This window comes from Symsagittifera roscoffensis, chromosome 5 (assembly GCF_963678635.1).
Source record: "Symsagittifera roscoffensis chromosome 5, txSymRosc1.1, whole genome shotgun sequence".
NCBI classification, from domain to species: Eukaryota; Metazoa; Xenacoelomorpha; order Acoela; family Convolutidae; genus Symsagittifera; species Symsagittifera roscoffensis.
This window is the reverse complement of record NC_087066.1, coordinates 49,345,476-49,417,564: the sequence shown is the minus strand read 5'-3', so window position 1 is coordinate 49,417,564 and position 72,089 is coordinate 49,345,476. Positions and strand designations below refer to the sequence as shown.

The 72,089-nt window shown below is 35.8% G+C and overlaps 1 protein-coding gene across 1 annotated transcript; it reads right to left on the bottom strand.

Annotated features, from left to right (window-relative positions):
• Window positions 1–16,949: 16,949 nt before the first annotated feature.
• Window positions 16,950–55,497, bottom strand: LOC134845946 (replication protein A 70 kDa DNA-binding subunit-like). The gene is made up of 12 exons (XM_063863083.1): window positions 55,345–55,497; window positions 51,730–51,885; window positions 51,066–51,319; window positions 50,366–50,543; window positions 49,988–50,129; window positions 48,916–49,059; window positions 35,900–36,084; window positions 35,558–35,689; window positions 29,365–29,539; window positions 23,832–24,001; window positions 23,316–23,504; window positions 16,950–17,444 (listed from the first exon to the last, which is right to left on the bottom strand). The coding sequence occupies exons 1-12, from the start codon at window positions 55,450–55,452 to the stop codon at window positions 17,370–17,372; spliced, it is 1,908 nt and encodes a 635-aa protein (XP_063719153.1). The 5' UTR covers window positions 55,453–55,497; the 3' UTR covers window positions 16,950–17,369.
• Window positions 55,498–72,089: the final 16,592 nt, after the last annotated feature.

Sequence of the window (72,089 nt, the reverse complement as noted above, 5' to 3'; positions counted from 1 at the left end):
GCTGGGGTTTCAACCAGTGCTTACACCGTTTTGTTATCCGTTTGGTTCACATTGATTTATTCATTTCAGTCTATTCATCATATTTAGTTTTTGATCTAAGTTATAGGAAAAACTTATTAGAGCTAACTTTTCTTTCATCGCTAAAATCGTGTTGTTATCCCATTGGTTCTCATTGGCTTAATAAATCCAGTCCATCTATTATAATCAGTTATACTCCTAATTATAGCCATAACTTATTGGAAATAATTTTCCAATTTTTGCTTAAAACGTGTTTTTATCCATTTAGTTCACGGTTGGTTGTTTCGTTTCATCCGTGGTATTCAATTTTTACTGTAAGTTATAGGAATAAATTATTGGAGATAACGTTTCAATTATCACTTACGTCGTGTTGTTATCCGTTTTGCTTACATTCATTTATTCCTTTCAGTTTTTCTATCATATTCAGTGTTTTTTCCAAGTTATTGCAAAAATACAGGCTATCCATTTTATTAAATTCTTCCAGTAATTTACAGAACCAACGTATTGGGACTAACCTACCAATTAACGCTTACAACCCATTGTTATCCATTTTATTCGTTTCAGTCTATCCGTTAAAATCAGTTTTTTTGATCTAAGTTATTGATAATTTTTTTTGTAGCTAATTTTCCTTATAAAGCTTCTTTGTTTTGTTATCCTTTTGTTCACATTGATTTATTCATTTCAGTCTATCTATCTTTTTCTGATTTTATTCTAAATTATTGCAATAGTTTATGGGAGCTAACTCTCCATTTATAGCCTACATCGTGGTCTTAACCATTTGTTCAATATTGGTTTATTCATTTCAGACTATCCATCGTATTCAGTTTTCACTGTAAGTTATAGGAATAATTTCATTTATCACTTACATCTTGTTGTTATCCATTTTGTTCACATTCCTTTATTCGTTTCAGCCTTTCCATCAAATTCAGTGTTTTTTCTAAGTTTTTGCAAAGCTGCAGGCTATTCATTTTATTTAGTTCTTCCAGTAAATTACAGAACCAACTTAGTGGGACTAATTTTCCAATTAACGCTTACATACTTTTGTTTTCCGTTTGGATCACATTAGTTTATTAATTACAGTCTATCCATCAAAATCAGTTTTTAACCTAAATTATTGAAGTTTTGTTTGGAGCTAACTCTCCATTTATTGCCTTTATCGTGGTCTTAAGCAATTGTTCCATATTAGTTGATTCATTTTAGTCTATCCATCATATTCAGTTTTTATTGTGAGTTAATTGATTAACTTATGGGAGATAACATTTCATTTATCACTTACGACATGTTGTTATCCTTTTTGTTCACATTCATTTATTCATTTCAGTCTTTCCATCAAATTCAGTTTTATTTCTAAGTTGTTGCAAAACTGCAGACTATCCATTTTATTTAGTTCTTCCAGTAACTTACAGAACCAACTTATTGGAACTAACTTTTCTTTCATCGCTAAAATCGTGTTGTTATCCCATTGGTTCTCATTGGCTTAATAAATCCAGTCCATCTATTATAATCAGTTATACTCTTAATTATAGCCATAACTTATTGGAAATAATTTTCCAATTTTTGCTTAAAACGTGTTTTTATCCATTTAGTTCACGGTTGGTTGTTTCGTTTCATCCGTCGTATTCAATTTTTACTGTAAGTTATAGGAATAAATTATTGGAGATAACGTTTCAATTATCACTTACGTCGTGTTGTTATCCGTTTTGACTACATTCATTTATTCATTTCAGTCTTTCTATCATATTCAGTGTTTTTTCCAAGTTATTGCAAAAATACAGGCTATCCATTTTATTAAATTCTTCCAGTAATTTACAGAACCAACGTATTGGGACTAACCTACCAATTAACGCTTACAACCCATTGTTATCCATTTTATTCGTTTCAGTCTATCCGTTAAAATCATTTTTTTATCTAAGTTATTGATAATTTTTTTGTAGCTAATTTTCCTTATAATGCTTCTTTGTTTTGTTATCCTTTTGTTCACATTGATTTATTCATTTCAGTCTATCTATCTTTTTCTGATTTTATTCTAAATTATTGCAATAGTTTATGGGAGCTAACTCTCCATTTATAGCCTACATCGTGGTCTTAATCATTTGTTCAATATTGGTTTATTCATTTCAGACTATCCATCGTATTCAGTTTTCACTGTAAGTTATAGGAATAATTTCATTTATCACTTACATCTTGTTGTTATCCATTTTGTTCACATTCCTTTATTCGTTTCAGCCTTTCCATCAAATTCAGTGTTTTTTCTAAATTGTTGCAAAGCTGCAGGCTATTCATTTTATTTAGTTCTTCCAGTAAATTACAGAACCAACTTAGTGGGACTAATTTTCCAATTAACGCTTACATACTTTTGTTTTCCGTTTGGATCACATTAGTTTATTAATTTCAGTCTATCCATCAAAATCAGTTTTTAACCTAATTTATTGAAGTTTTGTTTGGAGCTAACTCTCCATTTATTGCCTTTATCGTGGTCTTAAGCAATTGTTCCATATTAGTTGATTCATTTTAGTCTATCCATCATATTCAGTTTTTATTGTGAGTTAATTGATTAATTTATGGGAGATAACATTTCATTTATCACTTACGACATGTTGTTATCCTTTTTGTTCACATTCATTTATTCATTTCAGTCTTTCCATCAAATTCAGTGTTATTTCTAAGTTGTTGCAAAACTGCAGACTATCCATTTTATTTAGTTCTTCCAGTAACTTACAGAACCAACTTATTGGAACTAACTTTCCCTTTATCACTTATGTCGTGTCTTCATTCATTTATTTCCTAGTGATTCAGTCTATCCATTGTATTCATTTTTTAGTGTAGGTGTTAGGAATATATTTTGGAGCTGAAGTTTCAGTCATCGCTTACATCCTATTGTTATCCTTTTGTTTTACATTGATTTGTCCATTTCAGTCTATCTATCACTTTCTGATTTTACTCTAAATTATTGCAAATTATTGTTAGAGCAAACTTTCCATTTATCGCCTACAACGTCGTGCTAACCGTTTGATCCACATTGGTTTATTTTCAGTCTATCAATCATATTCAGTTTGTAATAAAAGATATTTGAACAAGCTATTGGAGCTAATTTTCTATCTGTAGCTTACACCGTACTGTTATTCATTTGTTTCTCGTTCTGGTGGTTTCTTCTTTTCAGTCTATCCATCATTTTCAGTTTTGCTCTTAGCTACTGAAACAATGTATTGGAGCTACCTTTCCATTCATCGCCTATATCGTGTTGTTAACCGTTTGGTCCACATTGGCTTATTCTTTTCAGTCTATCCATAATTTTCAGTTTTTACTCAAATTATTGGATTAACTTATTGGAGCTAATTTTCCATTTATCGCTTACATCGTGTTGTTATCCGTTTGGTTCACGTTGGTTTATTCAATTCAGTCCATTCGTTATAAGAACAATTTATTGGAGCTAACTTTCCTTTTATTGCTTAAACCATGTTGGTATTCCTTTTTTTTCATATTGGTTTAATCATTTAAGTCTATACATCAAATTCAGTTCTTTTTCTAAAATATCGCAATAACCTATTGGAGCGAACTTTCCATTTATCGGTCACATCGTATTGTTATCCGTTTGGTTTATATTGGTTTATTCATTTCAGTCTGTCCATCATATTCACTTTTCACCTCAAATTACAGATATTGGATTCGAGTTTCAAATCGAAAAGTAATGCAAAGAATTTATTCAGACTTCGCGCCCACACAAAGCCGCCCGAATCTCGAATCACAGATTTTATAATCCGAAGGCGCCTGATTTACGAAGAACCGGTCGCGAATATAATTAAGTTAGCGAGGTTATGCAACTGCTGATCGTCTATTCTTCGTCTGACAAATGTCCAGTTGATCAAGCTACTGTTAAAAGTCTACAAGTTACAAGCTACTACTCGGTTAACAGGGAACGTGGTCAGAAATTTTGTGCAAAAAAAACATATTCATTTAAAAACTGAACCGTTGGATGAATATATGGCATTCGGAACAGAATATTTTCATTAGAAGATTCTTATCAAAATTGGGATGTATCGAAGAAGAGAACAGATTAGAATTTACTTTGCAAAACTTAGATTGTTGTTATTTTGATTCACATTCGTCAACTCAGTCATGTTTTTGCTTTTACGATACATTACTTGCTTCATAATTGAGATCCAATTCCAGGAATATGTACTCAAAAATTTTAGACGTCGCACCAGCTTACTTCTGAAAGTTTTGGTTTTGTGTACGCGACCGGAATACTGTAAGCGCTAGGCTCGCACTACGATTCTACTGTTCTTTCAACAATAATCCAGCCTTAGATGCCAAATTTTGCGCTTCATATTATATTGAAATTTGATCTCGTACTACAACTTTGAGCACAGCGGTAAAATGAAAATTGTGGAACAATAAACGAAATTTTTTTTGCTTTTTTGAAACTATTTTCTGTGAACAACTTTTTTGGAACATTTTCTAATAATTTAATTCGTAAGATAACTGTGATCATAATGACGCGTAAGCTGTGTCTTATTCTGACTAAAAATCCTTTCAAGTTGATTTGAGACAAGATGTTAGTCTTTTCAATACACTTCTAGGCCCTAATTATATCACTTTATTTTTTAGATAGCGTTAAAATTAAATATCTTTAAAAAAATAATTTACAATATTTCCCCGTTAATATCAAAAAATCAAAACCAAAACCATAATATCAAAAAATCAAAATATCAACATAGAACTTAAAAAGCTATCGCAACATTTAAGGGCGCGCCATAATTTATGCAGTCCTTCCTGATTTTAAACCCTACCAAAACTTTGGTTTTAGACAAAAGTTGATTCGCGCTTAACTATTCTAATTGCTGTACGTAAAAGTGATTCTCATGCTCACAAAAAGTAGGTGACCCTTGTACTACTGAGATTTCCATTTAAGACTGACTGACCCCCAAATTTTCCGAAGGCGTCTTTGGCGCCAAAAGATACTAATTTTGAGGGGGAAGCGCACCGAAAATGGCAATTTTTAGTCAACATTTTCCAAAAACTGACTAAAAACGCATGTTTTCAGCATGTTTTTTTTCTTTATTTTGCCTCCGACGCCAAAAAAATGTTTGAAACAGGATCTTTTCAGTACTTTAGTAGAGCTCGGAAACTCCACTTTAAAACAGCACGAGGGTAAGGTTCTTGATAAACGTGAATCTACTTCTAATTTCGAAAACAGAATTTATTTATCCGATTACTCAGCGAAATAAACAAGTACTTGTTGGTCCAGTTTTATTAACTAGGGTTGATTTTATCAAAAAAGTGTCAATCATAAATTGTTCTAGAACTTATTAACCCATAGCAACATTTGAGGCGCACCATAATTTATGCAGTTCTTCCTGATTTTAAACCCTACCAAAACTTTGGTTTTAGACAAAACTTGATTCGCGCTTAACTATTCTAATTGCTGTACGTAAAAGTGATTCTCATGCGCACAAAAAGTAGGTGACCCTTGTACTACTGAGATTTCCATTTAAGACTGACTGACCCCCAAATTTTCCGAAGGCGTCTTTGGCGCCAAAACATACTATTTTTGAGGGGGAAGCGCGCCGAAAATGGCAATTTTTAGTCAACATTTTCCAAAAATTGACTAAAAATGCATGTTTTTAGCATGTTTTTTTCTTTATTTTGCCTCCGACGCCAAAAAAATGTTTGAAAAAGGGTCTCTTCAGTACTTTAGGAGAGCTCGGAAACTCCACTATCAAACAGCACGAGGGTAAGGTTCTCGATAAACGTGAATCTACTTCTAATTTCGAAAACAGAATTTATTTATCCGATTACTCAGCGAAATAAACAATTACTTGTTGGTCCAGTTTTATTAAATAGGGTTGATTTTATCAAAAAAGTGTCAATCATAAATTGTTCTAGAAGTTATTAACCCATCGCAACATTTGAGGCGCACCATAATTTATGCAGTCCTGCCTGATTTTAAACCCTACCAAAACTTTGGTTTTAGACAAAAGTTGATTCGCGCTTAACTATTCTAATCGCTGTACGTAAAAGTGATTCTCATGCGCACAAAAAGTAGGTGACCCTTGTACTACTGAGATTTCCATTTAAGACTGACTGACCCCCAAATTTTCCGAAGGCGTCTTTGGCGCCAAAACATACTAATTTTGAGGGGGAAGCGCGCCGAAAATGGCAATTTTTAGTCAATATTTTCCAAAAATTGACTAAAAACGCATGTTTTCAGCATGTTTTTTTCTTTATTTTGCCTCCGACGCCAAAAAAAATTGTTTGAAACAGGGTCTTTTCAGTACTTTAGGAGAGCTCGGAAACTCCACTATCAAACAGCACGAGGGTAAGGTTCTCGATAAACGTGAATCTTCTTCTAATTTCGAAAACAGAATTTATTTATCCGATTACTCAGCGAAATAAACAATTACTTGTTGGTCCAGTTTTATTAAATAAGGTTGATTTTATCAAAAAAGTGTCAATCTTAAATTGTTCTAGAAGTTATTAACCCATCGCAACATTTGAGGCGCACCATAATTTATGCAGTTCTTCCTGATTTTAAACCCTACCAAAACTTTGGTTTTAGACAAAACTTGATTCGCGCTTAACTATTCTAATTGCTGTACGTAAAAGTGATTCTCATGCGCACAAGAAGTAGATGACCCTTGTACTACTGAAATTTTCATTTAAGACTGACTGACCCCCAAATTTTCCGAAGGCGTCTTTGGCGCCAAAACATACTAATTTCGACGGGGAAGCGCTCCGAAAAAAGGCGATTTTTTTTCATTATTTTCCAAAAAGTGACTAAAAACGCATGTTTTCAGCATGTTTTTTTTCTAAACTTTTCCTCCAACGCCAAAAAAAATTGCCCGAAACAGGGTCTTTTTAGTGCTTTGGGAGAGCTCGGAAAATCAATTTAGTTAATCTACAAAAAAATTGATGAAGTGTTTGAAAATATTTCGAGAATCTGCCCTCCCCTCGTGAAAAACCTAGATCCGCCCCCCCTGGATTTAAACAAGATTCGCACAAAAAGTTATGACCAAGTATTGCAAATCAGTTCAGAGCCAAAAAAATATTCTCATGTTGTTTCAGGTGAACTCGCAGCCAATTCTTTGACCGTTGAATAACAAAGGAGCAATATTGACATAACGTTTTAGGTATTTGGCGAAATCATGTTCTCGGGACTCTCTCTCTCTCATGTTCGTTTAGTTATTAGCACACGTTGGGAGGTTGAGCTTGTCTGTATGCAGGTTGAGGAATTCCGTGACATCCACCGGTGCAAAACACAGGTCTGCGGGGTAAGTGGGGAGGATTTGTTGGGAGTTTAGGGTTTACGTGGCAAGGGACATTCTCTCATGATTGCGACAAAACAACCTTCGAGTAGTTTTTTCTTAGTTTCCATCAAAGACTCGCAAGATGAATTGAATTGCACAAATAAATCAACTGTAAATCTCACTATATTAGCCAGGTAACATTAAGACTTAGCACTATCAGCTGAATAAATAAATGACACTGTTACAAAAGCGACCATCTCACATTAAGTTAATTTCAATTTCAAACAAGTAACATCAAAAAGTCAGAATCAATTTGGAGCTCGTTCGCCTTTTCTCCTCTCAAGTCAAAATTTCACTTATTGCATTCCTCCAGTAAATGAATTCGCAAAATGAAGCTCAATTAATGCCAGAACGCAAACTAATAAATAATTTCGCCGAGCATTCTTTCGCATTTATTGCATCTCGTGTGGGAAAAAGGAGACGAAGCCGTCAAGCAAAGTTCACAGTTTACATTGGGACAGTTATTTTCTCAGCGAGAGTTTTTCGATTTCCTTGAGCAGATTATGGGCGTGGTCCACTGGATTCACATGCGACACCTAAACAGGAAAGGGGACAGAGTTAACGGGTGAGACCCACATCTTCGCGTCTTACAGTTTTATTGTTTTTAGAATAGTCCAATATACTATCAATGAAATCTTTAAACTGATCTTTAAGCTTCAGAAGCTTTTCAGAGAAACAAAAACAATCTGCAAGCAAAAAATCGTCAAGAAAGCCAACTTCTGTTTAACTTCTCTTTTTTTTGCAAATTAGGACGTTTCAATCTCTTCCGAACGCTTCTTTAAATTATAAAACAAAAACTTGACGCTTCAGTCTACTTCTAAGTTGGACGAAGTAGGAGAAGATACTCCAAGGCATCACTAAATTCAAAAGATATCCTTCTATGCATTAACTTTCTATTCCAATGGTTGAAAAAAAGACAATTTTACAATGCTAGATATAGCTTCCAGGCCAGGGTGGCCACTGTATCCAAAAAATGCTAGCTTTGACAATAATGAATGCCTGGCACTGAATTAATAATACGCTCAAAACAATGTTTCAAAAATTAATTTCTCGCATCAACTGATTAAAAAATTAAAGCTTTTGAAGTTTTATCGCTTCAATTTCTGAAACTATTTCAATTTTTCTGCCAGTTTGTCACAAAATACATTGATTTAGTAGACAAAATCAGCGAATTTCTTTGGCCCTGATATTAATTTGCCGGCACTGATACCGTGGCAACCCTGCGGATACTTTTGGATAATTTTTTTTTCAAATCGGAAAACTTATACGCTTAGTTTTTCCACAAGAATGTTACTGGCACATTAATTTAACACAATGTCAGACATTCGTAATTTTATTACACTTCAATGTCCTTAAGGGTAGGTCAGATTGTCTTTTTTTCGTTAAGATCTTTCATATCTTTCTTCATTTAGCTTCACTATTAAAAAGACGATTACCCGATACTTTTGCAGTGTTTTGTTGATAATTCCCAGAAACCTTTTAATAGGCGCCTTACGCACTTTTCAATCAAAACCTTCCAAAAAGTGCCGAACATTTTTTTTCTGGGTCTCTTTTGGTGTTTCAAGAGAGCCCAGAAAATCATTTTGATCTACTTAAAATTTTCTTATTGAAAATCCGGCAACCCTTTCGAGAAAAGCCTAGATCCCTCCCTGCATATGATAATATTATCATAATACAGGTCAAAAATAATTATTTCAAATGCGTTACTTACAAAAAAATTATGTCATTTAGGATATTTTGGCTTATTGAGCCCAAATGATCAATTCTCTCTTTAGCAAAACAAAAATATACAGAGGCGAAGCTGAGCTTTGCAAACACTTGCGAGAACACGACCAAAAAGCAGCTCTATCACGTAGAATAAGAAAAAGTAGAAATAAGCCTCCAATTAGCAAAAACTCGACTAGGTGTCGGATTCGAAACTGCGACCTACCAAACCTGGATCTCCCGCACTAACCACTCAGCCACGGATGCTAATAGTCCCCAAAAACAAGCCACCTACAACGCAGCTACGTATGCTAACAAATTGCCAATTCGATGCAGCCAAAGTAGCACCAAATATAAAAAGACACAATTTAGCATGTAATAAAATGAAAAGCATAAAGGCAAAATATGTATAAGTTATGCATTTCGAAAAAAAAAACTCAATTTGAGAAAACAGGATCAATAGGTCAAGTTTTTGTTCAGCTGAAAAATCTGAAAATTAAACCTTTATTCGAAATTAGAATCCGATCGCGCTCTCCGTCACCTTCAAAACTTTCAATAATGGAGTTTGCTTTAAACAAAGGAAATGAACTCTTCTGAGACTTAAACGTTAGTGAAGCGTGAAAACTCGAAAAATCTAAATTCAGTATGATCAAAATATGATGAAAAAACATCACGACATATATAAGACTCCACTTTATATTGCCCCAATTTATTAAGAGTCGATGAACGTAGAGTCTTATAATGGTCGTGAAGCTTTTTTCAAGATGAGACAAAAATTTTGTTCTGGCTCAAATTTAAAACTTCGCGGTTTGAGTTTTGTTTGAGTGTAGTTTATTTCGTTTGTTCAAAAGAAGGGAAACTCCACTATCAAACAGCAAAAATGTTAAGATCTCAAAAAACGTGAATCTACTTTTAATTTCGAAAACGGAAATTATTTATCCGATTACTCAGCGAAATAAACATTTACTTGTTGGTCCAGTTTTATTAAATTGGGTTACATTATCAAAAAAAAGTATCAATCATGAATTGTTCTAGAAATTCGCCTCTGTGTCTATGATTAAGCTTATAAACGCCTGTGTTATGAATAAAATAGTTTTTTCGATCTGATTTTAGACTTGTGTGATCATATAGGTGATCAGTCTTAGTATAAGTTCATCGACTCTCAATAAATGGAGGCAACATACAGTACACTAAAACTGATCACATATATGATCACACGACTCTTAATAAACTGGGGCAATATACAGTACACTAAAACTGATCACATGTATGATCACACAAGTCTAAAATCAGATCGAAAAAACTATTTTATTCATAACACAGGCGTTTATAAGCTTAATCATAGATTTTAGACTTGTGTGATTTAAGTGTAGTTTATTTCGTTTGTTCAAAAGAAGGGAAACTCCACTATCAAACAGGAAAAGTGTAAAGATCTCGAAAAAGTGAATCTACTTCTAATTTCAAAAACGGAATTTATTTATCCGATTACTCAGCAAAATAAATAATTACTTGTTGGTCCAGTTTTATTAAATTGGGTTAAATTATCAAAAAAAAGAGTCAATCATAAATTGTTCTAGAAATTCGCCTCCGTGTCTATGATTAAGCTTATAAACGCATGTGTTATGAATAAAATAGTTTTTTCGATCTGATTTTATGACTGGGTCTAAAATATGACCGATAACGCTACCGGGAAAAACCGAATGAGTAAAACTTTGAGTCTACAAAATTTCTTAAGTGATGCGAGCCAATTATGACGCATTCGCAGTACCAGTCAATTTGAAAAAAAATTACCAACTAACATGCCTCAATTTAAAGAACGGACGCATTTTAACTAATATAGGAAAAAACATTAAAAACATCCGACCCTGCCCAGGTCCAAACCCATTCAATTTGATGCGGGTATCCTTCCCTACCTCTACGCTAAAGATCCATAAAACCTTGAAGCTTAAGTGCTATTTGTAATATGTTAGTCTGTGTTAATATCCTTAACATTGACTGTACTTAACAGCTGGTTATTGATCAAAATGATCATTTGCTGAATCACACAAGCTTTGCTTTTAAACAAAACAAAAACTCATCCTTGCGAATATGGTTGGGAAAAAATAGAGTTCATACTATCACACTTGTGTAAAGATTGAAAACTTCAACGATGAGTTTTCCCGCATATTTCCAGCTCATTTATAAAGACTGCAGCTAGGTTTATTTGAAGAAGCGATAGTTGCGAAGTGGTATCTTGTACTTAAATTTGTAATCGTCAATTCTACAAAGGTGCGAAGTTGCAAGACACTCAAAATTTTAACTTTTTCAGATTTTAAAATCCCTCCTAACGCGATATAAAGAACAGAAAAAGATTGCTCATATCAGCGCAGAGCCTTGAATGCTCCAACAGCGGTTTAAATGGTCTCAGATAGGTTTTTTACATTAAATATTGGCAAAACTATGAATTGTAGTGAAAGTGGTCTGAACAAAAAACCACTCCGAGCATATATACTCCTCACTTTCTTTGAAAGTCGGAACAATCATACGTTTGTCGTCTAGTAATGCATTAATGAGCCCAAATAGCTGGCCTCAATTGAGCTTGAAATGGTTTTCAGCGTTGAATATTTCGCCGCCTAAGCTATGATAAAAAGAAAATTAGTAAATAGCGCGCATGCGTTATACGAATCCCAAATTTACTGCGTGAACTATTGGGAAAATACTGTGAATCACAGTTTTAACATCTTTCTCATTCGACCTCTACTACATCAATCTATTTTGAATTACCACAGGTTTAACACTTTTTCATTCGACCTCTACTACACCAATCTCTTTCAGATAGTTTTAAGAAAAAAAATGCCTGCATTGATATCCTCAGCATCGATTGTCAATTAGCGCCCGATTATATGCATAGACTAGCATAAAATGAACATAAAACATGCGAAATTGCCTGGACACAACCAGCTCGTAGAATAACACAAGGTTTTGCTTGTGTAAGTAGAAACTTAGGAAGATTTGGTGTTACTTGTTGCCAGCTGAGCTGCAAAAGTGTAGGGCGTAAAATTGTGCCTAGAGATTCTTTTTCGTCAGCATTCAACTGGTTTAGATGATAGTGCCACTCGTATTTAGTTTAGGTTGAACAATTAAGCAGGCTATATTTCAACACAGATGCGAAGTTGGACTCCGCATACACAAGCAAAAATATGACGGATAACGTTATAGGGAAAAACTGAATGAGTTAAGCTTCCAGTTTACAAAATTTCTTAAGTGACGCACGCCAATTTCGAGTCTACATAGTTGCTAAGTGAGGCAAGCCAATTATGACGCATTCGCAGAACCAGTCAATTTGAAAAAAAATTTTTATAAAGACTGCAGCTAGGTTTATTTGAAGAAGCGATAGTTGCGAAGTGGTATCTTGTACTCAAAGTTATTTGAATAACTTATTGGAGCTAACTTTCTATCCGTAGCTCACACTGTATTGTTATCCACTTAGTTCTCGTTGGTTTAATCATTTCAGTCTATCCATCATACTCACTTTTTACTCTTAGCTATAGGAACAACGTATTGGAGCTAACTTTCCATTTATCGCTCACATCGTATTGTTATCCGTTTTGTTCACATTGGTTTATTCATTTCAGTCTGTCCATCATATTCACTTTTCACCTCAAATTACAGATATTGGATTCGAGTTTCAAATCGAAAAGTAATGCAAAGAATTTATTCCGACTTCGCGCCAACACAAAGTCGCCCGAATCTCGAATCACAGATTTTATAATCCGAAGGCGCCTGATTTACGAAGAACCGGTCGCGAATATAATTAAGTTAGCGAGGTTATGCAACTGCTGATCGTCTATTCTTCGCCTGACAAATGTCCAGTTGATCAAGCTACGTGGTTAACAGGGAACGTGGTCAGAAATTTTGTGCAAAAAAAAACATATTCATTTGAAAACTGAACCGTTGGATGACTATATGGCATTCGGAACAGAATATGTACATTAGAAGATTCTTATCAAACTTGGGATGTATCGAAGAAGAGAACAGATTAGAAATTACTTTGCAAAACTTAGATTGTTGTTATTTTGATTCACATTGGTCAACTCAGTCATGTTTTTGCTTTTACGATACATTACTTGCTTCATAATTGAGGTCCAATTCCAGGAATAAGTACTCAAAAATCTTAGACGTCGCACCAGCTTACTTCTGAAAGTTTTGGTTTTGTGTACGCGACCGGAATACTGTAAGCGCTAGGCTCGCACTACGATTCTACTGTTCTTTCAACAATAATCCAGCCTTAGATGCCAAATTTTGCGCTTCATATTATAATGAAATTTGATCTCGTACTACAACTTTGAGCACAGCGGTAAAATGAAAATTGTGGAACAATAAACGAAATTTTTTTTGCTTTTTTAAAACTATTTTCTGTCAACTATTTTTTTGGAACATTTTCTAATAATTTAATTCTTAAGATAACTGTGATCATAATGACGCGTAAGCTGTGTCTTATTCTGACTAAAAATCCTTTCAAGTTGATTGGAGACAAGATGTTAGTCTTTTCAATACACTTCTAGGCCCTAATTATATCACTTTATTATTTAGATAGCGTTAAAATTAAATATCTTTAAAAAAATAATTTACAATTTCTCCCCGTTAATATCAAAAAATCAAAACCAAAAACATAATATCAAAAAATCAAAATATCAACATAGAAATTAAAAAGCTATCGCAACATTTAAGGGCGCGCCATAATTTATGCAGTCCTTCCTGATTTTAAACCCTATCAAAACTTTGGTTTTAGACAAAAGTTGATTCGCGCTTAACTATTCTAATCGCTGTACGTAAAAGTGATTCTCATGCGCACAAGAAGTAGGTGACCCTTGTACTACTTAGATTTCCATTTAAGACTGACTGACCCCCAAATTTTCCGAATGCGTCTTCTGCGCCAAAACATACTTATTTTGAGGGGGAAGCGCGCCGAAAATGGCAATTTTTAGTCAACATTTTCCAAAAATTGACTAAAAACGCATGTTTTCAGCATGTTTTTTTTTCTTTATTTTGCCTCCGACGCCAAAAAAATTGTTTGAAACAGGGTCTTTTCAGTACTTTAGGAGAGCTCGGAAACTCCACTATCAAACAGCACGAGGGTAGGGTTCTCGATAAACGTGAATCTATTTCTAATTTCGAAAACAGAATTTATTTATCCGATTACTCAGCGAAATAAACAATTACTTGTTGGTCCAGTTTTATTAAATAGGGTTGATATTATCAAAAAAGTGTCAATCATAAATTGTTCTAGAAGTTATTAACCCATCGCAACATTTGAGGCGCACCATAATTTATGCAGTCCTTCATGATTTTAAACCCTACCGAAACTTTGGTTTTAGACAAAAGTTGATTCGCGCTTAACTATTCTAATCGCTGTACGTAAAAGTGATTCTCATGCGCACAAAAAGTAGGTGACCCTTGAACTACTGAGAATTCCATTTAAGACTGACTGACCCCCAAACTTTCCGAAGGCGTCTTTGGCGCCAAAACATACTAATTTTGAGGGGGAAGCGCGCCGAAAATGGCAACTTTTATTCAACATTTTCCAAAAATTGACTAAAAACGCATGTTTTCAGCATGTTTTTTTTCTTTATTTTGCCTCCGACGCCAAAAAAAATTGTTTGAAACAGGGTCTGTTCAGTACTTTAGGAGAGCTCGGAAACTCCACTTTAAAACAGCACGAGGGTAAGGTTCTTGATAAACGTGAATCTACTTCTAATTTCGAAAACGGAATTTATTTATCCGATTACTCAGCGAAATAAACAAGTACTTGTTGGTCCAGTTTTATTAAATAGGGTTGATATTATCAAAAAAGTGTCAATCATAAATTGTTCTAGAAGTTATTAACCCATCGCAACATTTGAGGCGCACCATAATTTATGCAGTCCTTCATGATTTTAAACCCTACCGAAACTTTGGTTTTAGACAAAAGTTGATTCGCGCTTAACTATTCTAATCGCTGTACGTAAAAGTGATTCTCATGCGCACAAAAAGTAGGTGACCCTTGAACTACTGAGAATTCCATTTAAGACTGACTGACCCCCAAACTTTCCGAAGGCGTCTTTGGCGCCAAAACATACTAATTTTGAGGGGGAAGCGCGCCGAAAATGGCAACTTTTATTCAACATTTTCCAAAAATTGACTAAAAACGCATGTTTTCAGCATGTTTTTTTTCTTTATTTTGCCTCCGACGCCAAAAAAAATTGTTTGAAACAGGGTCTGTTCAGTACTTTAGGAGAGCTCGGAAACTCCACTATCAAACAGCACGAGGGTAAGGTTCTCGATAAACGTGAATCTACTTCTAATTTCGAAAACGGAATTTATTTATCCGATTACTCAGCGAAATAAACAAGTACTTGTTGGTCCAGTTTTATTAAATAGGGTTGATTTTATCAAAAAAAGTGTCAATCATAAATTGTTCTAGAAGTTATTAACCCATCGCAACATTTGAGGCGCACCATAATTTATGCAGTCCTTCCTGATTTTAAACCCTACCAAAACTTTGGTTTTAGACAAAACTTGATTCGCGCTCAACTATTCTAATCGCTGTACGTAAAAGTGATTCTCATGCGCACAAAAAGTAGGTGACCCTTGTACTACTGAAATTTTCATTTAAGACTGACTGACCCCCAAATTTTCCGAAGGCGTCTTTGGCGCCAAAACATACTAATTTTGAGGGGGAAGCGCGCCGAAAATGGCAATTTTTAGTCAACATTTTCCAAAAATTGACTAAAAACGCATGTTTTCAGCATGTTTTTTTTTCTTTATTTTGCCTCCGACGCCAAAAAAAATTGCTTGAAACAGGGTCTTTTCAGTACTTTAGGAGAGCTCGGAAACTCCACTATCAAACAGCACGCGGGTAAGGTTCTCGATAAACGTGAATCTTCTTCTAATTTCGAAAACAGAATTTATTTATCCGATTACTCAGCGAAATAAACTATTACTTGTTGGTCCAGTTTTATTAAATAGGGTTGATTTTATCAAAAAAGTGTCAATCATAAATTGTTCTAGAAGTTATTAACCCATCGCAACATTTGGGGCGCACCATAATTTATGCAGTCCTTCCTAATTTTAAACCCTACCAAAACTTTGGTTTTAGACAACACTTGATTTGCGCTTAACTATATTAATCGCTGTACGTAAAAGTGATTCTCATGCGCACAAGAAGTAGATGACCCTTGTACTACTGAAATTTTCATTTAAGACTGACTGACCCCCAAATTTTCCGAGGGCGTCTTTGGCGCCAAAACATACTTATTTCGACGGGGAAGCGCTCCGAAAAAAGGCGATTTTTTGTCAACATTTTCCAAAAAGTGACTAAAAACGCATGTTTTCAGCATGTTTTTTTTTCTAAATTTTTCCTCCAACGCCAAAAAAAATTGCCCGAAACAGGGTCTTTTTAGTGCTTTGGGAGAGCTCGGAAAATCAATTTAGTTAACCTACAAAAAAATCGACGAAGTGTTTGAAAATATTTCGAGAATCGGCCCTCCCCTCGTGAAAAACCTAGATCCGCCCCCCCCCCTGGATTTAAACAAGATTCGCACAAAAAGTTATGACCAAAAAAAAGTATTGCAAATCAGTTCAGAGCCAAAAAAATATTCTCATGTTGTTTCAGGTGAACTCGCAGCCAATTCTTTGACCGTTGAATAACAAAGGAGCAATATTGACATAACATTTTAGGTATTTGGCGAAATCATGTTCTCGGGACTCTCTCTCTCTCTCTCATGTTCGTTTAGTTATTAGCACACGTTGGGAGGTTGAGCTTGTCTGTATGCAGGTTGAGGAATTCCGTGACATCCACCGGTGCAAAACACAGGTCTGCGGGGTAAGTGGGGAGGATTTGTTGGGAGTTTAGGGTTTACGTGGCAAGGGACATTCTCTCATGATTGCGACAAAACAACCTTCGAGTAGTTTTTTCTTAGTTTCCATCAAAGACTCGCAAGATGAATTGAATTGCACAAATAAATCAACTGTAAATCTCACTATATTAGCCAGGTAACATTAAGACTTAGCACTATCAGCTGAATAAATAAATGACACTGTTACAAAAGCGACCATCTCACATTAAGTTAATTTCAATTTCAAACAAGTAACATCAAAAAGTCAGAATCAATTTGGAGCTCGTTCGCCTTTTCTCCTCTCAAGTCAAAATTTCACTTATTGCATTCCTCCAGTAAATGAATTCGCAAAATGAAGCTCAATTAATGCCAGAACGCAAACTAATAAATAATTTCGCCGAGCATTCTTTCGCATTTATTGCATCTCGTGTGGGAAAAAGGAGACGAAGCCGTCAAGCAAAGTTCAAAGTTTACATTGGGACAGTTATTTTCTCAGCGAGAGTTTTTCGATTTCCTTGAGCAGATTATGGGCGTGGTCCACTGGATTCACATGCGACACCTAAACAGGAAAGGGGACAGAGTTAACAGGTGAGACTCACATCTTCGCGTCTTACAGTTTTATTGTTTTTAGAATAGTCCAATATACTATCAATGAAATCTTTAAACTGATCTTTAAGCTTCAGAAGCTATTCAGAGAAACAAAAACAATCTGCAAGCAAAAAATCGTCAAGAAAGCCAACTTCTGTTTAACTTCGCACTTTTTTTTTGCAAATTAGGTCGTTTCAATCTCTTCCGAACGCTTCTTTAAATTATAAAACAAAAACTTGACGCTTTAGTCTAAGTCTAAGTTGGACAAAGTAGGAGAAGATACTCCAAGGCATCACTAAATTCAAAAGATATCCTTCTATGCACTAACTTTCTATTCCAATGGTTAAAAAAAAAGACAATTTACTATGCTAGATATAGCTTCCAGGCCAGGGTGGCCACTGTATCCGAAAAATGCTAGCTTTGACAATAATGAATGCCGGGCACTGAATTAATAATACGCTCAGAACAATGTTTCAAAAATTAATTTCTCGCATCGACTGATTAAAAAATTTAAGCTTTTGAAGTTTTATCGCTTCAATTTCTGAAACTATTTCACTTTTTTCTGCCAGTTTGTCACGAAATACATTGATTTATTAAACAAAAGCAGCGAATTTCTTTGGCCCTGATATTAATTTGCTGGCACTGATACCGTGGCAACCATGCAGATACTTTGGATACTTTTTTCAAATCGGAAAACGTATACGCTTAGTTTTTCCACAAGAATGTTACTGGCACATTAATTAAACACAATGTCAGACATTCGTAATTTTATTACACTTCAATATCCTTAAGGGTAGGTCAGATTGTCTTTTTTTCGTTAAGATCATTTATATAGTTCTTCATTTAGCTTCACTATTAAAAAGACGATTACCCGATACTTTTGCAGTGTTTTGTTGAGATTTCCCAGAAATTTTTTAAAGGCGCCTTACGCACTTTTCGATCAAAACCTTCCAAAAAGTGCCAAAATTTTTTTTCTGGGTCTCTTTTGGTGTTTTAAGAGAGCCCAGAAAATCATTTTGATCAACTTAAAATTTCAGAATTTTTTCATTGAAAATTCGCCAACCCTTTCGAGAAAAGCCTAGATCCCTCCGTGCAAATGATAATATCATAATACAGGTCAAAAATAATTATTTCAATAGCGTTACTTACCAAAAAAATTATGTCATTTAGGATATTTTGGCTTATTGAGCCCAAATGATCAACTCTCTATTTAGCAAAACAAAAATAAACAGAGGCGAAGCTGAGCTTCGCTAACACTTGCGAGAACACGACCAAAAAGCAGCTCTATCGCGTAGAATAAGAAAAAGTATAAATAAGCCTCCAATTAGCAAAAACTCGGCTACGTGTCGGATTCGAAACTGCGACATACCAAATCTGGATCTCCCACACTAACCACTCAGCCACGGATGCTAATAGTCCCCAAAAACAAGCCACCTACAACGCAGCTACGTATGCTAACAAATTGCCAATTCGATGCAGCAAACGTAGCACCAAATATAAAAGACACAATTTAGCATGTATTAAAATGGAAAGCATAAAGGCAAAATATGTATAAGTTATGCATTTCAAAACACTAAAAAACTCATTTTGAGAAAACAAGATCAATAGGTCAAGTTTTTGTTCAGCTGAAAAATAAACCTTTATTCGAAATTAGAATCCGATCGCGCTCTCCGTCACCTTCAAAACTTTCAATAATGGAGTTTGTCTTCCTTTAAACACAGGAAATGATTTCTTCTGAGACTTAAACGCTAGTGAAGCGTAAAAACTCGAGAAATCTAATTTCAGTATGATCAAAATATGATGAAAAAACATCACGACATATATAAGACTCCACTTTATATTGCCCCAATTTATTAACAGTCGCTGAACGTAGAGTCTTATAACGGTCATGAAGCTTTTTTCAAGATGAGACAAAAATTTTGTTCCGGCTCAAATTTAATATTTCGCGGTTTGATTTTTGTTTAAGTGTAGTTTATTTCGTTTGTTCAAAAGAAGGGAAAATCCACTATCAAACAGCAAAAGTGTAAAAGATCTCGAAAAACGTGAATCTACTTCTAATTTCGAAAACGGAATTTATTTATCCGATTACTCAGCGAAATAAACATTTACTTGTTGGTCCAGTTTTATTAAATTGGGTTAATTTATCAAAAAAAAGTGTCAATCATAAATTGTTCTAGAAATTCGTCTCTGTGTCTATGATTAAGCTTATAAACGCCAGTGTTATGAATAAAATAGTTTTTTTCGAACTGATGTTAGACTTGTGTGATCATATATGTGATCAGTTTAGTGTACTGTATATTGCCCCAATTTATTAAGAGTCGTGTGATCATATATGTGATCAGTTTTAGTGTACTGTATGTTGCCTCCATTTATTAAGAGTCGATGAACGTACACTAAAACTGATCACCTATATGATCACAAAAGTCTTAAATCAGATCGAAAAAACGACTTTATACATAACACAGGCGTTTATTAGCGTCATCATAGACACAGAGGCGAAGTTGCACTTCGCATACACGAGCAAAAATATGACCGATTACGCTACCGGGAAAAACCGAATGAGTAAAACTTTGAGTCTACAAAATTTCTTAAGTGACGCACGCCAATTATGGGTCTACATAATTTTTAGGTGATGCGAGCCAACTATGACGCATTCGCAGTACCAGTCAATTTGAAAAAAAATTACCAACTAACATGTCTCGATTTAAAGAGCGGACGCATTTTAACTAGTATAGGAAAAAATCATTAAAAACATCCGACCCTGCCCAGGTCCAAACCCTTTTAATTTGATGCGGGTATCCTTCCCAACCTCTACGCTACAGATCCATGAAACCTTGAAGCTTAAGTGCTATTTTTAATATAATAGTGTGTTAATCTCCTTAGCATTAGCTGTACTTAATAGCTGGCTATTGATCAAAATGAACACATTTTGTCGCAACAATATTTGCATCTTAGAAATATTTGCGACTTAGATTGGAAAAAAAGAGTTCATACTATAACACAAGCTTTGCCTGTGTAAAGACTGCATTTATTGACACTCGTAAAAATCTCAAGAAAATTAATTTCCAGCAATAATTACCTTTGGACATTAGCGGATTTAGGGGGGGGGGGGGAGGAGGCGGATGCCTTTCACCCGCATGAATTTGACACCGACGCAACTCAGAGGTTTTTTCTTCCAAAAGTTCTTTCAAAGGGCGCCTAAATATTTAGTTTAGCTTTAATATATATATATATCCACAAAGAAGTGGAAACAAACGTTCATTATGTCATAGAGGTCCTAAGCGGTAACTAAGCCGATAAAATTTGGGTAGAAACCCATTGGGCCAAAAAAAGTCAATTTGGTTTAAAACTCAAAGTTTGGTTTTCTGCCCCATCCAAACGCATAAAAAATTTCTCTCTTACTCAAACGACTCACTAAGAAGCAAATATTCCGATATAACATAAAAATGCAATTTCAAAACCAAGTATCAAAAAAAATTCAGCAAAGTTTCTTGCAACAATTATGAGCAAATTTCGTGGTGCTGTAACTAAGCCGACAACTCACGTCCTGACAGGATTCGAACCTACTACCTATGTCATCCGAAGCATGAACTTTATCTCCTCGTGCCAATTCTATATATCCAACTTGATACACTAAAAAAGTTTGAAGACCAAAAGATTCAGTGATTTAATTGAACTAGTTACTAATCAGACGCAAGATAGTCCAAGAGTTGAATTTTTAGAAAGCAGAAAATCAGTTTAAACAAGTTCAGGTCCTCGAGCCCAGACCATTGTTGTCCCCAGCACGGGCGTTACCTCTAAATCAAATAGACAGAACCAGTCATTGTATTTGAAGTTACACAAAGGCAAATCATTTCGCAAACACAATGGAGAAAACGGCTAAAATTGGCTCAAAAAGGCAAAAAAAAAACTAACGAAGAAAAAATAAAAGCCTTAAGAAATAAAACTTTTGCCGGCTCTTTTCTAGTTCCCCCCTTTCAAATTCAATTTTGAAAAGTCTATTTAACGTTGTCATAATGCAATGAAATTTGGCGTGGTGAACAAATCGACAATTCTGAATAGATTTGTTCTTCATATTTTACAGGGTAACATCACGCATTTAACCGTAATTACACGTAAAACAAACATAGCGCGCATGAGTTATACGAATCCCAATTTTACTGCGTAAACTATTGGAACCTAATGTGAATCACAGTTTTAACATCTTTCTCATTCAACCTCTAGTACATCAATCTATTTTGAATTACCACGTTTAACATTTTTTTCATTCGACCTCTACTACACCAATCTCTTTCAGATAGTTTTAAGAAAAAAAATGCCTGCATTGATATCCTCATATCGATTGTCAATTAGCGCCCGATTATATGCATAGACTAGCATAAAATCAACATAAGACATGCGACTTTGCGTGGAAAAAACCTGCTCGTAGAATAACACAAGGTTTTGCTTGTGTAAGTAGAAACTTAGAAAGAGTTGGTGTTACTTGTTGCCAGCTGCAAAAGTGTAAGGCGTAAAATTGTGCCTAGAGATTCTTTTTCGTCAGCATTCAACTGGTTTAGATGATAGTGCCACTCGTATTTAGTTTAGGTTGAACAATTAAGCAGGCTATATTTCAACACAGATGCGAAGTTGGACTCCGCATACACAAGCAAAAATATGACGGATAACGTTATAGGGAAAAACTGAATGAGTTAAGCTTCCAGTTTACAAAATTTCTTAAGTGACGCACGCCAATTTCGAGTCTACATAGTTGCTAAGTGAGGCAAGCCAATTATGACGCATTCGCAGTACCAGTCAATTTGAAAAAAAAAGAAATTTACCAACTAACATGCCTCAATTTAATAAGAGCGGACGCATTTTAAATAGTATAGGAAAAAGTTCAAAAAAAAACATCCGACCCTGCCCAGGTTCGAACCCTCTCATTTTGATGCAGGTCTCCTTCCCTACCTCTACGCTGCAGATCAATGATACCTTGAAATTTACGTGCTATTTGTAATATAAACATAGCCAATCGAAGATTGGAATAGAGTAATGAACGCAAGTAAACAAAAACAAACACTGACATCTCAACTTTCGAATTTCAAAAAAATAGATGCAAGCTCTTTGAATTTCGAAAACAATTTATGACTGGCGCTTTTTTGCTAACATTAACCCAACTTGAGAAAACTAGATCAACATGTAATGTTTTTATTCCGCTGGAAATCTGAAAATGAAATTCCAATTTCGAAAGTAGAAATCGTTCACTTTTCACACCATTTTCATGTTCGTATTTGGAGAGTGCTACTTACGTCACTTTCAGCAGATGAACTTCAAATGGACTCAAAAAGTGCATATATACCTATGTGCATTCATAAAGGCATCAATATTTATGAATGCACATCTGTAGTTATCAGAGACTTTTCCTGAAAAAAAAAATCAGCAAGACCTATAAAAGAGACTCACTACGTTCATTATTCTTAATAGTCTGTGCTAATATCCTTAGCATTGGCTGTATTTAATAGCTGGTTATTGATCAAAATGAACACTTTCAAAATGAACACATTTTGTCGCAACAATATTTGCGAATTAGGTTGGAAAAAAAGAGAGTTCATACTATCAAGTCTCCTCAAGTCCTCCTTTACAACACATAAATTCAAGTTTATGCCGAGATTTTATAGGTTGCGTACAAAGAACAAATATACTTGGATAAGTATATTAGTGCGTATTCTCAAGCTAAATTTTCGGTGCAATCGAATACCGTGAAAAATAGTTAGTCATGATCTCGGTCGTTGAAGGTGGATGACAAAGACGCGCTTTATTGCAGCTTAGGGTTGTGTGTGTGTGTATGTATGCATGTGTGTACCTGGACTACTGAGCTCTTGAGTCTTGTCTCGTCATTGTAGCTCTCCATTTTGACTCTGATCTTGAAGAGGTAAGACTTGAAGTTGGCCTCTGAGAACACTTTGTTGTACTGTGTTGAGGCACTCTCGTCTGTCCCTTCGTTCTCTAGCTGCTTCAGTCTCCCCAACTCGTTGATGTCAGTTGCCAACACCTTAAGCCACAATCCAAAACACTTTCCAAGAAGAGAAGAACAGTCTTATGGCTTATTAAGCGCTAATTAATTTATTACTTACTTGGCAATCCGACAGCAAAGACCAACGGAACGTACTATTCTACTAAGACACCCTTGACATAGACTTCATTATTTTGCAACATGAGAGAGCTTGACCCGTCAAACAAGCGCGGAATTAAGTCAAAGCTTTCGGAAGTTTTGAGAGAGTTCGAAATTTCTGAAGTTTTGAGAGAGCTCGAAATAGAAAAAGGCGACAGAAGTAGAAGTTTATTTAGAAGTACAATAGTATAAGTTGTAGTGACTGACCAGTTCCGCAGACTCGTTGAAAAGAGTGACCCACAGGTTGTCGGAGTGGTCGGCGATGTTGGCGGACACGACCGAGTGCCAGTTGAACTCCTGGGAAGAGGAGACACACTTCTCACACCTGTAGAACCCATTGCCCTCATCCACCAACTTCTTCCTGCACGTCTTGCAGCCTAGAGAATTGAAAGAAAAGGAAACGGTAACAAGGTAAAACAACGCGGTTTAAAAAACAACCAACAGACAAATGGAAATGAGTCAATGAACGAAAGTAAACAAAAGAAAACACTGACTTGTTTTTGAAAAAATCTCCTTTCGAATTTCAAAAAAACGGATGCCTTTAAGGCTCTTTGAATTTCTAGAACAATTTATGATTGACACTTTTTTGACACAGGCAAAGCTGCGCTTCGCAAACACTTGTGAGAACACGACAAAAAAGCAGCTCTAGAAAGAGAAAGTGCAATAAGAAGAAATAAGCCACGAAATAGCAAAAGCTCGACTAGGTCTACGTTTCGATCTGCGACCTACTGCAATCAAGAGATTTTGAGTCTGACGCACTATACACTCAGCCATGCAAGCTTAACAACCGACAAACAGTCACGAATAAAGCAGCTACATAAGCTAATAAATTGTCAATGTGGTTCATAAAAAGTGGCACCAAATACAAATACTCTATTTTGCAGGTAATTATTTGGAATATAACAAACTGAAAGCATCCACACTAACTTTGAATGGAACGAATCGCAAAGCATAAAGCCACATTATGTATAAACTATGCATTTCAAAAAATTGCGAGATATATTACGTTATTATTATTATTATTATTATAAAACTTTATAATCTACAATGAGATTAAAGGGGTGTGAGCCCCAAACATAAATCAACGAGGAATAACATTGCGACACGAATTACAGTTACAGGCAAAACACCAGGAGCAAGTGTTCTGAATATCGAAATTGTTATTGACGTAGGACCAGAAGAACTTCAATAGGCGAGACTTTAGTCCAATGTATTGATGAAAGTTCACGTAATCAGGCAGTAAGTTGCATAGTCTTGGTACTCTATGCCAGAAATTAGTTCTGCTGATGTCCAACCGCACTTTTCTTGAACTATAGCGCAAGGTAGTAGACGACCTGGTGGCATACAGTGATGCTGGTGTTGATGAGAGGTAATGATCTAAGTTTATCATATAATCGCCATTGATGAGCTGAGAGAAAAATAGTAAATCGATAACTTGAAGATATAAGGAAATGGGAAGTAAGTTCAATGATGCCGTGAGTCTTTCTTTGTATGACAGATCGTTGAAATCTAATATCCAGTTTGTAGCTCTTCGTTGAACCGACTCAATGGTTCTCATGTCGGTTTTAGACGGACACCAAGCTGGACTACCGTAACACAAGATCGGTAAAACCATTGATTTGTATAGATGAAGTTTTTGTTGATATGGTAGTAGACGAGACACTTTTCGTTTGACCATGTGAAACACTTTGTTTGCTTTGTCACAGACTTTCTGAACATGGGAAGTCCATTTTAGCGTGTCGGAAACTGTTATCCCTAAGTCTTTCTCGCTACGACTTTGTTCCAAATAGATGTTATTCAGCTTCAGTGCAGGTGATTGCGAATTGGCGCCGAATGTCATGATGTGACATTTCGAAGCATTAAACTCCATTGAGTTTGCGGTACACCAACGTTCCAAAATTTGTAGATCTTCCTGAGCCGGCGAGTAGGCGTTTCTCTTCAAAATATCAAGGAGTTTGCTATCGTCGGCAAACATATACGGCAGAGTTGAGATTCCATCAGGTAAATCCTTAACATAGATAAAAAATAAAAGAGGTCCTAGTAGAGAACCTTGCGGGACACCACTAGTTATCTCCAGTAGTGAGGATTTAACAGATCCTAATTGGACATTTTGCTTGCGATTTGTTAAATAGCTCTTGATGACTCTGAATAGGTTCCCACCTATGCCAATACGGTGTAATTTACTCAGTAATTCTGAGTGCGAAACCTTATCAAAGGCTTTCGCGAAATCGAGGTACACAGCTGAAACAGTCTTATCTGGATCGTCGACAGCGTTGAATATTTCATCCAGATAGCAGATAAGTTGTAATATAATTAATTTTCTTTTCTGAAAACCGAACTGACATGCGGGGATGAGTGGACGGACAAACTCATAGAGTTCGTCAAAAACACATTTTTTGAATATTTTTGATGATGGGATATCGAGTAACGAAATAGGCCGGTAATTTGACACGACACATCTGTCTCCTTTCTTGAAAAGAGGACTAATTCTCCCTTCTTTCCAAGTATCAGGGAAAATGCCAGTTTGCTTTATTTTGTAAAACAGTTGTGCAAGAGAATGCTAAATGTTACTGTTTCTGAAGAGTACTGGAGGCAATTCATCATCGCCGCGTGATTTTGTTATATCAAGTTGCTTGAGAATTTGTATGAATTTTCTCTCAGATGCATCGATATCTTGAATCTTTATCTCATGGGTACGATCTTCAATAAACTGACCAGTGTCGGTGCTGAAAACGGATATAAAATATTCGTTGAATAAATGGCATTGTTCAAATTCTGTCTTTGCTGTAACACTGCCCCAGTTGACCGAAGAGGGAATTGGATTGCTTTTGCGCAATGACTTGAAATACTTGAACAGATGCGATGTGTTACGACGATTGGCTAGACTTGTTTCATAGTTTGCTTGATCAATCTCAGTCGAAGACTCAATTGATTTTTCGAGGATAGTTATCTTCAACTGAATATTGTCATTTGGTTTCGAAAAATATTTGCGGCGGAGAGTCTCCAGTTTTTTCATCGAGTGCGACGTTTGAGGCGAGACCCAAGGAGGAAGGTTGCAGCGGTGCCTTGTCTTGTAGGGCACTGCCATATCCAAGAGGGGGGAGAGCCATTGATACCAGTTCTTAAGTAATACATTGGGGTTAGACCAACAGGCGCCAGTAAAAGGATATTCAAGTATCAATGCATTAAGTTTTTCATAGTCGGCTAGGGAATAGCTTCGTTTCTTGATAGGAGCCAGAGTCGTGAGACTTCCGAATTGTAGTTTGATGCACATTGGTTTGTGGTCCGATAACATTCAATCATTGACACTGCAAAGATTCATTATTGTTTCATCGACACACACCGATAGTATCAGTGAGTCGTTGCTGGCAAGGACGACATCCAATGTATTTGATGAAGTTGTGTTGACGTTAACTAATTTTGTTAAGTTGTACATGTCCAGTAATCGGAGCACGTCACTTTCTTAGTCGTTGTTCGAGTGGAAAGAACTCCAGTTCACTCCCGGAAGGTTGATATCTCCCATCAGAATGACACATTGCGAGTGTTCGTCCTTCATGAAGCGATCGAGAGCTGCGAGAATATTGCTCCATTTGTTCAATGGCCATCTGTAGTTGCTTGTAGTTGGTGGATTGTAGAGCACTCCCATAATGTAGGAATAGCCGGGGGAGTCAATCTTGCAGGCAGCAAAGTCGTCCGTGTTGTCGCAGAATTGACTGAGGTTGAGAGTTTTGCATCTGATATTCTTGATACCTAGAAGTACGCCACCATGTTTAGAGAGTTCGCGGTTTGTGGTTCGTTCTTTTCTGATTAGGGAATAATTCGGTAAATTGATCTCTGCGTCCGCAATATTTTCAGTGAGCCAAGTTTCGGTCAAAGCGATAAAATCGGGGTTAGCTGAAAGTATCGCACGAGATAGAGCGAGACGTCTTTCATACGCAAGTATACTTCGCACATTGAAAATAGTTACAGAGATGCATGATACGTCTGTGTGCAGTCATGCAGTACTTTGGTCGGTAAGTGATTCGATGTTCACAACTTCACCGTCTTTGAGCAGTTTCAGTGATCGTATTTTGAGTGCTTCTTTGGGAATTCCGGACTCAATGAGCTCTCGTCGTTTTTTCAGAATCGCGTTTTCCATGACTATTTCTGGGTGACTGAGGCTTTTCGATAGGTAGACTTTGCTGACGTAATTCTTCAGAAGAGGGGCTTTCGAAAGTACTTTACGAACGTCCCAAACATGTGGCAGTGTTACTATAATAGTTCGTGGTCGATTTCTATCTTTTTTGAATGACCCGAGTCGTTTCATGTTCCAAATCGTCAGTGGTTCTGTGAGATATCCGAAGATTTTCTCAACAGCCGCTGTTTCTTCTTTGATAACTTCGTGCGATGGTTTTCCTTCAATTTCTGAGATACCGTCTATGCGAATTCGGAAGAGGTGCGAATCGTCGGATGGCTTCCTGTCATTGTTTCGGGAGGCTGGCGTAGATGCCGCCACTGGGCGACTTATGCTCGCTCCAGAATCTGACTTCGTATTCTGAATTTTAGTCGAAATTTTTTCAAACGCATCTTTGAACCGAGAAGAGATTGTTGATTCGATGTTCGGTATAGCTGCTTTCAACTGATTCGCATCTGAGGCCAGCGACTGGACGGTATCACTCAGTGAGTACTCTGTATTGAGACCCAATTTGAGTTGAGATATGGATTCGCGGAGAAGACAAACGAGAGACTGTTTGTTGAGACCATTAACAACCCTCGATGCATCTTCGTTCGAAGCCCAGACGAGTTCGAGAATATTGGGATAGTAGTTCTTTGCTGTCATTGATATGGGAGCACCGATGCCTGGGGTGCCTTCGTTTGTCGGTTGCTCGTTCGACATGCTCTTCTTCTTCGGATAGGGAGAAGGGGTCTTAAATTGGCGAGGTAACTTATTGTGTAGTGGCAGTCGAATGAAGCAGTACAAATCGTGGATGGAAGCTTAAGGGAGTTAGAATGTTGCAGGATAGAATGTTGAAAATAAATTCCAGGAACTTCACCTAGGAGTCTGAAATGAGCAATGTGTTGTTCGGAGAGTCCTTGAAGACGTGGAATCTCATAACATACAACGCCCGTCTCTAAAACCCTTCTACAAACTTAGAAGGTCTTCCACAAAAGGCGATTTATTCAAACATTCAACATGAAACTATTTAATAAGTTTCATGTTGAATGTTAGAAAATTTCTGAAATCGAGTTTTCTTTAGGGTAATTAAGAGGATACTTAGTAAACAAAACTTGGGCAGATGACTGTTGATCCGAAAAAACAAACAAAATTGAGCTGTAAAATATTGAGTAAAAAAATTCAAGTTTTACGCCCACAACCCCCACCTGCCCTTATATAAGCAGTAGCAATTTCAAAAATTGGCGCTTCAAACAATGAACTTCCAGGCAACTAAACAGATATGCATTAGCCGAAACCATTTGAGCCGAAAAAAAAGAAAACTCAAAACAAGAGTTGATTTACAACCACCAACAAAAATTCGAATAAAACGGCCACTTAAACTGGAGACATGCTCAAAAACAATCTGTTGACAGGTATTCTGATTCAACTGATTTTGTTGAACTAGTTGTTAACTAGAAATAAAGTCTACATTCCAGTTTGATATCGCTTGCTACTCGCAAGCGTAAGCAACGCAAGCAGCCGTAACAAGGCATCAAATTTTAAAATTTACTTGGTTTAATTCTCAAAGCGATGAAAGGACTCTACCTGGGTATAGTACATTGTTTCCGTCCTTCTTGAAGAAGACGAAAGTGGCCTTGGTGGTGTAGTAGTCTGCCTTGTCCCCACCCATGCCCAGTCTGGCCTCCCTGGCATCCTCGATGGACATGAGCTGTGAACTGCCCCCCATCATACCCCCGGCCATGTTGGACACACTCTCCACCTAATCCAACACACACGAACGAACACGTTACCCATTCTTTACAATCCCTTATATTAATCTTCATTAATATTTAACTACATTCAGGAATAGATCTAGCATTTTCGCCAAGTGGGGACAGATTCGAAATCTACCGATATACTAAAAGACTAGTGCGACAAAGAGCTGCGACGCAGGCAATTTTTGAGAAAGCGTACCAGAGATTCCGTGTAAGGGCTTTTTGTTAAATAGTTGCATTTTTTCTGCGCAGTCTCCTTTAGAAAAAATTTGGGATATATCGTCAAAAATCCATAAGTAGAGTAAAAACACAGCAAGACCCCTTTTGAATGCTGAAAGAATTGAATGGCAACTAAATGGGTTTCTAAAATGTTCAATTTAAACTATGCCGTGAAAAGCAGTAATTACACCTCATTGAGGACAAACAAACCCAAAAAGGAACAAGACTGCTCGTATCAGGGCGAAGCCTTGAATGTTCCGACTGCCTTTTAAGGTTTATGGAGCAGTAATAACATAAATATCGTTAACAAATTAAACGTAAAAAAAATGAACAAAAATTTTCTCTAAAATTTGAATTTTTTCCATGAAAATCATCCCCCCCACACGCCATATAAACTACAAAAGAATAGATTTCGCTCCTTGTAACAAATCAAATCTGGCAAATAAGCTTCTTTCAACCAATTTGGAACGATTTCTAAGACGGATTAAATCTCCGCTTACGCGTTAATAGCGCGAAATATATCGAACGTTAATTGTCCCAAATTCGCCAAAATGGTAATCTTTAAACCCTCATAACTTTACGAAAAATGATCACAGGTGAAATATCAGGACAACAATACCTTTTGAATGATATTAAAAAAATCCGTCAAAAATGGCTAGTTAAAAAGTCAAAATTTGTCTGAAGAAAAAAAACCCACCCCGAGCACAAAAATTCCGTTACTTTCGTATCGAAAGTCGGAACAATAATATCGCCAACTGACAGTTGGAAAAGAGTCAATGAACGCAATTAAACAGACGTTCAACGACTTTTAAAACAGCGTTGTGTTTCTTTCACTTATTTATAGTTATTCAAACAGACAATAGTTTTCTTATGCTAACATACAGATGCAAAAGCGTCAACGAACTTTAAAAAGGTCAGAAACTGTGCGCTAACAAATTTCACGTCATAAAAGGTAAGCAAAAAAATTTTTTGTTAAACGATTTGAAAGCAAGCTTCTAAAAACAAAAAAAAAAGTGATAATTAATTAAAACTTAATCAATGGCAGAAAACTTGTGATACCAGATTATTTTCCCGGTAATAAGAACACTTTCACTAACAATTATCAGAGAGCTCATTTTGAACTTGCTGCTCGGAAACAATCTGAACTGTACGTATTTTACTTGCCAATGCATTTTGAGTGCGCCGGTGGGGAGTTAAAGAAGCGAAGTAAGAGAGAGCTACCAAAAGCTTGATTAACAAATAGAACAAGACTGCTCGCATTCTTTTAAGGTTTTATGGAGCAGTAATAACATTAAAATGTATTAAATGTATTAAAATAAAACGAAAGTTTTTTTTTCTAAAACTTGAAATTTTTTATGAAAATCATCCCCCCACACGCCATATAAAGAAGAAAGGATAGATTCCGCTCCTTGTAACAAATCAATTATGGCAAATAAGCTTCTTTCAAACAATTTGGAACGATTTTAAGACGGATTAACTCTCCGCTTACGCGTTAATAGCGCGAACTATTGCCATTTTGGGACAATTAACGCGCGATATGGAACTTTTTAAATATTACTTTTCTGAAAACTTCTGAAAGAATCATAAGAATGTCACATCTCGGAACATGAAAAATGAGCAGTCACATTTGGATGCAAGATTAGCAACGACCGAGGGTATCCTCACAGCCCTTCACAGCATAGAGTTGAGAACTTCAACTTTTAATAAGTTTTTTATATCTAAGATAATTGTAAAAACGTCGTATCTCAGAAACTAAAAGGATTTGAGCAGTCATATTTTGACGCAAGATTTGGAAACCCCGAGAGAACCCTGACAACTGCCAATTTCAGGGTTGAAAATTTCAAATTTTGTCAAGTATTCGTGTAATTGCTTTGAAAACTTTTTTAAAAAATCAGAAAAAAGACATATCTCGGAAATTAAAAGGACTAACAAGCTCGTTTCCAATATTCCACCGACTCGCAAAATGTAATTTGTTGTTCTGATCAAGCTGTTCAAGCATTAAAACTTTGGACCATTTCATCTTTAACCAGGTCGTGAATCAGTTTGAAAAACTTATTTCAAAGATCGAATTGGTTCAAGAAAATTTTATCTTTTTCAAAGCAAGCTATTCAAGGCATGAAACTGTGTATTTTTTAAAAATTGGTCCTTAGACTGAATCGTTTTGCAAAAAATTGAAGTTTTCTTATGAAAGTTTTTCGAGCAAGGAAATTTTAAAATGTTAAAAAATGTAAAAAGCTATGAAAATTTGAAAAACTTCAAGTTATTTCTTAGAGCCATTCGTTCGCGAAATGTTGAAGTTTCTCTATGCAAGCAGTAAAAGTTTCATAAAGTTCAAATTGTTACAGAGCGAATCAATTAGCTAAACCTTCAAGTATTCTAATAAAGCTATGAAAATTTGAAAACTTTCCAGTTGTTTGTTCGTCCAAAACGTTTCGAAAACGTTCTTCGTCCATAACCTCGAAAAATTCCAAGCCGTTTCTTAGATCAAATTGATTTGCAGAAAGTTAATTTTCCAAGGCAATTTATTCGAGCAATATTTGGAAAATTTCAAATTGTCTCTTAGAGCAAATTAGTTAGCAAAAAATTTTAAATTTTTCTTAAACAAGCTATTGAAACTAAGAATTTTCGAAATAATGACGTTTCTTTCAGCTAGCTATTCAAGCGAGGAACTTGGAAATTTTCAAGTGTTTCTTAGACCAAATCATTTCGCAAAAAAATAGATTCTTTCTTTCAAGTTATTCAAGCAAAGATTTTTGAAATATTTCAAGTTATTTCATAATGCGAATCAGATTGCAAAAAGTTCAAGTTTTTCTTTATATGCCATACAAGCGATGAGATCATTCGAAATTATTTCATAGTTTAAGTTTTTTTAAGCAAGCTATTCAAGCTATGAAACTGTAAAACATTTCCAGTTATTTCATTGAGCAAATCGGGTGGTGAAGTAATTCAAAATTAGACCAAATCAGTTTCCGAAAAATTCAAGTTTTCGTATCCAAGCTATGCTATCAATGAGACTTGCGCTTTTTCAACTCATTTTTTAAAGTGAATCGGTAAAGTTTTCTGAAGGAAGCTGTTTAAGATACAAAATAGTTATTTTATAGACCAAATCGGTTCGCGGAAAGTTGAATTTTTTCTAAGCAAGCTATTCAAGCTTAGAAAAATTGAAAAAAAAACTGACTGGATAGATTCATAAAAAACTCTAATTTAAATTTTATAAACAAGCTATTTAAAGCTGCGAAACTTCCTTAATTCAAGTTATCCCACAGACCGATTGGGTCCATGAAAAGTTTAAAATTTTATAAGCAAGCTATTCAAGCTGTTAAACTTTAACGTGAATCAATAATCAGTCATTTTTCTGAGCATGCAGGTGGCTGTTTTTAAATGTTTCGTTTCATACGGAAAAGAAAATGTGAACCCGAAACTTTTGGCACGAGGCGAAGTTGCACTTCTTATAGACAAGCAAAAATACGACCAATAACCCTACTGTGAAAAAGTGAACGAGTAAAACTTTGAGTCTACAAAATTTCTTAAGTGACGCATGCCAATTATGAGTCTACATAACTGCTAAGTGACGCAATCCAATTATGACGCATTAGCAGTACCAGTCAATTCGAAAACTAAATTACCAGCTAGCGTGCCTTAATTTATAGAGCGAACGCCTTTAAGCTAGTATACGAAAAAGTTCATTAAAACATCCGACCCTGCCCCGGTTGGAACACTTTTCCCTACCTCTACGCTACAGATCTATGATACCTTGAAGGTAAAGTGCTATTTGTAATATAATAGTGTCTTAATCTCCTTAGCATTAGCTGTACTTAATAGCTGGCTATTGATCAAAATGAACACATTTTGTCGCAACAATATTTGAGTCGCAGAAATATTTGCGACTTAGATTGAAAAAAAAAAGAGTTCATACTATAACACAAGCTTTGCCTGTGTAAAGACTGCGTTTATTGACACTCATAAAAGTCTCAAGAAAATTAATTTCCAGCATTAATTACCTTTGGCCAGTAGCGGATTTAGGGGGGGGGCGGATGCCTTTCTCCCTCATGAATTTGACACCGACACAACCCAGAGGGTCCCCACTTAGGTTTTTTTCTTTCAAAATTTTTTTTCAAAGGGCGCCTTAATATTTAGTTTAGCTTTAATATATATCCACAAAGAAGTGGAAACAAATGTTCATTATATCATAGACAAATTTGCCGCAAAAATTGCAGACTCATTTCTGTATAATATTGTTTAATCTTTGTTGATTTTTGAATTCAATTTTTGCTACTGTTTTTCCAAAATTCAGCCCCCCCCCTCGGAAAAATCCTAGATCCGCGCCTGCCTTTGGCCATTATTTAAAAAAAATGTACTAAACGGTAACTAAGCCGACAAAACTTGGGTAGACACCCATTGGGCAAAAAAAAGTCAATTTGCTTTAAAACTTAAAGTTTGGTTTTCTGCCCCACCCAAACGCATAAAAAATTTCTCTCTTATTCAAACGACTCACTAAGAAGCAAATATTCCGATATAACAAAAAAGGCAATTTCAAAATCAAGTTTCTTGCAACAATTATGATCAAATTTCGTGGTGCTGTAACTAAGCCGACAAAAATAAGCCGACAACTCAAGTCCTGACAGGATTCGAACCTACTACCTTTGACGTCCGAAGCATGAACCTTATCTCCTCGTGCCAATTCTATATATCCAAATTGATATACTAAAAAAGTATGAAGACCAAAAGATTCAATGATTTAATTGAAGTAGTTACTAATCAGACGCAAGATAGTCCAAGACTTGAATTTTTAGAGAGCAGAAAATCAGTTTAAAAAAGTTCAGGTCCTCGAACCCAGACAATTGTTGTCCCCAGCACGGGCGTTACCTCTAAATCAAATAGACAGAACCAGTCATCGTATTTGAACTTACACAAAGGCAAAGCATTTCGCAAACACAATGGAGAAAACGGCTAAAATTAGCTCAAAAAGGCAAAAAAAAATAAAACGAAGGAAGAAAAAATAAAAGCCTTAAGAAATAAAACTTTTGCCGGCTCTTTTCCAGTCCCCCCCCCCTTTCAAATTCAATTTGAAAAGTCTATTTAACGTTGTCATAATGTAATGAAATTTGGCGTAACATCACGCGTTTAGCCGTAATAACACGTAAAACAAACATAAAACTCGGTATTTCGAAAGGGGGAACTGGAAAAAAGCCCTTTTGCCATCTGCCGGGATCGAACCTCCAACATGGAGACTAGGAGCCTAACGGCCTGGTATCTGCACCACGCTCACTTGAAAATTTACTAACCAGGCAAACAAAGCAGCTAGTTTCAATTAATATTCCAATGCTTTGCAATAAGTGCCACCAAATAAAAGTAAAGCTGCTCATGTGCCGGAGTCGAGCCTCCGACTTCAAGGAGTATAATGAGCATCTGCATCAGGGTTGCTTGGAATTATGCAAACATTAGCCACCAATGAAGCAGGGGAAATATAACTTAAAATGAGCACTTTTATTTGCGAGTTGGGTTTTAAAATGATTCCTAATATAATACTACGCTCGCTGGCTGGTGTAAATATGAAGCCAATGGGAGCACGTAACCTCCCATGTGCCAATTCTGTCATCAAAAAATTAACGCCCTGTACCCGGTTGCAATACCATTAAGTTTGTTTTCACGAGATATTGTTGGTCATTTATCTAAACTCATTTCTTTAAATGCCACAATGTCACTTAAATAGAGTTTTCGCTTTAAATAACAAGCGATATAAAGTATCACTGTAATTTCTTGAAAAACCTAGTTTGTGATTTAATATCTTTCATTTCACCAACCTTGAGTGTAGATGCAGCCTCTGAGAACCAGCCGCTGAGTTGGTGGGCCTCCGGGATGTCTGGATTGACGATGAAGCTGCTAGACACACCCATCGACAGAGAACGGCCTCCAAAGTCCTTCACCACTGCACCCTGGAGAGAAGGAAAATAATGATAAAAAAATAGAAAACTGACCACATATGCTCTGCGTCGGAGCACAAGGATCTACGGAGCATTAGAATGAAAAACCAATATACGAACTGATCAGCTCTCTAAGGAGAAACACTCTTGCTTCACTGGTTGAGAACTATATGAACATTTTTGGACGTGGTTATGTTCTAATAATGCACGGGTGTAGCCTACCTTGATGGCCATAACTGGATTGGGGTTGTTCTCATCCAGCACAAACTTCTCCGCCTCTCCACCCCACAGGGTGATGCGGACTGCTTTCTCACTCCTGTCCAGTAAATTCAACTCCCTCTTCACGAAACTCTTCTGCGTCTTGGACGAGGTCACCTCCTGACAGTCCTCGCACGACTGCACGATGCCTAAATCACACAAGACAAACTTAAACGCACAATCGACTGACAGACGGAAGAGTGGCCATACATAAAAATAAGTGGAAATTTCAAGACAAAAGCTGGATCGCTCTTGATGATACTTCAACCGCGTTCACACAATTCGGTCACCGACAATTCTGCCATTTTAAATCTCAGACAATTCCGTCAGAACTTGCAAGCCATCGGAGGGCGCAAAGTTATAAACTTGCTAAGCAACCTAGTCCAGATATCAAACTCTGACATATTCTCTTAGTTATTTCATGTAGCGAATCAGATGACGAGAAATTTACTTACTTCTATTGAAGCTATGTAAGCGTTGAAACTTCGAATATTTCAAGTTCTTTCAAGACCGAATCAGTTTGCGATAAGTTCAAGAACTTCTAAGCCAGCTATGAAATTTTGAACCATTATATAACCATTATACCATAGAGAGAATCGGATAGCAAAAAAATTGCACTTTTTCTAAGAGAGCAATTCAAAATTGAGAAACTTTGAAATGAATCGAATCAGATGGCAAACGTTTACATTTTCATATTGAAGCTAATCAAGCAATAAAATATAAAATCATTTCGAGTTTTTCGTAGAGCAAATCAGTCCGCAAACAATTAATTGTTTAGGAAGCTATTCAAGCTATGAAATACTTCAGGTAGTTTCAGACTAATTCGGTTCGCGAACATTTTTCTGAGCAAGCTATTCAGGCTAAGAAACTTGGATATATTGAAAGGTATTTTATGAAAGAAAACGATTGCGAATAGTTTTAAATAGTTTAAGTTTTCTTATTGGAGCCAAATTAAACTTTTTTAAGCAAAAAAATCGAGTTGTTTCATAGAGTAAATCAGTGCGCAAGTTGTTTTAAGCACGCTATTGAGACTATGAATATTCAAAACACTTCAAGTTGTTTCTTAGACAGAAAAATAGACCGATTCGTTTTGCAAAAAGTTCATGTTTTTCATAAACAAACCCCTCAAGCTATGAATCTTTGAAATATTTCAATTTAATTAACAGACCAAATCGGTTCGCAAAAACTTCAAGCTATGAAACCTTGAAATAATCCAAGTTGTTTTTAAGACCGAATCGTGTCGCAAAAAGCTAAATATTTCAAGTTATCTCGTAGATCGAATCGGTTTGCAAAATTAAAGTTTTTTTAAAGCGAGCCATTCCAGCTATGAAACTTAGAAATAATTTAAGTAACGTCATCGGCCGAGTATATGGAGCAAGTATTTTTGCGGAAAAAAAATTCTTTTGGAAGCTATTCAAGCTAGTACATTTTTAAATATTTCCATGTTTTTTCCTGGAGCAAATCAGTTTGCAAAAAATTGAAGTATTTCTAAGCAAGCTATTCAAGCTATGATGCTTCGAAATATTCAAATTGATTCATAGATCTAATGGGTTCGCAAAAATTTTGCCGAACAGACGGTGTACCTTATCCGAAATTACTCTATGAGAAAGCCACCCCGGACTTAAATTCAGTATTTCGGTGTGGTTCCTATTTTTGAAGATATGGTCTCCATGCGAATGATCCGGCAAATATTGTTTCATGGGGCATGACATTTTAAAAATATATTTCGATAAACTTGGGTTTAAAAATATTCTTAATTTTTTGAAATTGTTTACTCTATAGAGGGGTGATGATAATGTAATCACACTGGTAGCAGATGCCTTCTTCAATTTTTACTATTCGAATCCTTTCCGTCCTTAAAAATGGACATTTTTTAAGGTTTCCAAGTCTTTCTAACTAACTAATAAATAAATAATTACATTAACTAATTTGGTAAAAAGGAGATATTAAAAATGAAATCGTTTCACAAGGTTTGAAATATGAAAAGCGTAGTTGTATGGAGTCGGCCATTTAGAATAGGATTAGGTCAATTAGAAGAGTATTTATATTCACTAAAACGAACATCCATTTTGCAACTTTATTTGTCTACCGCCCTTTTTTCACCTTACATAATATAGGGTATTTTTGACTTGCTTGACCTACATTTCGATTTTTTTAACCTATGTTTTGACTTTCTCGACCAAAATTGGGTATGTTTTGACTTTGTGCTCGACTTTAAATTGCTTCTGGACCGCGAAATTTCAGTCGCAAAACCGCACTTGCTTGACTTTCGAAGTCGAAACATAAGTCGAGCACCTCGACTCGGATGTTATATTCCATCATGTAATATATCAACAAGAGCTTTGTTTATCGAAGCAGCTTTGCAGTGTTGGGTAAGCTAGTTTGACTTAACATGCATTCGTGGCAATAATGAAATTTTGATCAAGCTTTCAAAGATTTCAATTGAAACATCGTTGTTCCTGATTTCAACAAAAAGAGTGTGCCGGTATGATTTTAGACCAACTAGATCTATTCACGAAAAATTCTAAGTTTTCTCAGCAAGCTCTTGAACCTATGAAACTTTGAAATTTTTCAAGTTATTTCTTGGACCGAATCGGTTCGCCAAAAGTTTCAGTTTTTCTAGGAAAGCTTTTAAAGCTATTAAACTTTGAATTATTTCCATTTATTCCATAGACCGAATCGGTTCGCAAAACTTCTTTTCTTAGCCTGGTGGTAACTGTTTTCAAGTGATTCGTTCCAGACTGAACTTTTGACAGTCCCAGTTCCAGACAAAGATGAAACAAAATTTTGGACAAAAATCAGCCAAGTACTGTCTAGCCTTGAAGTTGGATCAAGTTCATCTTCTTCTGATGGTTGCTCTGAATGCTTCTAAAACGTTACGCTCGATAGCCGTTGAACATATTGTCTCCTAATAATTCTCAAGCATTGTGTTCAGTTAAACATTGCGTCCATAGCGCATTCCGATTTTCATTTAATATATAAGATTTCAGAGACCAAATGGTTTTGCGAAAAGCTTTAGTTGTTCTAAGCAAGCTAAAGCTCTGAAACTTTGGAATAATTCAAATTATGTCAAAGGAAAATGGCTTTGCAAAAAACTAGCTTAGAAAAAGTTAACAAAAAGTTTTGCTTCATGAAATCAAAGATTTTTTGCAAACCGATTCGGTCTATGAAATAGCTCGAAATATTTCAAAGTTTTTCTGAACACGCTATTAATGCAATGAAACTTCGAAACAAGTCAAAGTGTTTCATAAAGCAAATCGACTGACAAGAATTTTCATGTTTTCTAAGCAAGCTATTGAGGCGATGAAACTTTGATTGATCTCAAGAATCTTCATAGCGCAGATCGGTTTGCAAAAAGCTAGTTTTTCTTCAAGAAGGCTGCTGTTTTTAGTTGGATTATTTCAGAAGGAAATCAATTTGAAAAGTAAAGACTTCGGAAAATGGACAGATACTGGCTAGCCATGAAAATGAACTGACTTCATCTTGTCTAAAGAATTCAATTTTTGTCAAAAATAATTCGAAAATATTCCAGACATAAGAAAGTTCTAAAGTTCTAGAATAATCTTGGCCTTCTCTTAAACGTGAAGCCTTAAGAATTTTTTAAACGTTGCATTCGACGAAGCTAAAACATTGCGTTCAGTTAAACATTGCGTTCATAGTGCATTCCGACTTTCATTTAATACATAAGAAGATATGAGTCATCAAATTCGGCCGAAGATTTCAGACAATTTTAACGTCGTAAACGTGCACGCAAAATCTTTTCACATGCGGTAAAACACCGATGCAAAACGTCTGACTAGAAACTGGATGGCTTATAAATGCTAATGAAACAAATCAATTTACTAGAGCCCGAAGTATCTTAATATCGTAGAATCTTAAACAATTCAACAATTTAGAAAAGTGGCTGAATAAAAATCAATATCGACGAAAAATTACGCAATACTTAGAATTAACACAGAGGCGAAGTTGCCATAGTTATTTCATGTAGCGAATCAGATGACGAAAAATTTACTTATTTCTATTGAAGCTATGTAAGCGTTGAAACTTCGAATATTTCAAGTTCTTTCAAGACCGAATCAGTTTGCGATAAGTTCAAGAACTTCTATGCCAGCTATGAAATTTTGAACCATTATACCATAAAGAGAATCGGATTGCAAAAAAAAATTTGTACTTTTTCTAAGAGCAATTCAAAATTGAGAAACTTTGAAATGAATCGAATCAGATGGCAAACGTTTACATTTTCATATTGAAGCTAATCAAGCAATAAAACATAAAATCATTTCAAGTTTTTCGTAGAGCAAACCAGTCCGCAAAAAATTAATTGTTTAGGAAGCTATTCAAGCTATGAAATACTTCAGGTAGTTTCAGACTAATTCGGTTCGCGAACATTTTTCTGAGCAAGCTATTCAGGCTAAGAAACTTGGATATATTGAAAGGTATTTTATGAAAAAAAACGATTGCGAATAGTTTTAAATAGTTTAAGTTTTCTTATTGGAGCCAAATTAAACTTTTTTAAGCAAAAGATCGAGTTGTTTTATAGAGTAAATCAGTGCGCAAGTTGTTTTAAGCACGCTATTGAGACTATGAAAATTCAAAACACTTCAAGTTGTTTCTTAGACAGAAAAATAGACCGATTCGTTTTGCAAAAAGCTCATGTTTTCATAAACAAACCCCTCAAGCTATGAATCTTTGAAATATTTCAATTTAATTTACAGACCAAATCGGTTCGCAAAAACTTCAAGCTATGAAACCTTGAAATAATCCAAGTTGTTTTTAAGACCGAATCGTGTCGCAAAAAGCTAAATATTTCAAGTTATCTCGTAGATCGAATCGGTTTGCAAAATTAAAGTTTTTTTTAAAGCGAGCCATTCCAGCTATCAAACTTAGAAATAATTTAAGTAACTTCATCGGCCGAGTATATGGAGCAAGTATTTTTGCGGAAAAAAAATTCTTTTGGAAGCTATTCAAGCTAGTACATTTTAAAATATTTCCATGTTTTTTCCTGGAGCAAATCAGTTTGCAAAAAATTGAAGTATTTCTAAGCAAGCTATTCAAGCTATGAAGCTTCGAAATATTCAAATTGATTCATAGATCTAATGGGTTCGCAAAAATTTTGCCGAACAGACGGTGTACCTTATCCGAAATTACTCTATGAGAAAGCCACCCCGGACTTAAATTCAGTATTTCGGTGTGGTTCCTATTTTTGAAGATATGGTCTCCATGCGAATGATCCGGCAAATATTGTTTCATGGGGCATGACATTTTAAAAATATATTTCGATAAACTTGGGTTTACAAATATTCTTAATTTTTTGAAATTGTTTACTCTATAGAGGGGTGATGATAATGTAATCACACTGGTAGCAGATGCCTTCTTCAATTTTTACTATTCGAATCCTTTCCGTCCTTAAAAATGGACATTTTTTAAGGTTTCCAAGTCTTTCTACCTAACTAATAAATAAATAATTACATTAACTAATTTGGTAAAAAGGAGATATTAAAAATGAAATCGTTTCACAAGGTTTGAAATATGAAAAGCGTAGTTGTATGGAGTCGGCCATTTAGAATAGGATTAGGTCAATTAGAAGAGTATTTAAATTCACTAAAACGAACATCCATTTTGCAACTTTATTTGTCTACCGCCCTTTTTTCACCTTACATAATATAGGGTATTTTTGACTTGCTCGACCTACATTTCGATTTTTTTAACCTATGTTTTGACTTTCTCGACCAAAATTGGGTATGTTTTGACTTTGCGCTCGACTTTAAATTGCTTCTGGACCGCGAAATTTCAGTCGCAAAACCGCACTTGCTTGACTTTCGAAGTCGAAACATAAGTCGAGCACCTCGACTCGGATGTTATATTCCATCATGTAATATATCAACAAGAGCTTTGTTTATCGAAGCAGCTTTGCAGTGTTGGGTATGCTAGTTTGACTTAACATGCATTCGTGGCAATAATGAAATTTTGATCAAGCTTTCAAAGATTTCAATTGAAACATTGTTGTTCCTGATTTCAACAAAAAGAGTGTGCCGGTATGATTTTAGACCAACTAGATCTATTCACGAAAAATTCTAAGTTTTCTCAGCAAGCTCTTGAACCTATGAAACTTTGAAATTTTTCAAGTTATTTCTTGGACCGAATCGCAATATCGTATGAACGTGGTGAGCGCGCATACAAATCATATACTGGAAAACCGGCTTCAACAGCGCCGTCGATTTCTATAAAACAAGAACCGGTCAATAATATAAGAAAGGGACAAGGATTTTTCCGTGGTTGAGGACGCGGGGGACTTGGAGGATACACCCAAGGATCAAGTAGTGGGGAAGCGGCAATAACCGTAAGTGTTATAATTGCGACGCACCAAATTTTACTCTTGATCACATAGCAAATTGTCCTGCAAAGGGAGCAACATGCAACTCGTGCCGGAAACTGAGACACTTTGAACGTACATGCAGAGGAATTAGGAGGGGTACTAACCAATGGAGAGGACGAGGACGAGTCGGCGAAAGTGGCTGAATAAAAATCAATATCGACGAAAAATTACGCAATACTTAGAATTAACACAGAGGCGAAGTTGCTCTTCGCAAACACTAGCAAGACAACGACAAAAAAAGGGCTATATGAGGTGAAATAAAAAAAGGTAAAAATAAGCTTTAAAAAATAAAACGTTTGCTGTGGCGAAATCCATCCTACGACCAAGAGATTTAAAACCCCTCGTGCTCGCATCTGCGCCACGAGCCTTGTATAATTTTCTAACACTAGCTGCAAACAAAAGCAGCTACATATGCTAATAAATTGGCAATGCGCTGCAGCAAAAGTGGCACCAAATAAAATAGACACAAATTTGTATGTAATATTTTGGAATATAACAAACTGGGCATCCACACTAATTGTGCATGTAAGCAATTGGAAAACTAAACAAATTATGAATAAATTTTTCATTTCAAAAATATTGAGATAAAATGAGCTGGAAAATTTCTGAAATCGAATTTTGATGATTGTACTGTTGTTTGTGACAAATGCCATTTTTGGATTAATTTGAAGCATGAAAAATGCATCAACTGTGTTAAGTTATTACTTATCGAATATCAAAGCATCTGCTATCAAAAAATTCTATAGGTGTTCCAAAAGTGGCACCAATATTTGCCGCTTAGGTTGGAAAACAGAATGATTTCTTAATTAAACCAAGCTCGCTGAAGCTCACAAGTGTAATCAATTACCTGAAAGCAGACTCAAAAAGGGATTTTTGCAGACGGCCAAACAGGATATCAATTAAAGGTCCACCACACCTATCACGTATTGGTCAAACAGTTACGCTGACATTCTTATTTTGTCTTAAGCGGAGGAGGGTGCAACCGCCTATCAGGTAACTTCGGTAGTTGGTTTAAAAACTAAAAAGTTAACTTCAGCTTCTTTAAATGATAAACTAATATAATCTTAGTAACATATACAATTGACTGAAAGTGAAATGATTTTATTGTGCATTTTAACTCTAACTGAATATAAGAATTACACTACACGTACAATAAGCTCCAAGTTGTCACCTGTTGTATTATTGCTCCCGAAACGTTTCAGGTGCAGAAATAAGCTATCCCCAAGGAGCTCGAGGTGCATAAAAAACCTGGTATGGATGCAAAAATAAAATAAAAAATTGAGCGTTCATACTACATAGTCATGAAAACCACATTTTGCAAGATTAAAAGTCACCAGACCAAAACAAAATCGCTAACAATAATACGAAAACCAAAAAAATCAAATTTTCAAATTTCGTATTCAATAAACGCCACTCAGGACAATTTTGTGATCAAATAACCTTAAACACAGGCGATGCTGAGCTTCACATCACTTGCGATACAGAAAGCCCCCAATCTTAAGAAAAATTGGAAAACACACCAAAATTCACTAAGTCTCAAATGAAACTCACTTCGAAGAAAAAACCTGCAGCGGAACACAACGGCTAGCATTGTATTAGTATTAAGAAAATTATCGCGTGGTAACTATGCAGAAACGGAAAAAATGGTAAAAAAATCGATGTCGCATTAATTTGAATCAATTAGCAACAAAAACTTTCAGACATCACGAGGAATTAAGACGAAAAAATCCTTAGTACTAAGTCCAAACAGAATAAGACGGAATAAATAATCCAAAAGAAAAACGCTGGCAAAAAATTGTCTATTTCAATTTTTTTCGCTATCCCAAAACTTTGTTGGAACAAAACCGAAAATCCTTAATCACATCAAGTAGCGAAAATAATCTGAATTAGGAAAACATCAAGTGTTCAAGAAACAAATAGCCAAAATTGACTAAATTTGTAATTTTGACATTAGAAAATCTGAAAATTAAGAGCAGGAATTGAATTTAAAAATTTTGAGATCTGATAGCACTTAAATCCCCGCTAAACTCGAGTCTTTTGCGTGTAGAAGTTATCGTTCTAAAGTTTTTTCTACAAAAAATATAAAAGCTAGAAAGCATTTAAAGCAAAATAAAAACACAGAGTCGTAGCTGAGCTTCGCACCACTTGCGATACAAACACGAAAGTCAAAAAAACTTCGAAAATATCTAAATAGATCTATCGATAAGATTACTTTTGAAACAACAGCTAGCCAGACCAATATAAAGTGAAAATAGTATCAAAAAAGAAGTTATCACGCGGTTAACAAAGCCGAAAATACCTTAACGCAAACCCTTTAGAACGATACTTTAAAAAATATATATCAAGTCTCCTACACCGCCAAACAAACAAAAAAACAGACATAGACACACAAACTTTATTCACGCGTCAAATGAAACAATATGCGGCCAATATGCCGATATAATAATGGCCGAAACCTATTAAGCCGAACACAAAATAAATAAAACACAAAGCCGAAAAAAAAGAAAAAATTTAAGGCTACTAAAAAGTTATGAAATCCCTCTCACCCTCAAAACACATACACAGCTCATGAAACGACGCAATATGTGGCTAGTAAGCCGATATAATCTAGACCGAAAATTAGGAAAAAAAGGAAAAGAAAAACACAAAAAAATCAAAAAAAATTCTAAGACTAATAAGAAGTTTTTAAGTCCCCCTCACCCTCAAAGACACGCACACACAAAATTTTTCGCCCAAAGAAAGGCGCATTATGCCGCCATTAAATCGATATAATATAGGCCGAAAAAAAAACGAAACTTATTAAGCCGAAAAATTGCTGTCATGAAAAACTTGAACTATAATTTCTATTAAGGTTTTTAGCATTTTGTCCGATCCAGAGGTGAACATAAAAATTATGTTTCTCTTGAAACCACTCAAAATTAGGCCATTAAGGCGATATAATACTGGCCTGAGCCCATTAGGTCGAAAAAAGACAAAAAAAAGTTTAAAAAAAATAAAGTAACAAAATATGAGTAAAAAATCACAACCAACATACAAAGCAAATTTTGAACACGACGGATAATTTAAAAAAAAACTGAATCATGCTTAATATTTCCATTTAAGAGGAGTAGGATCTGCAAAGAGGACGAAGATGTGAAGGAGTCCAGAACTGAGACCTGTGGACAAAGTTGTTTACGGGGAAAAGTCCCGATAGCAATACTCTTGCTATCGCAAGGATAATCAACTGGCGAAAAAACTTTTTGAGAATTATACCAAAAAAAGCGAATAAGCTCATGACTTCAATGAAAAAAATAAAAAAAGAAAACAGCATGCCTCTCAAGAGGTATTGGGGACAAAATTCGAAAATTTCATTAAAAAGAGAAAAGCCTCAAAAAAAAATTCACACAAATTCAAAAATAAACAAAAACTTTTTCATAATTTTTTAACCTTTTAAAAAGGTCGGAAAATATTTTGATATTTCCTACATACCTAGTCAAAACTGGGACAATGCCGAAAAAAGACCGGATTCAAATTAAAAACACATTAGGTAAATAGGCCGTAGGATTGAAGCCGGCCGATCTAGCATCTCAAACTTTTACATACTGTTAAGCAATGGTTCAATGATTTTATAAACAACATAAACAAACAAACCCAGTTTTCGACAAAATAAAAAAGCGTACTAGAAATCCGATAACTGATTTTAATAAAACTTCTTAAAATTATTACAGACATGCAAAACTTTCTCGTTCGAGTTGAAAAAATTCTCGGTAGAGATTAATTGTTATAATACTAACAAAAAAGCCGACAGAATTGAAACCGACCAATCTATGTGTCGAAAATGTACCAAAATATTTCAAATTCTACAAACTCTTTTGCAATTCTTAAGGTAACACAACTAAATGCCGCGTGGCAACTGCATGCAGCTAATACAGTTACCATGTTAATGAGCAACCATGCAATTTTACCATTCTGTGAACAACGTTATTTATGGGAAAAAAACTCTAGTACCAGATTGCACTACCCTTGCTTATCGCAAGGGCAACACAGTGGCGAAGCTGAATTCGCAAACACTTGCGAGAGCACGACAAAAAGCAGCTTTATATAGCGAAATCAGAAAAGAGAGAAATAAGCCTCGAATTAGTACTTTGCTACGTATGAGCTTCGAACCCCTGCGACTTCTACACGTCTCCTACACCGCCAAACAAACAAAAAAACAGACATAGACACACAAACTTTATTCACGCGTCAAATCAAAAAATATGCGGCCAATATGCCGATATAATAATGGCCGAAACCTATTAAGCCGAACACAAAATAAATAAAACACAAAGCCGAAAAAAAAGAAAAAATTTAAGGCTACTAAAAAGTTATGAAATCCCTCTCACCCTCAAAACACATACACAGCTCATGAAACGACGCAATATGTGGCTAGTAAGCCGATATAATCTAGACCGAAAATTAGGAAAAAAAGGAAAAGAAAAACACAAAAAAAATCAAAAAAAATTCTAAGACTAATAAGAAGTTTTTAAGTCCCCCTCACCCTCAAAGACACGCACACACAAAATTTTTCGCCCAAAGAAAGGCGCATTATGCCGCCATTAAATCGATATAATATAGGCCGAAAAAAAACCGAAATTTATTAAGCCGAAAAATTGCTGTCATGAAAAACTTGAACTATAATTTCTATTAAGGTTTTTAGCATTTTGTCCGATCCAGAGGTGAACATAAAAATTATGTTTCTCTTGAAACCACTCAAAATTAGGCCATTAAGGCGATATAATACTGGCCTGAGCCTATTAGGTCGAAAAAAGACAAAAAAAAGTTTAAAAAAAATAAAGTAACAAAATATGAGTAAAAAATCACAACCAACATACAAAGCAAATTTTGAACACGACGGATAATTAAAAAAAACTGAATCATGCTTAATATTTCCATTTAAGAGGAGTAGGATCTGCAAAGAGGACGAAGATGTGAAGGAGTCCAGAACTGAGACCTGTGGACAAAGTTGTTTACGGGGAAAAGTCCCGATAGCAATACTCTTGCTATCGCAAGGATAATCAACTGGCGAAAAAACTTTTTGAGAATTATACCAAAAAAAGCGAATAAGCTCATGACTTCAATGAAAAAAAGAAAAAAAGAAAACAGCATGCCTCTCAAGAGGTATTGGGGACAAAATTCGAAAATTTCATTAAAAAGAGAAAAGCCTCAAAAAAAAATTCACACAAATTCAAAAATAAACAAAAACTTTTTCATAATTTTTTAACCTTTTAAAAAGGTCGGAAAAATATTTTGAAATTTCCTACATACCTAGTCAAAACTGAGACAATGCCGAAAAAAGACCGGATTCAAATTAAAAACACATTAGGTAAATAGGCCGCAGGATTGAAGCCGGCCGATCTAGCATCTCAAACTTTTACATACTGTTAAGCAATGGTTCAATGATTTTATAAACAACATAAACAAACAAACCAAGTTTTCGACAAAATAAAAAAGCGTACTAGAAATCCGATAACTGATTTTAATAAAACTTCTTAAAATTATTACAGACATGCAAAACTTTCTCGTTCGAGTTGAAAAAATTCTCGGTAGAGATTAATTGTTATAATACTAACAAAAAAGCCGACAGAATTGAAACCGACCAATCTCTGTGTCGAAAATGTACCAAAATATTTCAAATTCTACAAACTCTTTTGCAATTCTTAAGGTAACACAACTAAATGCCGCGTGGCAACTGCATGCAGCTAATACAGTTACCATGTTAATGAGCAACCATGCAATTTTACCATTCTATGAACAACGTTATTTATGGGAAAAAAACTCTAGTACCAGATTGCACTACCCTTGCTTATCGCAAGGGCAACACAGTGGCGAAGCTGAATTCGCAAACACTTGCGAGAGCACGACAAAAAGCAGCTTTATATAGCGAAATCAGAAAAGAGAGAAATAAGCCTGGAATTAGTACTTTGCTACGTATGAGCTTCGAACCCCTGCGACTTCGAGAAGAGGGGTCTCATGACCTATCTTCTCGGCCACGAAATCTTAACAACCGGCAAACACTAGTACTAGTCACACATAAAGCAGCTACATATGCTAACAACTTCCAAATGCGATGCAGCAAAAGTGGCACCAAAACAAACAGACACAATTTTGCAAGTAGTAGTTTGGAATATATCAAATTGAAAGCATCCACACTAATTTTTCATGTTATAAATTGGAAATCATAAAAATACATTACGTATAAACTTTGCATTTCAAAAGACTGTGAGATACATTGAGTTAGAAAATTTCTGAAATCGAGTTTTTATTATTGTTATGTTGTTTGAAACAATTAGCTTTTTTTGGTTCATTTGCGAATTTAAAATGCATCAACTGTGTTAACTTATCAATACTCGAATGCCAATTCACATGCTATCAAAAAGACGTAAAGGTTCCCCCAAAAGCGGCGCCAATATTAGCGACTTCGGTTTAAAAAAAGAAACCGCAGTATAACAGTAACGCTCACAGAAGTTCACTAGTGTAGTAAACTGTATCTATAAGCGCATTTTGCTGCGCCTGTGCTTGCAACCTCAAAATAAAATCAACTTTGAACTCGTGAAGAGGCCGATGAGACGACGGAGGGACTAACCGATGACATCCACAACTGAGTTCGGCTCCGTCTCCAACAGCCTGTCTATGGTCTGGAAGTTGTAGCTCAGCTTCGGCGCCTCCCCGTCATCAGCCATCGGCTCAATCAGCGTCCCGTTTGTCAGAGTCAGTTCGTAGTCGTGGCCTAGAAACCACAAGCATTGCTCGCAAGCTACATTATTTAATAAGCGGCTCTCCAAATGGCTTTGGTAGACCTCGGAAAATCTATTTAGTCACGATAAGATAACTTCGACCATTTTTTAAAAAAAAACTCCGGATTTAAACTTTCTCAGCTGGGATAAATTCCACGCAACTGTTAACGCGCAATGATAACTCGGTGTTAGCTATTATTTCAAATTTTTTGTTCCGACCATTAAAAATGGTGAGGAACTTTGCATTCGAGTGTTTTAGTTTTTCGTTTTTTTTTTGTTTTCCACGCGAAATTATAGCACAAACAATAATCGGACTGGGTTGAGTGATATATCATATCAAAAACTTTTCAGTGGTGATTTGAACGATATTGAAAATTTTTCAAAAAAACTTTCCGGTGTCGAGAAAAACCGGTTCGAAATTTTTTTATTTTTCGTCTAACTTTTTATTGTAGAAGGATATAGAAGGATAGGCTTATTATAGAAGAATAGTCGCATATTAGTAGTCAATGAGCCATAAATTTATATTCAAGCCATGAACAATTTAGTAAATTCAGTTTTCAAAGTTTTTTTAGCGCCATCTTGGGAATAAAAAACTTTCTAAAAAATTGAAAAAAAAAATGAAATACTTTTGTTTTTTTAAGAGTCAATTTTTGAACAAAACTGTTTTCCGATATGGCTTTTTTACTATGAATATCGAATATGGGTTAAATCTAGTCTAGCTTCATCAGAGCACGCACAAAAACATTGAAATTAATTTAAAAAAAAAATTGTAGTTTTTTTAAGAATAAGGTCGGAGCATTCTTTGCTACTTTACAGTTTTGCTACTCTTTGCACAGTAACCAGCTATCCTTTTATATTTTTTGTAGATAGTTCAATATCTATCTGCTTCTCTCTCTCTCCCTTTTTTTTGAGTGAACTAGCCTGTCTTGTTGTACTGTTTGTTTGCGGCCTTGACTGAACAGCCGGTTATGAGGTAGACCTTCTCTGGCTCTATCATGTCGTAGAACTTGTCCACCTGGTCATTGAAGCCAGTGATTCTGATCTCGCCCGAACTGTCTGCCACCTACAACGCAACACAACTCAGTACACGTGCACTAGTCCTCATATCCAAGGAGAGCAAAGCGGCCACATTCTAGATCAGACCAAAACATGAACCTGATATTCGAGTCACAAAACACAAGTATTAAAATCAGCCGCCTCATATTGTTTGATTGAAGAAACTAGAATGAAGGGAGAAGCAGACAAAACCTCTTGCAGACAAAAGAGCATCAAACTATAGCATGAGATGGTGCGACTTACCTCGAAATTGAACAGCTTGCCGGGTCCCTTGGCGTTGTTGTAGTTCCTGATGGATCCTTTGTTCATACACCTAGCCTTGATGACCCACTTGTTCTGATAGGGATTCAGACCCACAATCGGGTGACTGCTCCCCCCTCCTCCCGGGGTCTTGGGCGAGTTCAGCTGCAGAGCACCAGTCCTAAAAACACCTTTTTTCCTCAAAATCCAACACAACAAACTTGATTGTTCTGGCAGACAACTCTCATCAAGTGAGTGGGAAAGAATTTTGCATTCGGTTGGGCTTTGGTACATTCTTTAGATTGGGCTTTGGTACACTCTGGTCCATCGTGGCGAAGCTCTATGACCACTAATTGATTTTCAAAAGCATATTTACGCAAGCTCAAAGCCGTGCCGAGAAAACATCCAAAAATGTTGCTCCATATATTGCATTGCACTGGAAGATACCAAATTGTTTTTATCTGATTACCGATTTCGCAAAAAGACTCATCAAGCAAATCGTGGCGCACAGTAGCAAGATTGGAAGTCATTTAACCAAAAATGAAACAAATATGACATTTATTTGTCATTATAAAAATCGACTCAACTTTCATGTCGAAAAAATACTTGAAAAAAAAACAAAACCTATTTAAGTAAATGGTTTCCTACATGCGATATGGTTTACTGGACCTAACAAGAACAATAGTTTGTTATACACCCGTACCTGTTGGCAAGGGGCGTGGTCGGGTTAGCCGAGAACACTCTGCCGCCGCCTCCTCCTCCGAGGGTGGAGTGTTGCGGGGATGCTGAAACTACAGCTGCTGCACCGCTTCTGATTACGTTGCTCGGTGTAGAGTTCGTTGTGTTCGTGTTGTCTTCTGGCGCCCTGGTCCAGGTGGTAGGTCTTCCTATTCTCTCGCAATCATGTCCTTCCTTCACCACCTGGGCGTCCATGAACACCACAATCTTCCTGTCGCCCTAAACTCACAATCAATTTCAATTCTAACTAATCAAATTTACTGCTACATCATTTTATAGAACAGCCAAACACTTAACTTAGTTAGGGGGGATATTTTAAGCACTAAATTTTATGCACTAAATTACAATTTCAAGACTAAATCTGAAGATTTTCGATAGGTTATGATTGCAACAGGTAAAACCGTAAGCTCAACAGATGCACGATCATTCACCGTGTGTGTTTTTTCAATTATAATCGATTGGTAGGAGTTGATCTAATAAACTATCCACCCCATTGCAAGATGAGTGGGATTCGTAACTCGGTACCAAATTCGTATAAGTTTAACTCTTCGTTTAGAGCTTTATGGGAGTGGATTATGGTTTCCAGATGTTATGTGTACTTAAAGAGAGGTTGAATTAGATTCACTTACGGCGACAGTGTTGATGTTGTATTTGTTTGAGGTGAACACGCAGTTCTGCTGCTGCAGTTCCACAACGTGGTTGAGGGAGGGCGACAACATGGCCGCATTGAGAGAGTGCACTCCGTCTGAGATGAGGATGCGGAACCTCTCGTTGCCCCCTGTCACCTGAAAAGAACAACACAAAGTCAACACAACTGTAAATGCTCATTACCAACCAGAACAAATATCGAACCTTTTTCTTTCCCCGCTTAACATGAGCATCAATTTTATGGTGTGACCAGTGGCCGAACAAAACCAAATGTCAGAACTAAATATGTTTCGAATTAACTCAACCTAGTTAGTCTGTTGGCAAGTTTCAATCACATGCACACATTGTGAGCCCACCTAAAATTCGAACGTTGGGGTAATAAAAGGAGCCGATAGATTTAAAGAATTACTTACAACAAAATACTGAAGGAAACAAACCCTCGGGAAAAATGGATAGCGAGATAGCTCATCTGCTTTCTGTGTACCCTTGAAATTTACTAGAAACTGTACCATAATTAAGGTTTTAAGCTGAATAATAAAAATTATTATATTAATTACATTTGTCTACGCGAAAAAAAAATCGAACCCCTCTATCGGGACGAGTGTCACGCTTGTTACCACTAGACCAACATTTCATTATAGGAAAAATCACGACAATTTAAAACGAAATTCACAGTTGAAATTTTCAGAAAGCAATAAGGACTCAATGTACATTCACAAATTTCAAAAAGCATTCGATACAGAAGATCACTTACTCCTGTTTTAAAGATGCGACGCGTATGACCTAAGAGGACCAATTGGTCAGTTATGAAGATCTTATTTGAATCATAGGAAGCAGTATGTAGCCACTTAACATGCAAACTAAAATTAAGAGAAGTTCACTTCGGCGTTTCTCAAGAATCTATTATCGGTACTGCCTTTCATCATTTTCATTAACGATATCGACTCAAACCAGGAAAACACAAAACGTTTACTATACGCAAACGACACTGCATTAAGGACATGTACACTGTTGAAAACTGTGCATGCTGAACACCAGGCTGCTTTGAACATAACCGCAGAATGCTTAAAACGTAGCCAATCGAAAATTGGAAAACAGTAATGAACGCAAGTAAACATAAAAAAAAACACTCAATTCTTTGAATTATTAGACCGATTTATGATTCGCGTGTTTATGATAACATAACCCAACGTGAGAAAACTGGATCACCAGTTAAAACTTTTATTTCGCTGGAAATCGGTAAATTGAAGGCCACTTTACTAACTAGAAATCGGTCACGTTTTTTGCGCAACTTCCACGTTCGTATTTGAAGAGTGCTATTTGTGTCACTTTCAGCAGATAAAAAAAGTGCATATATACCTGAGTGCATTCATAAAGCATCAAAAGGTATGAATGCAGATCTGTAATTATTCGAGCATTTCAAGATCTTTGCCTAAACAAAAACAAAAAAATCACCCCGACTTATATGAGAGTCTTCATTTAGTTCAATACTCCTAAGCAAAACAAGCTTACACTATATGAACACGTCGACTTTAGGTAAAAAGTCAAAATTTTGCGGAATTTCTTATAGACTATGAAAGTTTCAACTTGAAAAACTTTCGTGCAACCTATTTTTAAAGTATGGTGTTTTGGCTTACGCATCCACGAAGAGTACCAAAAAAGACTTTCTAGATAAAAAGGAAGCGATTGAAAAAAGTTAAGTTTTGCTAAGGAGCATCACTTGTATGCACCAGTGAAAACAGTGTGTCAAGTTCTCAGATGTTAAAGCCTGTTCAAATTTTGAACGAGCTCATTACGGATAATGAAGTCAAAAAATTTTCTGAGATGCACAGTACAACAAAAAGACTGCCAGAAAGGTATTTCAAGATAAAAAGATGAAGACAAACTATTTTTAAAGTATGGTGTTTTGGCTTACGCATCCACGAAGAATACCAAAAAAGACTTTCTAGATAAAAAGGAAGCGATTGAAAAATAAGTTAAGTTTTGCTAAGGAGCTTCACTTGTATGCACCAGTGAAAACAGTGTGTCAAGTTGTCAGATGAGAAAGCCAGTTCAAATTTTGAACGAGCTAATTACGGATAATGAAATCAAAAAACTTTCCGAGATGCACAGTATAGCAAGACTGCCAAAAAGAGTACACAAAAACTCAAATGAGTCAATTATTGTTAGGCTAAGAAAAATGTTCAAATAGTATCCTAAATTGTCATCCTAATTTTATTGATATTAAGAAAAATTCTTCTTCCTACAAAGTAATTTTTTTAAGACTGCTACATCCTGGATAAGAAATACCTCTTAAAAAAATTTACTATTAGTTAAGTAAGATCCATGATTGTATGCAATTTTCTGGTAAATTTTCCTTCTCCGGTTTTTTGGCGAAATTCAATATATATTGAAATCTGAAGTCACATGATTTAAGTTCAAATATTGATAATTTATTTCTCAACAGTATCAAAAACTTACTAAATAAATTTCCGCACTGAAAAACCTGTGAACGGACCTGTAGATCCAAATGGTTCTCTCCTAGGCGTTAAAACTGTTGGCATGATTTGTAAATTTATTAAATACTCACAATCGAATTGCCTGTAAACAATTATTTATTATTATGATTATTATCAATTTTTCAAAAACTAAAATCAATAATTTTTTTTTCCGTTTTACCTTTTTTTTACCAGACTAAAATCTAAGCTCACTTCAGCAGCTAGTTCTGGCGATCGCTCTTTAGTTCTTGGTCGTATTTAAGGATGGTTATATAGTACGCGCTGATCAATGGCAATAATTTTCAAGATAATCGTAGCTCACTTAAAGAGCTAGGGAGCATGATCAAACGGTGTTACTCTAAAAGAAGGCGGCAGCACTTTCGAGTTCAAGAGAGAGTGCACTAAAGAAACCAGTGATGATAATAATTTTTCCTTTTCGAGCCCCACTCTCCACCCTTCATCGGGTACCCCTTAAACTGGACCCCTCTCTTAGTATCCATTAAAACCTTCCCATGTAAGATGTAAACTCTACACTTATGTTTTACCAGTCAGTTCTTGTAAGTGGGCCACAACTTCTTGTAAGTCAATCTGGGTGAGGCCTGTAGCTGTTTTAACTTAACAGAAACAATTCCCCAAACTTTGTTCAAGCAACAACACTCTGGTCCAACATATTAATTTGAGTGCGCAAAAAAAACAATTGGCAACAAGAGTAAATATGTAAATCAGTCACCTTAAGCCACCCATCCGTTCAAACTGGACACCTTCGATGCCCAAAACTACCATTTGATACCCTATTGAGCGAACTGCCCATTTGAATGCCAAATTTTCGAAGGCCGCTTTAGATGCCAAAAAATCTTAGCTGAGTTAAAATTTCAAAGGCTGTCTTTATGGACCAACTTTATTTAGGAGAAAAACAATACGACTTGTTCCTGCGCTTTATCTCCTCAAAATAACCAAGTGAACGATCACCTCACTCACAGTAGAAAACGTTAAGCAGAAAGTAAAATGGTAGATCGTGATCGGCTGAAAAGGTTTCTTTCCCCCAGAGATCGATCGATCTACCTAACTTGATTTAGGGGGAAATTGTTGACATGGGCATATTTGAAGCAAACAAGTTACCATCTTCTTCGAGTTGAGGATCTGGAGGGTGACAGGGGTGGATCCCTCCTTGTACTTGACTCCATGGGCGAAGTTGTCTATGGCCCCAGTTGATAGCTGCACTGACATTCTCCAACAAAAAGAGGGACTACTGTAAACACAGACTGATCTGAAAAATAAAAAAGCCAAACATTGTTTTTCCTTTCAGATTACATAAACTAAATTAATGCTGCGTTCTAAGAGCGTACTACTACTACGGCCAGTGAGAAGACAACACCCATTCCACACCTGTCAGAAAGCAGACAAAGTGGACATTACTCAAATCTGATTGGTTGAAAAATGATACGCAGCACGAATTCGAATCATTCAGTCAAATACGGTTAAAAATTAGTCGCTTCATTATTATTTTTCGATATTATTTTTCTGATAACCCTCTAAGTTTTCGTGCGTTAGGATGTGTTATTTGAGTGAATTTTGATTACTTCAAGTAAATCTCAAAGATGTCAAGGGTGGTATCATATTAAAGGCCTTTAACCTTAACTCGGGATGTAATTTTTTTGCAATCATCTGTCTTAATAAATCGTTCAGAAATTTTGCATTTTTCGGACTTAACTTATTGAGAATTTAAACTCGAATAATTTTGACACAGAGGTGAATTTTTGTCATTTTTTGTAAACTTATTGTCAATTTTGACAATCAAATTAAGAATCAGAAAAAGTCAATAGAAAACGATTGACACACAAAGAAATTCGATCTAATTGCAATAAGATGATAAGATGTAAAAACAAGACAAAAATGAGAAAATGAACACTAAATAAGAAAAAACAACAGTTCGAAAAAACATTAAGCCGCAAACTATAACTTTTTCATTTAAAACAATCAGAAAACAGTTACTCCCCGAAGGATAACTAACGAAAACGCAACCTACTGATTTCCTTCAAAAAAGAGGAATGAACTCGAAAAGCAAGCTGGAGATAATCAGCTAGATTGAGATCTCTAAAATGATGAATTCAACAGTCCACATGAAATGTGCTATATCCAGCTGGTTACCAATTAACATGGAAGTTCCTCAAGGTTCGGTCTTAGACCCTCTGACTATTCTAATTCATATTAATGATATGCCTTATGATATTACAAGGGGATCTGAGCTGCTCTTATTATTGGCATTGCAGATGATACGAAGATACGAATATAATTGCAGATAACTCCAGACTGGAAGAGTTTCAATCTGACATCTTGAGTTAATAACTGTCTAATTGTTTGATAGATTACCTTTCAGTTCTGATCAAGAGATTTTAATAAGATTTGGACATCTTACAGAAGCTTCCAATCTTCATGAAGCTAGAAGTCATTATCTGTTTTTTTCTCCTAAAACGTCCTGAAAAACACTTCGATCTAATAGTGGATAAAAAGTAAACATTCTCTCGCACCATATTGGAAAAATCAAAACAACTTGAGCGCTATTCCGGATTGAAGTCTAAAATTAAACATTACGTACGCAACGGAATGATAATCCACTAAGTCAATAATTCGTATAGCCTCCTTGTAAATGGGTGCACCTCTTTTTCATTTCTGAATTCAATTTTTCATTTGAAGAAAAAATCATCGAAATGATATTTTTAACGGATAACTTAACAGCTTGTCCGAGATATTTCAACGAGCTTTATGTTCATAATCTTTTGATTTTTGCTTGCGGTCAATTAATAATATACATTCAAGTAGTTTTAAGCACGGTTTTTGTTGCTTAAACGTATCAGTTTTCCTTTTTAGAACAAAACATTTTGCAAAAAGAAAGTTGAATCATCCTCTATCTAGAGGTTCTCGGCTGTTGAGGACTATGAGCACAAACACAATTTTGATGTAGTAGAAGTTGTTCAAGCTATTTCATAGGTGACTCATCATGGAACTAAATAAGGTTTCGACGATTAATTCAGCCCGTTTGCCAATATGTGAACTAGCAGGAAAAAAAGTGATTCACATTCTCTCCAATCAGTTGGTATATCATGGCACTGCGACAAAAAAACCGAACTAATGCTACACGAAATTGAAAAAGCACGAGTCTGGTTGATACAGTTTCGCGCTAAAAGTAGCGTAAAGAAACACATCGATAAAGAAGCAACTGACGATGACCAGGCCGACTATCAAATAGCCAAATTTCTTCACGTCCATTGGAAAATCAGCACTGGAAAAATTGATGCACACTGTGCAACCGAGGAATATAAATGAAATGACTTTCAAAGAAATGGAAAAAGCTGTTCTTCTTTATTCGGAGCCACGGAAGAAACTGATTTTTGCAAAACTCATGTGAAACCATTTACGATTTAAATAAATTTGCTAACTACTTAAGCAACAATTGACTTATTGCAAAAATGTTACGATTGAATACGTGTTTCTTGGTTCTTGCTCAAGTTTTCTACTGAACAGGGAGTCAATTTCGTAATATAACAATTCAATTCTCTACTGACCATAAGTATACGTTTATTACTTTCTACGGTACGGGTCATGGGCTATTTACATGTTGCATTAAAAGTGCCACGAATGCATTATTTATATATCAATTACAGTTTCAAAGTCATTAGTTCACATTCATAGGAAAATCTTTAACCCTAGGTTACATCATTTCAACATTCAGATCTAAAAGAAAACTAAAAATTCCAATATACTTTAGTTCATTATAGGCTAGTAGGAAAATTCCAGTTAAGTTTAAACTCTCATTTGAGTTTTCATTGTTATAGTTGCATATCAAAACAGTTTTGGGGACATTTGTGCCGAACAAACGTTTCAAACAGTTGAAGATTATTCTGAGGTTGGTGTGATATTACAAATTATTCGCAAAGGTCAGTATTTTCAATCAACGTCACACTCCCCAGCTCAAAATTTCTTGCCCGCAGATCAGAAAATTGATACGTAATGAAGAAGATTCACAAAAAATATAGTCCACCAAATTTATACATGTCGTGAACCAAATTCATCAAGCTGTAGTAGCCATCAGACGTCTTCCTTCTAAAATATGTAGTGCCGTCACTGTCTAATTGAAATGAAGAAGAAAAATACTTGTTGATATAACATTTAATATTCGTTGGGATTAGTAAAAAAAATAGTTTACATTTACCCAGGTGAGTCACACAGATTTCAAGAACTAAATAATACAATTCAACCATTCTTCAATTTTACTATTAAAACCTTTTTGCCGGTTTGCTGGTTTTTACCGTTTTTGTTGTTGTTTCGACATTTAAATGTTCTCGAGGTTTGATTTGTTTATAATAGTTGTTTTCTTGAAGTTTAATTGTTTAAGTGTTCTTTCGGTGCACTGCTTAGTACATTTCCGATTGTCCAAATCCCCGTCGCTTGCACCTTTTGCTCTTAATATTTTGTTCATTGTGTTGTTCAACAATTTAATCTCTCGCGTTTATGTTGACGCTAGCCATGTATAAGCTTTCTTGACGCTAGCCATGTATGAGCTTCGTGTTAGTGCTGGGGTCATAGTTCCCTTGAAGCATTCTTCTACTATCTTCACTGCGTCAAGTTCGTTAAGTAGTGTACACTCGCCGAAAACTAGTTTCTGATCGTCACTATGTTTTTATGTTTTCCTGCATCCACTATCGCATGTTTCGACGTGTCTACACACATTACAGGTTTCATTGGTATCTTTGTCTTTTAGTCTTCGGATTTCTGTAATGGTGGCACGAGTCTTTCATCTACTGTATAGATGTTATACGAAGAAGAACAATATGTGAAGAATCATTGATAGTAGAATTATGATTGTTTGTTTCAGAGTGTCCAGATTGTCAAATGTCTCCATAAGCTCGGTTTTAGTGTTCTGATTTCCGCCGATTGGTTTTGCAATGTCCTCTAAAACCTCAATATGCCGGTACGGTTATTCTCGTTAGTTTCTCCAACGTTCCTAAGCATATCCATATTCGCGTCTACTTGTTGGTTGTACATTGGCACTTCTCCACTGAAGGTAGCGGTCCAATCAATTGAGCTAAGAGCAGGAATATGCTCACAGCTGCATAGATCGCTTCGTATCTTGATGTGTGATCTCATGATCTTTCTGCCGCACTCCAGCGAAATTAGGCAAATTCTGCAGCCTTTGAACTTTCACGTCGTACAGTCTGAATCGGACAAAGAACTCGTTTCCAACAAGCTATTTAAATCGTGTACTGAGGTGATCAGCCACACACCAAATCTTAAATTCTGTGCTTTTTATCTTATTGGAAGCAACATTTTCTCTGTGTCGCAAACCTTCAGCGCATCCAATAGGCCTTTGACAAATAAGTTTGTTACGCACGACGAATGTTCAATCTCCGTTGCCATGTTCTCGTGACATTTCCGGTATTTGTTTGATAAAATACTTTTGTCTAATTGTCCTGGCCTGATGGTTCCCGTTTCCATCTGATCCTCTGATACTGCTAAATATTCAGTTTCAATCTTCCACCTACGGACAGACTCTGTCTCAGGCATTGTTTTCGCATGCGCTTTGCACACTGTGAATATTCTTTGTCTACTCGCGAGAGGTAGCGTAAGGGTCATCAGCAGTCCTTCCTTGATTGTAATCGTGTCACTTAGTAATTGGGCTTCGTAATTTCATTTCATGGAATGGCAAGAGAAAGTCGGTCACAGACTTCACTCCCTCTTCTGCTACCACCTTCAAAAATTGGGCCAGGCTGTCTTTCGGAAATAAGGACATCGGCATGGCTTCTCCAAAGGTGTCGGAACAGCTGTCAATAGGTTCATCCGGAATGCATACAAAGCTGCTGTATGTCATGATATTCGCGTAAGCAAGTGAAAGCAATGATGAAAATGTGTCGTAGCTGACGTTGCTCTGCTGTCGGGACAACAGAAGGTGGTCACAGTTTCCAAGTATATGAATATTGTGGGCGATTGTGTCTAAGTGTACGTCGATGAGTTTCCAATTGTGATTTTGAATAGAAACCATTCATCTTTGCTTTCAATTCTGCGCGCTTTGCTAACGAGAAAAATTTATCGTTGGTATCTATCGGTCGCTACTGCCTCGGAAAATCAGCTACAGGCTTAATTTTTTTTGCGTTCTCTTTCGCTTTCTGGCATGATCCGAAAATTCCTAGTAGCCTACATTCTGAGTTTCCAACAAAAATTTTACCCCCGAACAAGCCGAGAGAAGCAACTGTTAATTCAGATATTGGTGCTTAGATGTTACGATTCGACGCGTTTTTGTGAGTTCCTGCTGAAGTTTTTAATCCTCTACTGCTATAATATTACGTTTATTACATTTTACAATACGGGTCATTGCCTATTCATATCATGTTACATCTAAGTGCCACGAATGCATTGATTAAATATCAATTATGGTAGCAAACTCATTAGTTCCAATTGATAGGGAATTCTTCAACTCTAAGCTACATAATTTCCACAATCAGATATAAACGACAATTAGAAATTGTATCATACTTTGTTCATAATAGGCTAAAAGAAAAACTCCAGTTTTGACAAGATTCTCATTCGAGTTTTCTGTTATAGCTGCATATCAAAACAGTTTTGAGCGACATTTGTGTAGAGGAGAAAATTTGAGCACAAGATTGTCGAATTGGTGGATTGAAAAAATCAGCTGACATCAAAAGCGAAACAATATTGGCACAGTTAAAAACTGGAATTCAGAATTCTGACCATGAAAGTCAATGATTAATGCTATACAGTGTAAGGAGAAAATGTGATTGAATGAAGCAGTATCATTTATGCAGAACTTAGAGAACATGGCCGAGTTAACTGGTTCTACGAGTAATGAGACTGATAGAGTCTGTGCTGTGATGCTGTGATGGGTAGGTTCAACCAAAAAAATGAAAAAATGGTACCAAGAATAGTAATAACAAACTATGAAACAAAAACCAGGACAATGTGCAGCGTAACATAAACCAAGTAACAAGTGTGGAAAGCTAGGACACTTCAATAAAAATGCAACACGAAACAACATGCTACTTCGAATGTACACATGAACCAAGATGAATGCTTATAACGAAAATAGTGATGAAATACGCCTGGATAAAAACACAGAAGAGATTGCTTTGGAACTGGATCATCATAAAAAACAAGGTAACAGAATGCTCATCGATACAGGAGCAAAAAACGATCATTTCAAGTAACATGTGGATGCAACTTGGCAATGCAGAGCTAACAGAATCAAAGATTCAAGCTTCAAACTCAATAATGGGTTGGAAGTAAAGAAACCTGGAGTTTTGAACTGCTTGTTACACTTCAAGAACCGCATCTTACCATGCCAAGTAATTGTTGTGAAATCACAGCAATTGTTTGGACTCATCGGCAAGGATATCATAGGTGACTCAATTTACTTCCAAGCAGTGAGTAGCAGAAAGTAACACACATTGTCGGATCCTCGACAGTAATAAAACTAACTATAGACGCGACAGTAAAGTGGCGTGATCAAATGAAAGAACACATTGATGGCATGGTGAATTGTGAAATTCTCAAAGCAAAGAAACGTGAATTTGATTATGCGAGTCCACTTGTTCTAGTGAAAACAAAAGGTAATATTCGTCTCAGTTGTGACTACAAAGCAAACGGAGTGAATAAAGCAATTTTGAAAGAATCTTATGGTGTTCCGAAAATAAAATAAAAAGCGAAATACTTTGTTAAAACGTATCTGAATGACGCTTACTTCCAAATTGGTTTGCTTTCATGCATTCGAAAGATAGGAACAATCACTACTTCATGGGGACTGCATCAGTTGAAACGTTTGGCACGAGGAATTAAAACTGCACCCTCAATTTTTCCGAAAACTTTTGAGAAAATTTTTGGGCCAGCCTTACTCAGTCAGTTGATAGTCTATCAAGATGAATTTCTCATACCAGCAGCTGATAAAGAAACGTTGGATAAAATTGTGCAGAACTGAACGAAAGAAACCACCATTTCAATTTATTTTGCGAAAGTCTAGTTTTTGGGCTACAACGTCTCATCAGACGGAGTGAGTCTTGATTCAGACCACGCGGAAGTTTCGAAAACTACTTCAGTTCCAACAAAGAAAAAAATAGTTATAGACTGCTTGTATTGACCAACTGGTTCTCGAAAACAATAAAAACATACTCAAGCATTGTTGAACCACTTTGTCAACTGAGAAAAAAACGATGGTTGTCTGGGCTGAGAGAGATTGAAAAAAGAGCTGACTTTGTATACAGTCTCTAGTCAATTTGCATTGAATGGAGTATTTAGAACATTGAATGCAGCAGTGAGAAAGTATATCCAGAGTGAGAAAGAAGCTTAGCAATAAATTGGTCAGTAGAAAAACAAACAATTCCTGATTGGTCAATTCAGCTTTCGAACAGAATATCGTCCTATTATGTTTCTTCTAAATTCATACGGGAAAATTTCTGAGAACAAAATCAGTCGAATGAAACGATGGGCTACAAAAATAACGGAGAAGGATTATGGTATAGAATGTACCATCCCAAGTCTGCTCTAACATGCAGACTTCTTCAGACGAATCAGTGTCGAAGAAAAAATGTTGAACAGTCACAAAATAGCGAAGAAACAATAACTGTTAATTTTTGTTCAAGCATTGATCAACATGAATTCAAGGAAAAACCACAGTGACGATTTCTTCAAAAAAATAGCAATCAGCAGAAAAAAAAAACTGATGAAATGATGCTTCACAGAAAAAGCAACCAAACGAACGTGCAGCAAAAAAAAAGATTTCGGAAGTGGATGGTTGTCACTTTCGTAGCAATAAAACATAACAGCAGTTAAAAAACAGTCGTTGGCCAGCAATGGAATCTCAATGTGGCCAATTCATCGCGAAATTGCGACGTGGGTACATCTTAGTCAAAAAATAAAAGTATACAGATGCACAACATCAATGAGCAAAAACAGAAATACCATTCGAACGCTTGCACATAGAGTTCGCAGAGTCACGCTACGGCCTAGTCGGAATGTTTTTCCTGCTAAATCGAAAATCAGAAACAGTAAAACTGTTCCTAGAAGACATTTTGATTAACTTGGTGTCCCAAAGTATCTGGTAAGCGACAATGCGCCAGAGTTTAGATCAATGCAATTGAACAGCTGGCTTGAAAACATTGCTTGGGATCGTGCATTTTCCCCCGTACCGTAAATATTCGCTTTGAGAGGCTGTTCAAACCTTCGAAAAAGCATTGTTGACATGGCGTTTTTGGGAAAAACAACGGACTATGTGCAGCGAATTCTACTGACGTTAAGAAGTACCATATCTCGTTTTTATGAAAGATCTGCTGAAATGGAAGAAACATTAGAGCCACCATCATTAACGAAGCAACATTCTCGCCGAAAACAGAAGTTATCTACAGAGGCGAAGTTGCAAAGTAATTATCTCCTGCAGGTAGAAAAACTGTTCTTCTTCAGCAATTGAATGATGAGCATAAAATAAGCGCAAAATCACAGTTCCTAACTGCAACAACGATGTTCTGGGTTTAACCAGTGTTATAAAGAGGCTGACCAAACGTCTGATCCTAAAGACAACCTCACTTCTGATGGAAGTACTTATGAGTTGAGAGAATCAGAGATTGGACATAGGCGCTACTTGCAGCGAATGAAGCTAGATACTTCCTACACGATAGAAAGAATCCTCAACTGAAAATAAACTAGAAACATAACTCTTCTTTATCATAAATTTCACTATGATAGCTCCCTATATAGAGGAAACTATATAGAGGAAGATGTAGTAGAAGTTGATCAAGTCATTTCATATATATAATATGAATCAAGTCATTCATTGTTCTAAATTAGATTTCAGTTCTCGATTATTTTACATTATACTACCAATTTTTTGATCCTATCAGAAAACCCATTTTGAGTAGAGGTTCAAGCATGACCCTCTAATTCCTTCTAGTTTTCGCGATTTTCATCCAAATTTAAAAAAAAATAAAAATTTTTGGGGATCTAATTTTTGCGATTTCTTTGTCTTCGAGAATTTTTAGCGAAATAATGACAGACTCGCATTGAGGTGATCAGCAGGGAAAAAATGAAAAAAAGTTGTTTAACTTGTAGTATGAAGAAAAAGAAACTTAACTTAGTTAATTGGTTTTAACCAAACTATAGTAACAGTTGACAAAATGATCAGCCAATTTCTTCTAGTTTTCTGGGGATATTGCGTTTTAATAAAAACGTTAAGAAAAAATTCGATTTCTCAGTTCACGATCGATTCATCGTTGCAGAGAAGTAGTTTTAAGACGTGCAATATTGTGTCACTGGAAATATAAGGATGCCTCTCATTTAACTTTGAATTGAAATATCAACATTGAAAAATCAATCACCAAAAATTCACGCCCTGACGGGAATCGCACTCAACACTTTTTGACGCTCAAAAAATTCCATTTGAAAAATCTAATTCCTCTTATAAGACACCTGCTCTCGCAAGGGCAAAAACATTTCCGTACATTTTTGAATTACTTCATGTAAATCCATGTGCACAGAAGATTACGTGATACTTTAACACGACATCTGACTAACCTTGTTCGAATTGATATAAATTTATGGAAAACTCATGCCTTATTTGTTTTAGCAGTTTTTAGTGAAATGTGGCAAAATGTACTTCCAATAAAAGATGTAGATACGAAAAGAATTTGTTTTACACGGAGGCGAAGCTAACTTCGCACTACTTGCGATTCAAAAGCAAAAGCCGTTCTAAAAAAGGATAAAATGACGAACTTCAAATTAAAAAACCAATCCTTTCAGATCTAGGAAACTATCGAATTCTTAGTTTATGCATAACAGTAGAGTTCATTCATTGCTTTCTCAACCAACGATATAGCACACAAATATATGAATACAATTTCGGTGGAAATAGCAATATACAAGGTAAAAAAATCTAATGCAGGCTTTGGAGATGATTGAGTAATCATAAAAATCCATTAACTCATCCTTATTATAAAAGGAAACGATAAGACAAAACAGCAGAATCAGTAGACCAAAGGGATCGAATAAAAAAATCGCTGCCACACTACTTTGGAACGATTTACAATGAGCTTCCCCGAACGAACCAGAAGTATACTTCCGCAACTCGGAATTTAATCGAAAAACAAAAAAAAAGTAAAAGAGAAAGCGTTACTTTCAAAAAGGCACCAGGCAAAAAACGGAGACAAACTCAATAAAAAGTGGATACAAAATTGGACTCAATGGTGAAAATTATTTTTGCAACTTTAGTCTTGACTGGAGTACCATTTTAAAAAATTATTATTACTAGTGGTGAATAATCAGCGGAAACAAACCTTTTCAAATTTTTTTTTGAATGACGGGCAGTTCTTTTTATACAATTTAAAAAAAATTTCGTTTCCGCTGATTAAGAAGAACTGCCCGTTCAGCAAGAAGCAGAGCAAGATCTGAAGAAGCAGAGCAAGATCTGAACTGCTTTATACATTTACAAAAATTTTGTTTCCGCTGATTAAGAAGAACTGCCCGTTCAGCAAGAAGCAGCGCAAGATCTGAACTGTTTTATACATTTACAAAAATTTTGTTTCCGCTGATTAAGAAGAACTGCCCGTTCAGCAAGAAGCAGAGCAAGATCTGAACGGCGCAGAGTTGAGACTAAACCTAAGCTTGAAACATTAGGAATGTTTTTTTTTACACAGAGCCGAAGCTGAGCTTCGCACCACTTACGATACAACAGGGCTAAAACAGCATGACTCAAGAAGTATAGCAAAGATAACTTCCAACGATGAAATTGAAAAAGGAACTAGAAAAAAAAAGAAAATGAAAAAGAAGTTGACACAAGATTACTTTATGTACGTTTTTTACAGATTGACTCGTGGAGTTGGTTTTGAGCATTCGAAAAAGAATGTTTGACTCTTATTAATCGTAGAATAAAACCTCTAATAACCGCATATGTCAAAACTCGTGCACATTGAACGCCGAAGCAAATACTTTCAAAAAACTCAAAAAAATGAAAGTTTTATTACTAAAGTACTTCCACTAGTATTCGGAAAGATAAAGGAAGCTGCATTTTAAAAAAGAGATTCCGTGATACGGGATCAAAATCTACAAAAAAACAGACGAACAATAGTCTGGAAAAAAAACTTGTAGGTTAAAAGAAGAGGTCCCGGCACGGATTAAACCCCCAGGACATTGCCGTCTCAAGCTTGTGTTGCCTATACGCAAGATGCGCCGGACGGTAGATTATATTTGAAGTTATATTACGCTAGCAAAAACTATATACGTCGGACAAAACGCTTGCTAGGAATAAAGGGTCCTTTCTACTTTCCATCTTAGAAAGTAAATCTAAAATTCGCTGATAAATATTTTATTAGAAAAGAAGTTAGTATGAATTTACAGCAAATTGCCTTTTGACTCAATATCTATTTTAACGGTGAGATTAGATATATTTTTACTGAGAGTAGATATTATTTTAGAGATTGGTTGGGGGTGGTTGAAGAGATTGGTGTTGGTGTTAGAAGAGTTATTGTTGGGAATGAATTCCCGTAGTTTTGAGCTTCTATTTATACTCAGATGGGGAAATCACGCCACTTTTCGTATCAAATGAGAAGTTACTTCTTAACTTCGTATTCTCTATTCGTAGATTCGTATTTTACGAGAAGAAGGTTTCGTATGCTCGTATTTTACGAGAGGAATCGTTAATATTCGCTTTGAATGAGAATAGTCGTTTCAATTCCCAATGCTTAAAACGTTATACGAATTATTCCAATAGCATTTCCCTTCCTTTTGCAAGGGAATAAAAACATATTTCTTTTGTGGTGGCGGCGCGTCACATTTTGTGAACGCAATAAAATAATTCATGTTTCTGTTTCTATTTGAAATCAGAACATATCCATCCTCCTATTTGGAGAGGAAAAAAACTGAAACTTTCATTTTTATTACTTTCACTTGAATAGTGGGGTAATTGTTGATCGATCGAAGCTTTTTCTTTCAATCTCATAAAGTTGGTTCAATAGTTTGTTGGTATTACAGGTAGCAGATGTTTTTGAACAACTGATACTTTGAGTCAGGCTTGAATGAATATAAACACATCAGTTACATTTATAAATCAAAATAGAGTTTACACAACCAAGGGATTTAACTATAAAATTAAATACATCAAAATTATTTGTTTCTCAAAAGTTTGAAGGTTAGTTTTATTCCTTGAACATTCTTTTTCCGAAGTCTCCTTTTTTTCTGAAGTATGTGAAGTAGATGTCCATACGCGTAATAAGGGGAGGACTGGTTCATACAAAGGGGGTATTTTTTGTGTTTTTTATAAAAGTCAAAATTGTTGAGAAAGGAAATTAATAGCTATACTACATAGCTATATAAAACGAAAGAATAAATGTTTAAATGAAAGGATAAATTTTTTTACAATTTTCCTTCCAACCGGGCTATAAGTTGGTGATTTTTTGTTTTCAAATAGTGGATTTGTTTTTTCAGCTCCCGGATTTGATGCGTTTCATGGATATGACTGCGCTGAATTTGTTCAGTATAGTCATCTAACTGGGGGGTTTGTAATTTTGCTGTCAGATATTTTGCTGGGACATAGATTTATGAAGGGAATTAGTTATGGAGTACATTTTTTTTATAGGGTGATAGGCTTCTAATTTAAAACGATTGATTAATCGATTCAAAGCATAATTGAGATCCATATCGAAGCCGGGATTGCTGTTAGAATTTATGTATCGTTCCCTTTCTAACTGAATATGTATTTTAGTATTTAATTCAGTGGGGTGTATGGGCTGTCGCCTAATGGTCATTGGATATTGAGAAGTTGATACCGGCGTATTTGCCGTTAGTATCTTATATGGTCTTAAAATCTGGGTCCGTTTTTTAATTTTGGAATTCGAGGGAACCAGGGGTATTTTGAAATCAGGGGGTGAAATTTTTAGGGGTGGTGGCTTTGATGCTGTAGTTATTGGGACAGCTGAATTGGTTTGAAGTAGTGGCTCAACGAAGGATCGTGTTGAGGTCGGCTTTGCAGTGGGTGTTGTAGTAGTAGAAACAGTTGGTTGTTGAGTGAGTGCTGAAATCTGCGAGTCCAGTGGATCGGTTGGTGGCAGGAGTGAGAGAAGATCCTCAAAATCTCTCAAGTCGTCATCAAGTGTTGCGTCCATAGTTGAATCAGTTGGTATATCCTAGAACAGTAGAATTTTTTTATTAGACTGGGTTTGTTGGGTGATCCAAAATTTGAGTTCTTCTCTCAAAACTTGTTAATTGGATGTGAGGATACATGCGATCCTGGTTTATTTTATCAATTTCCTCTAAAAGAGGGGCTTGTATTTTCTGATCACATTCTTGTTCTATTTTTTCAGTTTGCTCATCTTGAGTGAAAATTGAGGTCACTATGGAAGTGAAAAGTATATTATATGAAGCGGCAAGTAATAATTTGCCAAAGTGTAGTGAGCGGCCGGTGATTTTGTGAATATGCATAGCTTTTATTATGAATACTAGGCAATCTAGTATGAATTTCACAAATAGAAAAGATGCGAAGACTATTCCGCATATTTCTAAATAGTATTCTACTTTCCCGAATATACGGGTGTATTCGTTTTTCCAAAAGTTTGGAGAGATGAGATAGTCCAAATAGATTGTTTGGGAAGAGCCTAGTGGGCTATATGAGTCCGTGAAAAGAAAATTTGTAGCATTTAGAAAGGACCTGGATACTTTTTGCAGTATTCCTTTCATCTCTGAATTATCGGAAATCATATTCCAGAATTTTTGCATTTGAGCATAAGTGTCGATTGAAGCGCCTTGGCTAGAGAATGCTAAAATCTTTTGAATTATCTCTTTTGGTTTAAAGAGATATGGTCCTGTAACCCTTGTAATTTGAGGGGTTAATTCAATCCAGGACTTATCATCATCAACATCTAGTTGAAAGAGATTTGAATGTTTGTCGGAGCAGTCTTGTAGCTCTGCCGACTGAAAAGTTTGTCGCGTAATTGGATCGACAAATCGAATATTTTCCTTATACATAATGGGAATGCGATTATAGCATTCATCCATTAATTGCAAAGGTGAATAAAATTTCGGACAATGGTAGAGCCAGGCAACATTGCCATTGGTCTCTAAGAACATAGAGCGGTTTTTGGTTAGAATATAGCCAGCCAAACGTGGGCTTTCAAGTGAAAGCATTAAAGTATTTAATATTGAGGAGCGTTCTAGCTCACATTGATTTTGCAGAAGGGCTAACTCGGCCGTTCTGAGCATGTAGAAGCTATAAAAAAGAGTATAGTCCAATTTGGTTCCTATATGAGCTTCGTAGTCAATTTGATGGGCTGAAAATTGGAGTGGCGGCGAATCATCACTTAATGTGAGAAAAGTAGAATTTGGTTGGCCGGCATTATGAATAGTTCCCGTTTCTGGGGTTGGTTTAACTTGGATTCCAGTATCCATATTGAAACCGTCAGTGTATGCAATAAAAAGTGAATCATATGAAGTTGGATACACTATTCTGGGATGACCACAAAGAGATTGCGGTTTATTCATCACCTGTAGCATAAATTTTTGAGAATCCCTTGTATGGGTAGAATGAATAGACGGGCTAGAATCGCCTTTAATTATATAGTATGATTCTTCGTTTTGAATCATTTTTGCCGGAAATCTGTTTAAAACAGTGAAAATGCAATTGTTGGGTTCTTCCCAAGTATAAGCAAAAGCGTCTAAGGATGTTGTTTCACATCCATTTGTAGACACTGGACAGGGCAAAGGAATGTTTTGCCAATTATTGACTGTTCCATCTTTGAGGTTAACAGTCAGAGTTACATTTTACATGTAAGTTTCAAGTGTCCAATTTAATCCAAGAACGGCCATCACATTCGTTATGATGTTTGCCGTCAACTTTGCCAGCATGGGCATTAGTTACTGTTTTAACATTAAATTTGAAAGGAATATTTCCAATACTAGCATAGCCTAGGTTAAGATAGCCTCTGTCGGCGGCCGATTTACATTGATCGGCAGATAAATGGAGATCAGTAGTGATCATATTTTGTCGAGCGTCGATACCACTCGAATCAAAAGAATCGCAGAACCAAAGCATTGATTGGTGTTTGATTCGACACATTGTCGCATTTACTTTTGTGCGATAATGTCTCTGATATAGAGTAATATAAGCATGGGTTACTTTAAAATTTTCTGGTTGAACTTTGCAAGGTGCTACTTTATTTAGAGAGAACATTTTGTTAGAAGTCATTAGTTGACAATCATAATGAGCAACCCGAAGATTATTTGCAGTATTTGCATATAATTGTTCTTTCGGATCAAATGCTGAGGTTTGATTCGAAAGTATTATTAGAGTTAAAAGACCAACCAAATAAATTTTTTGCAAATTTATTTTTTGGTGGTGAATGATAGCAAAAAATTTTTTAAAAGTACTCACTTTAAGCATTCCCTCGAGAGTGGTTAGAACAGGATCTTGGTCCATTAGTTCACCTTCCTCTAGTTCATTATATGGATTTGTCATTTTGTGGATTTTTTGTGATGGGAAATCTGAGTTAAATTTCAATTTTTGTTGAAGAATTCAGCAGATTTATTTTTTGGAGAGAGAGGAGGTTTTGAATGGAAGATGTGGAATTGAGCAAGAATGAAAACAACTGTATATCAGTTAGTTTATAAAGGCTGTTTTTGCTTTTTTGCAAATCTAAGCTCTGATTGGCCGTTGTTATTCGGCGTCTTTCGGAAGTGACTCCTTTTAAGTCGTAATTCCTTCGCCATTCGTTTTGTAATGTTGTGGTTTTTTCCACTCTGGTTTAATGTCGTGGTTTTTCCACTTAGTTTTGATTTGTTGAGATATAGCAGTGGAATGATTTTTATTCGTTTATGCTGATGTTAATTTTTAACAACTGCATTCCCCTTCCTTATTGGAGGAGGAAAATGAAAAAAAACATCTCTTCATAAAAGAGGACTAAAAGCAACATCATTTGTTTGCTTTCCGTTTAGTTTGAACTATCTGTATTTTATCTTCAAAAAAAAAAAATTCGTCGTCCAGAATGAATTTTATCGATCCCGAAGATAATCTGGTGGACTTCCCGGAGAAGTTTTTGAACTTACGGGATGAGCTAAATTTCAAACATGAAGCCTTGCTGGAGGACAAGGAAGTGCGATAATGTCACTGATATAGAGTAACATAAGCATGGGTTACTTTAATATTTTCTGGTTGAACTTTGCAAGGTGCTACTTTATTTAGAGAGAACATTTTGTTAGAAGTCATTAGTTGACAATCATAATGAGCAACCCGAAGATTATTTGCAGTATTTGCATATAATTGTTCTTTCGGATCAAATGCTGAGGTTTGATTCGAAAGTATTATTAGAGTTAAAAGACCAACCAAATAAATTTTTTGCAAATTTATTTTTTGGTGGTGAATGATAGCAAAAGAATTTTTAAAAGTACTCACTTTAAGCATTCCCTCGAGAGTGGTTAGAACAGGATCTTGGTCCATTAGTTCACCTTCCTCTAGTTCATTATATGGATTTGTCATTTTGTGGATTTTTTGTGATGGGAAATCTGAGTTAAATTTCAATTTTTGTTGAAGAATTCAGCAGATTTATTTTTTGGAGAGAGAGGAGGTTTTGAATGGAAGATGTGGAATTGAGCAAGAATGAAAACAACTGTATATCAGTTAGTTTATAAAGGCTGTTTTTGCTTTTTTGCAAATCTAAGCTCTGATTGGCCGTTGTTATTCGGCGTCTTTCGGAAGTGACTCCTTTTAAGTCGTAATTCCTTCGCCATTCGTTTTGTAATGTTGTGGTTTTTTCCACTCTGGTTTAATGTCGTGGTTTTTCCACTTAGTTTTGATTTGTTGAGATATAGCAGTGGAATGATTTTTATTC

Bases quoted from the DNA above. Each gene is read 5' to 3' on its own strand.
- LOC134845946 (XM_063863083.1), bottom strand. From the start codon at position 55,452: ATGTCAGTGCAGCTATCAACTGGGGCCATAGACAACTTCGCCCATGGA. The intron at 29,540-35,557 runs GTTGGTGAAATG...GTGTTGGATTAG, and splicing joins AGGCTGCATCTACACTCAAG to GTGGAGAGTGTGTCCAACAT. The intron at 17,445-23,315 runs GTACACACATGC...TTTCCTGTTTAG, and splicing joins TCAAGAGCTCAGTAGTCCAG to GTGTCGCATGTGAATCCAGT.